Source organism: Equus przewalskii, chromosome 1 (assembly GCF_037783145.1).
Source record: "Equus przewalskii isolate Varuska chromosome 1, EquPr2, whole genome shotgun sequence".
NCBI classification, from domain to species: Eukaryota; Metazoa; Chordata; class Mammalia; order Perissodactyla; family Equidae; genus Equus; species Equus przewalskii.
In genome coordinates, this window is record NC_091831.1 from 179762500 (window position 1) to 179834588 (window position 72089).

The window sequence follows — 72089 nt, forward strand, 5'->3', positions numbered from 1 at the left end:
GGAAATAGTGTGCTGTCTTCCAAAACACACTTCCTGGAGCCCTTTTCTTGAGACTGCTGTGACTATCAAAGGACAACATTACAGAAACATAACCTTGTGTGTCACTCCATGTTTGAATGTGCTTCGGGAGGGCAATGATCCAAGATAAAAGGCAGTCACATTATATTTTAAGTCCTTCAGCAATGAAACAAAATTTCAGTGTGTCTGTAATGTGAGTTTCTATAAAGACTCATCCCATGATTTTATATGTAATCAATTTCTTAATTAACATAGTATTAATGTGATTACTGTTTTATTCAGACTGTGGACATCATTAACAAAGAAAGTGGGTTGAACTGAGTAAAAACGAATAAAGGAGGAAAACAAAGCATAGAATTAGAAGGAACTAAAGGAGACTCTATTTATCACCCTTGGTCGGAATGGTTATAAGGTCAAACATAAAATGTAGACTACTCAGCAGAAGCAATGGATAAATGTGATCATATCAAAGTTTAAAACTTGTTTAAATTAGATGCTATAATGTTAAGACAAGTGATGTACTGGAAAATGTTTACCAACTCTTTATTCATTCACTTTCTTATTCATTCTTCCAGCAAACAATTAATGAGCACACACCATGTGCCAGATACTCTTTTAGGCCCTAGGAACCTAGCAGGGAACAAAACAGATAAAACTTCTACCATCACAGAGTTTACAGTAGATTAGCATTCAGAATATATGAACTCCTCAAGCAAAACAAGACACAAAACAAAGGCCCAATAAGAAAATGAGCAAAGGAGATAAGCAGGTAATTCAAAGGGAAAGTACAAATGGCCAATGAATATTGCAATTCTTCAAAAACCTCAGTAATAAGTGGAGGATACAAATTAAAACAACATGATAGCAAACTTTCCTCAAAACATTGGGAACAAGTAAGAAAGATTGACAATTCCAGTGGCAGAGATGGTGTAGGGTAATGGGTAGTATGAAGCATTTTGGTGCTCAGGTAAATTGGTACAGTCCTTTCAGGAGACTATCTGGTAGAATCTTCCAGCTGCAACTCCCCTCCTAGGTATGTGCCTGCTGTGCATTGAATGTTTGTGTGTCTCCAAAATTCCTGTGTTGAAGCTCTAACTCTCAATGTGATGATATTTGGAGAGGTGGACTCACAGAAGGAATTAGAGGAAGTCACGAGGGTGGGACGTTTTAAGAAGAGACACCAGAGAGCTGACTTTCTCTGTCTCTGTCATATGAGGCCATGGAGAGAAGGTGGCTGACTGTCGCAAGCCAGGAAGAGAGCTCTCACCAGAACCTGACCATGTTGGCCCCCCGATCACACACTTCTAGCCTTCAGAATTATGACAAAATAAATTTCTTTTACTTAAGCCACCAATCTATGGTATTTCATTATAGCAGTCTGAGCTGACTATAACAATATCCTAGAAAAATTGCACAGTCGTGTTGAGTTTTTGTAACACTTTTTTCAATGGAAAGAAATGGGGGATGGGTGAGGGAAGGATGAACAGACGGAGCACAGAGGAGTTTTATGGCAGTGAAAATACTCTATGTAATACTATAATGGTGGACACATGTCATTACACACTTGTGGAAACCCATAGAATGTACAACACCGAGAGTAAACTCTAGCGTAAACTGTAGACTTTGGGTGATACTGATGTGTATTGCATGTAACACACGTCCCGCTCTGGTGCAGGATGTTGATAATGCAGGAGGCTGTGCATGTGTGGGGGCAGGGGGTAAATGGGAAATCTCTGTTCCTCCCACTCAATTTTACTGTGAACCTGAAACTGCTCTAAAAAAATTGTCTTTAAAAAAATAAGAGAGAACAAAACAAAAAATCACAAAACAAAATGGAGATAATCCACATGTCCATATTGGGTGGATTGTTAAATAAATTGTGACATATCCACACTTAGAATATTATAGTAGATCTCTATTACTGATGTGAAAAGATCTCTAAGAAAATGGATAAGGAGAAAAGTTAAAACAATATTGGGGTACGATCTCATTGAAGTAAAATAAGCATATAAATACACAAAACAAAGCCATATATTTTTATATGTAACCTACGTATTTCTATATTTTGTTTGTCTATATGTCAGTATGTACAAAGAGTGTGCTCACAGTGATTGCCCCTCTGGGAAGAGAAGGGGGAATGGATAGAAACTCAGGGGAACTTGACCATCACCTAAATTATTTGAAATTCTATGCAAGCATGAGTTAATTTAATAATTGTATAAAGTTGTTTTAAATAAGAACAACTGCAGAAAATAAAAGAAGAAATCAATGAGCAGAAAAGAAAATTGTCAGCTGAGAGTATGATGGGACCCGAGTTCTGCAAAGTCCGAGAGCACGCTGCCTGCTCAGGTTTACCTGAAGTGCAGCCATGTGTGGAGGGGAGAAGAAAATGGAAAACTGAACTGGAAGTGTTTGTATATGGTTCTTAAGGCTGGACTACATTTTGCGGATAAAGTTTTAAGCAGAAGTGTGAGATTATTGGACTGATATTTTACGATGTTTTATCTGTTGTACAGGATGGGTTAGAGAGACTAGAGACAAGAAGGTTAAGCTTAGCTCTTTGTGTGTATGTGACAGCTTCAGGAAGAACCTGTATTACTATATGACATCTCATAACACCAACTTACACATATACTGCTTGTGGTCGGAGAGTAGAAATATCTTTGAGTAAACTTACACATTAATGTGTCTACAAAATTTTCCCATCTTAGCTCCTCCTGTCTTTTGTATACACTTCAGGAAATTTTAAGATGTCAAAATTACTAGGAGTTGGCAGAAAATTTTAAGCTGGTTTTCAAGAACACTCGTTCTGCTTTTTTTCAATTCCCTTGACTTCAGATTCTTAAAAAACCACGAACCTTATATCAGGCCAAAAGACAGATGATACTTCCTTCAGCATCTATCTCAAGGTATCTTTCTGACTTCTTTAAATAAAATAGATGGCTATTGAGAGAGTCATCAGTCACCACTGTCTTTTCCTCTACCGGTGGTAGAGATGGAGTCAATCAACCTGAGCATCTGCCTGGGTCAGCAGACTAGAAGAGACTTTAGATGTGAGAACGAATTTCACGAAATAGCTCTCCCTCCAGAATGCTTACTAATTTTAACCTTGGACTCCACTTATTGTTTTTAAGAAGGAAAGTTGATGTTCTTATCTCAGGCAAACTGTCTACCTTCTCCTATGCTGTTTTTCATCACCAAAGCTTTTTAAGGCCATCGATCTCATAATTTTAACAGGAAACCACATTTCCCAATTGCATTCTCACCTCCTAGAGCATGATTTTAAAAAGTTAAAAGGGGAAAAAGAAATCTGCCTGCTGCAGGACACTGCACACACTTGCAGCTACTTGTCAAGTTTTCAAAAGGCAAATTAAAAGGGGGATGATGAATGAAGGCAGTGTTCCCATGTTCCCTTCTCTTTTCAAGTCCACTTAATTCTCCTCTTCCACTCTGTTATCAATCTCTTACCTCCAACAACACCAGTGCCCGTTGTTCTTGCTCTGTTTAGTTGGACAGACATTTGTCCAGTGCTTAGTAAACGCAAGTCCCAGAGCAAGAGAGCAGTCTTGTCTTAACTGTGGATAGGAATCCACGTTAAAAAGAATTAAGAATGAAATGGAATATAGTGGCTGTGAGTTTCTTGAGCAGAGGACTCTTTCATTCAACAAATGTCGAACACTAGGTACTAGGGACTCAAATGTGCTTTAGATGGCAGCTCTGCCTTCAAGGGACTTGAGTTTATAGCGAAGGCCTAGAGGTAAACATGCTGTTATATGCAACATCACAAGTGCTATAATGGTGATATTTAGAGAATCTTTATGGGGCCTGCCCAGTGGCATAGTGGTTAAGTTCACAAGCTCTGCTTCACAGCCTGGGATTCACAGGTTTGGATCCCAGGCATGGAACTAGCACTGCTCATTGGGGCATGCTATGGTGGCATCCCACATAAAGTAGAAGAAGATTGGCACAGATGTTAGTTCAGTGACAGTCATCCTCCTCCAAAAAATAAAAAATAGTTTGCATGAATTCAGAACAAAAGTAAAGACTGTGAACTCATGTGGAGGCAAGAGTTCAAGGAAGGCATCACAAAAGAATGACACCCAGATGACTAGGAGGAGGGCAGTGGAGGGCGTGCAGGTTATTCCCGGCAGTGTGTGTCATGTGTCAAGGTAGAGAGGAAGAACGCATTTATTATTTGGGGAAAGGAAAATTGTTCAGTGTGGTGAAAAAACACGGTTAACAGAGGGGAGTTTAGGAAGAACTGAGATGAGAAAGGGCTGGATGAGGTGCTGTGCCGGTGGGAATGACTGGTTCCTGTTCTCAGTGTTTTATATGCTCTCTAACATTTACTCCTCACAAAAGTCCTATGTCTGGTATTATTACCCTCATTTTGCACAAATGAAATCTAAGACCAGAAAAGGTAAAAACATAACCAAAAATATCTCCAATTTACATGGGTGGAAAGTGGCAGAGGCAGGATTTGGATTCACGTCTAATTTAGAGCCTGTGTTCTGATCCATAGAAGAGTGAAGGGTGAAGGGAAGTCTCCATGTGACGAGTCTTGGAAGCAACGGGGGTTTGAATTTTGTGTGTATGCAGTAGGAATTCAAAGAAACAGTTTAAGCGACTGGAAAGGAATAGTTCATCCTATGGAAAGAGGAAAACAATGGTGTTTTCGGAATTCCTTTTGCTAAAATTAGTAATGTACAGTCATTACTATTATTTAAAGTTTTACCTCAAGTCCATAATTGGGCAGGACCAAAATATAATTAAATTGTTCTCCGGTACCTAGATGTAGTCATCTATATAGAATTAAACTAAAATATAATTTAATTTAGGAGAGCTCTCTGAAAAGGACAAAAAGCTAACACTAGCTGCCTGTGTGATTTTCAGTACGTTCTCAGCTCATAGACATTTAAATGAATTAAGAACAGAGACCAGCTGAAATGCATCTGTAAAAGCACCACTTTCATGATTATTTAGAGTTGATGTCAACACAGGATCCAAACAAACTCAGTATGACACAATGACTGCCTTAGCTGGGCTTTTCAGGCTTGGTGATAAATTTAAAATCTGTTTAAATTTGAAGCAAATCTGTATCAATTTGCTAGCATCATGTGGAGGTCAGCACATCACTGCTTTATATGTCCCAATTTTATCTGAAACAAAAGGCATAGTGTAATCTGTTGTTCTGTGGGAAAAAAAGTATAAATCAAGAAGGTCCCTACATTAGGCCCTATGATGTTCTTGAACTACATGCGCAGACACTTAATTGATGCTAAAAACACAATGGCCTGTTATGTGGCAACTGCTTGCATTTATTTCCTTTCCCTTTTTTCTTTTTAAGTGAGTAGAACGATTAATAAGCCAGACAGACTGATGCATTAATCTGCTCATATTATCCTTTATTGCAAAGTATGTGTGTGTCATAAAGGAAATTTCAATATATAAATTAACTTGCAAAGAGGTTTTTTCAAAATACAAAAGTATTTTTGTATTAAAATAGTACTTTTCCTCTGAATTCCGTATTTAAACATGATGCTTATAGGTTGAGTGGACTCATTCAAGCTGATGGTTCTACTTTGAATCCTGAGTCTTCTCTTTACTAGCTGGATGATCTGAACAAGTTGCTTCATACCTCAGAGCCTCAGTTTCCTCAGCTGGAAAATGAGAATGAAACTGCCCTCCCTCTAGAGCTGGTGTGAAGATTAAATGTGATAATATCAGGGTACAGGTGGGTGCTTGGTTCTTGGAGGCTCCCCACTGCCTGCTTACAGAAGGTCACATATACATTGGTTATTGACAAAATAGTCCTGCTGAGAAATATATTGGTTTGTCCAAAAATAAATTAAAGGCAATTACAGGTGTGAATCTTAGACCTTATCTGAATATTCAAATACTACTTTATATTCACATTAGTCATTCATTAGAAAGTTGGAGTTTTGATGCTTCTGCCTTCCTTAAAGCAGTCGCAGTTCATCAAAAGAGATTTTCAAAAAGATAACAGCAGGACAAGGTGGCCTGCTCGTGGAAAGACCGTTATCTGGTGCATGACTTATGAAGATGCTTTCTTTCCTCCCCAAGTCTAGTTTTAGACTCCTGCTTATGAGAAGACAGCTTGGTTCTAATTGCCAATCTGCGGGATAAAGCACGCTCTCACTGTCTCGCCTATGACAGAGCTGGTTTTGAAACCAAACCAAAAGGCTTCAGAGATGCCCGGGATAACTCTGACAAGAACTAGGGCGAGGGTCTTTTTATTTGACTTAGTTTTTCTTCCCCTTGTAGCTGACTTTGGGATCTGTAATTTACAGGTTGCCGTGGAAATGGGTCACATATGCAAGTTCCCATGGCAAAAGTGCCAGCCTGTGAATGGTGAATATCCAGGGTGGCATTAGGCTCACCTATGCTGAGAATAGTTCAGTTCCAAAACATCCAAAAATCTTCGTAGTGACAGCCACAGCAAAGAGGGCACTGCTTCGGTGAGTTAAAAAAAATGGCCTAATATGTTTCTCTACTGACTGGAATATGCCTGCTTAGACATAAGGAATAGGTTCTCCAGTGTGGGTGTGTCACCGTGCATAGTTACATTTTGACCAGGACACATTGATTTCTTTTCACAAATAATGCAATATTAATCAGAATGCTGGCTTGATATTTTAGTGTTAATCAGTTTTACTCAGTCAAAAGGCACTTTTGGTGCTTTTAAAGCAGTCTTGAAATATCACTCTTCCTGATATGCTGCTCTGGAAACTAATACTTGGTTAGTTTAGTGGTTTAGTTTAGTTGAGCTGTCAGCAGAAAACCCCACACTAAAGGAATACATTAACAACTATTCTCATTGTCCTGTGGGTTGTTTAAAAAGAGGAACTATTTAAGTTTTATCTTTCAATATATTTTTTTGATCCTTGTCCTGCTCACCCATGTTATTAAAATAAATAGCAGACAGTAGAATAGATGAGATAGGTATAGAAGTTGCCAAATGGTATGCATTCTGAAGATATACAATTTCAGAGGTCAAGACGCCAGAGAAGTCACGTTTATGTATTCCTCAGTATTTTCATCTTATTTTGGTCTACTTTGCACTTGGATTCCCCTGACATGACTAGTAAAACTGATTTATTTTAATGACTAAGAGGGTCTAGTTACAGAAACACAGAAGAAATTTTCTGTTGTTTTAACTAGGTCAAAAATAAAATTTTAACTTACTATTGATATGTATGGTTGGAATTCCCATTCTAATTCTATTTTATCATAATTCTGGTCTCAATTCAACACCTCTTCCAGGACTGACAGAACTCGATAGTTATTTTCTCCTCTGACCACTTGGGATAATTATACTTGCATGTCTTCTCTTTTATATACCATTTTCATAAGGACAACTTTTTAAATTCGCTTCTCACCACTAGGTACGTGCTATGTGTGTGTCTATTAATATATTATTATCTTCCAAGCCTTATGTATGAACAAAGCTATTTCTTCCTTGTTTCTAGCTGCCTTTATCACAGCAGACCTAGAGATTTCCTTTGGAGTTTACAGAATTTGCCTTGAGCAGTTTTCAGAGACAAGTGCTAAAATGGAAAAGGTAGGATCACTAACCCTCAAAGCTGGCGCTCCAGGTCTTCCGTACCAGCTGCAGAAACCTCCATTCTCAGCTCCCCCACCACTTAGCACGTGTGGGGAAGTGGCTGTGATGAACAATTCGCAGGTTTTTGTCAGGTTTAGTTTGATGATTTCACGTACATGAGACAAAAAGTGACTGGCTGGATTCCCAGCCGAGCAGGATAGGAAAACACACCACAAAACAGAAACAGAGCCTGGAGAGAGGGCGCAGGGGAGAGCTCAAGAGAAAAGGCTAAAGTGAAACCGGAGGGAATGTTGAAAAGGGAGAGGAAGACTGCAGGGGGAGAAAAGAAGTAAAGGAAAGATGAACAGGTTGCAGGCGGAATCATCCTGGAGCTGAACTGCCTGGTGTGTCGGGCAATACATCTCTACAAATGCATGTGGGAATGCATTTCTTTTTAATAGTAAGCTCCTCTCAAGTGTTAGGAAAGACGTGAGATTCAGTGTCAGTTCTGCTGCTGGCCTTCAGTGTTTCTGTATGGACACAAAAGGATACCATGAGGCTGAAAAAAAGGTAGAAAGTTTTTATAGAGGGGGGAAAAGGAAACAGTGTCTTGACACTATTGGAAAAAGTGTTTTAAGAATGCTTCTGGTTGCTTATGGATCTGTGCTGTGAATTGCAGGCAGCTTTGACGGCATTGTTGCCAAACAGTGATTTGAAATCAAATGGCTTGCACACTTTATGTTTCAATATTCTATAATATATTTGAAAAAGTTGTCTGATCAAATGGCCTGGGCAATTGGGAAGTGAGTTTTTCTCCATGGGAGTTGTAAAATTCACTTATACTGGCGACAATAAAGTTTCACGGTTTTTAAACTACTACAACATCCCTCTAAGCACAAGGTACCAAACTCTTTGAGAACCTCAATAATTGCAAAATGTTGAACAGTGCAAGTGAGCTTTTGAACTTCTTAGCTATTTCAGTTACAGAAATTTCTTTTAGTTCTTGCACTGAATGCTTCTCTCAACTGCACATTTGCATTCCATTAGAATGAAGACAAGAAGAATCTTGGCTCTTTCCAGGAAGGTGTTTTGTAGAAAAAGACTGATATTACGTACCTGGTGAGGATTTATTCCCTCTCAAACACATGATCACAGCACAATTGAACTCTATTTGATATTTGTTGGGAGGGCAGAGATTTCAGCAGACTTTTGAGTGCCTCACCAAGAGAACAAATTACCGTTTGGAGATGTGATAAGGATGAATAAGTTGTAAACAAAAAAAGATCATCAGGAGACTCCATTGCTGAGTTTGTGTCTATGATTCTTACCTTTCTTTGGATCTGGCACTACTGCACTGACAAAGACAGCTACACATCCTACGTAATAAGCATGCGGCATATGCTACAAAATGTTTTTGGCTAGACTGTGCTCAAGGGGACTACGATGAGGGCCAAGGGTCATCAAACTTACCCAGTTTTTATGTTCTTTTCTCTTCTGGATAGGGAAATACATTAATATGAAACTCGCTATCCCCAAAGCATTTCTTTCCAAGTCTGTTCCAAATCTCTAAAATGGCAATATAAATCATAAAAAAAAGTTGAGAATTTTAATTATTGTTACCTGTGACAATAGTGACAATTGCTGGGAAATGAATGACTAATTTTCCAACCAATAGTCTTAATTTTACTACATTTCTTCCTTTAAAAAATGTGATTCTTCTAAACGTGATGAAATTTACTTAAAGTAGCAATTATCTCTCAAATATTATTTTCTAGGAAAATTAATGATGAGCTCATCAGTTTATGAACCAAAATAAAACACATCAAATTTTAGCACATTTAACTAATTTCATACAAAAACTTAATAAAACTTGTAATAATAGGTTTAGAGTATACTTATCTTTAGAAAAATCAGGTATAAGTGAACCTTAAAATATTTGCATTGTATTATATATTACGTTATTATTACAAATGTGTATATATATATATATATATTAGACACACACACATATACATATTTTCAGGCAATCAAGATTTAGTACTAAAATTGTTTCTCCAAACTTCAATTTGGAGATTCTGTTTGATGGTTGTACTTCCTTTCTTTCTCCAAATATCTCAAATATTGTCTCAAAGGAAATGTATATTTTAAAGTGTGTGTCCTGAGTTATCATTGTCCCCTTGCAAAAAATACTCAAAGAGCTTAACACATTTTTATTAAAAAAAAAGTTTAAAAAATTTCTTGTCTTTTGGATCAATGAATTTTAGTGTTTATTGTTTAGAGAGTTAAACTGAAATAAAAATAGACTTCTATGTAAGGGAGATTCTTTCAATGTTAACTTTGGTTTTTTATCATAATGCTAATTTAAAGAATAAATATATGGGTTTGACTATTTCTTAGGTAACACTACTCAGATTACCCTGCCTTCCATGCTATACCATAGCCTATTGGATTCTCTGTTGAAAGGTCATAGCTTAAGCTTTGTGTAAAGTGATTGACTGAATAACGTAGAATGTACTTGAAAGAAATGCTTTAAAGTTTATTTTAAAAATACTGTAAACTATAAATCAATATCTCTCATAAACATAGACAGAAAATCCTCAAGAAAATATGAGTAAATCAAATCCAACAATGTATAAAAAGCATTATATATCATGACCAAGTGAGATTTATTCTAGATGTGCCAGGCTGGTTCAACATTTGAAAATCAATCATATGAACTCATATAAACTGACATAGCAAAAGCATTTGACAAAATCCACCACCTATTCATGATAAAAACTCTCAGCAAACTAAAAATTGAGGGGAAATTTCTCAACTTCATAAAAAACATCTACAAAAGATCTATATAAAACATCATTCTTGTTGCTGAGACACTGGATGCTTTCTCTTTAAGATCAGGAACAAGGCAAGGATGTCTTTCTTCTCTTACCACCCCTATTCAATATCTTACTGGAAGTCCTACCTAGAGCAATAAGATAAGAAAAAGAAATAAAAGGTATACAGGTTGGAAAAGAAGACGTATGATCATCTTTAATCACAGATGGTATGATTGTCTATGTAGAAAACCTCAATCTACCAAAAAACTCCTGGAACTAATAAGTATAGGAAGATAGCAGTATACAAGGTTACTATTATTAGTTTGAAAAAATATTTATCTATTAGAACAATTAAGAGAAAGAAAAAGAAAAGATTTTATTTTACCTTCATTTATTCTTTCTCTGATACTTTTCCCTTTTTTATAAATGTAGATCTGAGTTTCTGACTTATGCATTTTCCTTCTCTGAAGAACTTTAAACATTTCTTTTGGGGCAGATCTACTGGTTACGAATGCACTGAGTTTTTGTTTGAGGAAGTCTTTATTTCTTCCTCATTTTTGAATTGGGTTCAAATTGTTCTTTTTCCTACCTTTTACCATGCTTTGCAATTTTTGTGGAAATCTGGACATGATATATTGGGTAATAGGAACTGAGATGAATTGACCATTAGTGTGAGGTTTTATCTTAATCTGGCTAGTATTTGGACTGTGTTCAATGCCTGCTGTAGCTATAGGCGTCAGAGGCTTCAAATTCTTGTAGTGTCCTTATTTTTGTGTCCTCTATTGTCTTTGGGTTTCCCTGAGCTCTTTCAGCTCTAATACACTATTATTATACTATTGCTGTGGTGGTGAGGAGTGGTAGAGGGGAAGCGTTCTATAATCTTATGATCAAATTTCAGTCTTTTAGTGATCCTGTGTCCCTGGGGTGACCTCTACAAGTGTTCTTTTTATGTTACATTTTCTCCCCCATTTAGGTGAGATCTGAAGGCTATAGGTGGCTGGATTTGGGTATTGCCCCTCTGCCTATGTGAGATAAGACTCTAGAAAAAACACTGAAAACCCTGAGTTTTCACTGAATAGTGGGCCTTTGTTATGGTGTATTCAAAATGGATACTTTCCCATTCCCCCCACCAAAGAGGTGATTTTTCTTGGCTCCTCACTGTGAGAAACTGGTGGCATTCCTGCAGGCAAACTGCATAGAAGTATGAGAACAGGATACAAGGTTAATATACAAAGGTCAGTTTCTTTCCTATATACCAGCAATGAACAAATGGGATTTGAAATATAGAAAATACCTTAAAAAATGTACTTAGAGTCAATATTGTTAAGAGACAATTCTTGCCAACTTGATCTATAGATTCAAAGTTAGCATACATACATGCATTTTCTCACTCCTGCAGCTGAAAGAACCTAGAAACAGTGAAACAGAGTAACAATGAGCACACCTAGCGCCCAGATCTTGGTTTCTAATACCATTGTACAATGAAAGAAACCAAGGCTTCTTAAAGAAATGGCTGCTTTTAGTACTGGGGAAGGAAATATACAAGATCAGCCTGGAGGATCTTAAAATGCCAAAAAGTAAGGAAATGTTAAAAAAAATACCCCCCAAGACAAAAAACAACCCTGCAGTGATGGGGTGTGTCCAAAGCACAAAGGAATCGACTGAATGAGCTCCCATTGTGCCAAAGCTGGAACAATTGCAGCAACAAAATAAAGTAGTATTGGATTGTAATCCCAAGTGTAAACTAAATATCCATGAGTTTACATTGATATAAATAGAATAACTAAATAAATGGAGAAGAATAGTCAAATCCCCCATGCAAAAGGATTCCAAATAATTTATGTAGATACTTTACCCTCAGAGAAATGAAGTATAAATCCTTACTCCTTAAGTAAGGGCTGTGGATAGTGACTTTCTTCCAAAGAACACAGTATGGAAAGTGAGAGAAAGATTAACTTCTGAGTGGGGAAATCTGACAACTCTTACCTCGGCAAAGTGATTGAGGTTAACATCAACAGTGAGAAGTCATGTTAATTTTATGTACCTTTGATATGATTTGATGACAATGGCATGTATCTCTGTTTTTGTCTTCACAGAACACACAACCCCAGTTTAATCGTGAGAAAAATATCAGACATATCCCAATTGAGGGTATGTCTGTAAAATAGCTGGCCAGCACTCTTCAAAACTGTCAAGGTTATCAAAAACAAGGAAAGTCTGAAAAACTGTCACAGTCAAGTGTAGGCTAAGGAGATGTAACTAAATGTAATATGGGGATCCTGAATGGGACCCTAGAACAGAAAGAAAACATTATGTAAAGACTAAGGAAATCAGAATAAGATATGGAATTTAGTTAATAATAATGTATCAAGAGAGGAGACGTCAGCAAAATGGCAGAATAGGAAGCCCTAGGCTCTCCCTCCCCCCATGGACGCACTGATTCATCAACAATGTGTGGACTAATTCCCTTTGTGAGATATCCAGAAACTAGTTGAGACCCTCCCCTACCCACCCAGGAGAACATGAAACCAACCACACTGAAGCCAGAAGCTGATAGGAAAACTCAAGACACCCTCTCACCATAATCTCTACCCCTATCACAGCACCAAATGGTCAGAAGGAAACCCTCAGCTCCCAGCTTCTCCCTGAGAATGGAGACTGGATTATGCTTCCAATGTTTCAGCTTTTCCAGGGATGGTCCAAGGTAGTGGCTTCTGTCTTACCTGTCTCAGAGCACTGCAGGACCTGGTGTATTCTAGATGCTTGGAACCACTGAGGATATTTGAACTAACACATGAGCAGTCCCCATAGGCTCTTCCCCTGACTCAGTGAAGAGCAAGTGGGTGAGAAAATCCCAGATCCCAGTTTCTCTCTGAGGAGGGAAAGAACCACCCCTCATGTCCAAAGTTCCAACTTTTCCGGGGGCTGCCTGAAGGACTGACTTTTGCCTCGCCTGTCTTGGAGTGTTGATGGGACCAGGCATACTTTAGACACCTGGTCAGCACTAAGAACAAAGACAGTGGTTTGGACTAGTACGAAGGTTTGAGAGTCCCTTAAGGATACTTAAGAATAAACTTAGCTAAGGAGGTGAAAGACTTGTACACTGAAAACTACAAAACATTAATGAAAGAAATTAAAGAGGACATAAATAAATAGGAAGAATCTGTGTTCATGGATTGAAGAATTAATATTGTTAAATGTCCATACTGCCCATAGGGATTTACTGATTTGATGAAATCCATATCAAAATCCCAAAGGCATTTTTTACAAAAATATAAAAAGCAATCCTAAAATGCATATGGAACCACAAAGGACCCCAAATAGCAAAAACAATCTTGAGAAAGAAGAACAAAGCTGGAGGCATCATATTTCCTGATTTCAAGATATATTACAAAGTTACAGTAATCAAAACACTATGGTACTGGCATGTACATTGACAGACATATAAACCAATAGAACAGAATAGAGAGTACAGAAATTAATCCATGCATGCTGTCAACTGATATTTGACAAGAGTGCCAGGAATACACAATGAGGAAAGGATTGTCTCTTCAACAGACGGTGCTGGCAAAATTGGATATACACATGCAAAAGATTGAAATTGATCCCTTATCTTACACTATACGCAAAAATCAACTCAAAATGGATTAAAGATTTAAATGTAAGATTTGAAACTATAAATCTTCTATAAGAAAACATAAGGTAAAGTCTACATGATGTTGGTCTTGGCAGTGACTTTTTGGATTTGAACTAAAAGCAAAAATAAACAAATGGGACTGCATCAGACTAAAAGGCTTCTGCACAGCAAAGGAAATCATCAACAAAATAAAAAGGCAATCTACTGAATTGGAGAAAATATTTGCAAATTACATATCTGATAAGAGGTGTTATCCAAAATATATAAAGGACTCGTACAACTCAATAGCAAAAAGCAAACAATCTGATCAAAACATAGGCAGACAAACTGAGGAGACTTTTTCCAAAGAAGACATCCAAATGGCCAACAGGTACAAGAAAAGCTGTGCAACAACTCTAATCCTCAGGGAGATGCAAATCAAAACCGCGAGATACCGCTTCATGCCAATTAGAACGGCTGTTATAAAAAAGACAAGAGATAACAAGTATTGGCGAGGATGTAGAGAAAAGGGGGCCCTTGCACACTGTGGGAATGTAAGTTTGTGCAACCACTATGGAAAACAGTATGAAGATTCCTCAAAAAATTGAAAGTAGAACTACCATGTTATCCAGCAATTCCACTGCTGGGTGTATATCTGAAGGAAATGAAATCACTATCTTGAAGAGATAGCTGCACCCCCATGTTCATTGCAGCATTATTTGCAATAGCCAAGACATGGAAACAATTTAAGTTTCTATCAATGGATGAATGGATAAAGAATATGTGGTATACATATAAATGGAATATTGTTAAGTGATAAAAAAAGGGAGGAAATCCTGCTATTTGCAGCAACCTGGATGTACCTCAGGGCTTTATGCTAAGTGAAATGTCAGAGAAAAACAAATACTATATGACTTCACTTATATGTGGAATCTAAAAAAAACAGTTTAACAATGTTGCATATTTGAAAGCTGCTAAGAGAGTAGATCGTGAAAGTCCTCATCACATGAAAAAAAATTGTAACTGTGTCAGGTAATAGGTGTTAACTCAACTTATTGTGATCATTTGGATATATATACCTAATCATTATGTTGTATACCTTAAACTAATACAATGATATATGTCAACCCTATCTCAGTAAAACTGATAAAAAAAGAATTATATACTTTTTTACCATAGTTAGCCTCAGTATGATTTTATGTAGGGGAGAGATTCCGATATTGACTTCTACATCATTAGAGAACTGATCAAGTTTTATCCAGGTAGGACCCAGGCCTGAATTTCTCTTCCTGTGGACTGCAATTTCTGGTAATCTTCTGAAGGTACATTGAGCTTCTTGGATAAGATTGTTCCCTTTTGAGATATTAATGATAAACCTTTATACAGCATTCACCACAGCATCAGCCTTGTTCCAAGAGTTTTACAGATGTTAACTCACTTCATGCTCACAGCAACACTGCTGGATGGTTTCTGTTAACATTTCTGTTTAACAGACGAGGGGGATCAGTCTCACACTCTATAGAGGCAGAGCAAGGACTCTGAACTTAACCACTAACTATTAGTTTTCTCTGTAAAGATGTGGCTTTAGGGCACTGGAGTCCATATTACCAAATTACTACATTTTTAGTTTGTATATGAAAGTGCTCAATTCACAGGTTTTAAATAACAATTATGTTCAAAAGAAAGCTCTGTTTCCTCCAAAATGCTCAAAAGAAAGCTGCCTGTCTGCTTCACATACTATTAGGAGGAATGACCGACTTCTGCTTGGCGCTGTCTCTTTGCCGTCTAACCTCAGCTGTCTGTGTTCCTCAGCATTCTGCCCTCTGAGCGGTCTGCCGCAGCTGCCATGGTGGAGAGGAATCCTAACCTGTTTCTGCAACTGGAGAAATATATTCTTGATTGAGATGCAAGAGGAAAACTGATTCTCAGGCCACACCCAAGCCAGGCCAACTGACATCGGTGGTCTTTTAGTTGTGTCCCTGATGCAGTTTTGAACTTAAAACTTTTGACTTACCTAATGCGAAGTATTTGAACACAGCTTTCTAAGATATCAAATGCTAGTATGAGCGGTCAAATACCTAATAATGGTCTTCTTTGCTTGATCAAAGATCTCCACAGGAAGGAGATTGGCAATTCAGTAGGTAGCACTTTCCCCACTGAGCCAGAGCTAAAGCAAAACCCCGGGAATTCAACCCGCCCCAGGACCAGGTATCTTTCCACTGAGAAATGGGACAAAGGAGGTGTTTATTTATAGTATTAAAAATATATTTTTTTGAAGTGCTCAGGTGTGCTGGTTAAAATCCAGTTTGGATAATTACATTCTTTTCACAGAAATTCCACCTACAATTATAACTGTCAACTCCAATTTCACCAACGGTTTGAATTCGGAATAGTCTCTTTTTGACACAAATTGGTCTTTATTTCCACTTTGCAATGGCTGGCCAACTGGTCCCCTCTTCCCTCTAGCTGACTGGGATGAAGTAGCACAGGAGAGTATTTTTGGGTATAATTAAGCGACTTGAAATGAATGGCGCTATATTAAAGGGATGAAGTACTTATTAATACATCACCTGATTATGTAAACTCTCATAGATTTTGGAATTCCTCTGGCTGATCAATATGTTTTGGCTTTTTCCTTTGTGATATCCTGCAAACCTAGAACTTAATGTACTATGTTCTTTCGCTTTTTAAAAAATAGCCATGTTTTATGATTCTTCTTTTAAATATGTAGGTGTGTCACCTGTCTGACGAAAACATATTGATGCTGTTGGTGTTCATTCCATGTAGTATGAGCTGATCCAGTGGAAAGACAAAGTACTTTGTATGGAAAACCCAGAGTACTTCACTAACACGTGTATCAAATCCCTTCCTGGAACTGAGAAATATATGAAAGAAAGTTGGTTTTTGTTCTCAAAGAGCTTATCATTTTAAAATTGAGGGAACCAAAAATCACAAGAATTTACCTTACACTTAATATTCAGAAGTGGTAAGTTATATCTTAAGGTGAAAGCAGTTTTGAGAACTAATCTCATTCCTATCCCTCGGTTTCCTCTATTCCTCCATCCTTTCACATCACCATTCTCATCCCCAAATCTCAGAGAAACAGATCCTTAGTTTCTATTCTTTCTTCCTACCAGTCCCTTTTGCATTAGTGTTTATGTCCTTCTTTTCCCTACCTTGTAGCTTCCTCTAAATATTGAGTGTGTATAATGAATTTCAACTTTTCATTAATACCTATAATGCATAATAATTATAGATAAACTAAATCTCTTTGAAACACGAACTTTGAACAGTACAAAGCATTAGTCGTTTGATGAACAATTATTGTGTACTCATTGTAAGACAGACATTTAAAAGTGTTAGATGAAATCATTGTTACTTTTATTTTACCAAACCAAAGTCTATGTCAAAGGTCAAGGCCGCACAGCACACCTGGGGTAAAGCTTGGCTTCTGCATCTGCTCTTCTCATTCCCTGTCCTGAGTCTCAGTCCTCTAATACCAACTGTTTCAGATGTGTCGTTTCAATCAGCCTCGCAACAGTACGCGAGCCTCCTCGGAAGTCTGGTATCTCTCTCTCAAAGCACATCAGTCCTTTGGCCAGTCTCCAGCTCCAACCTGTATTCTAATCGTAGCAAGAAGTAAAATTGAATTCCTGCCAGTACGCCTTTTCACATAGCTAGGGAGGCGAGCAACCATACATTACAAAAAACATGTTTCTCATCTGGATGATGTAATTCAGAGGCTATTCTTAGATTTTCCTACCTCAAAGTAAAGGCAACAGGCAAGAACATAGGAACTGTGAAATTTGAATAAACAAAATCCGTCTTTAAAAAACAGTCAAGAGGTTCTAACTAAAGTTGTCTTAGATTAGCAAACGGGAAAATCACATGCCTGTCTGAAAAGATGTGCCTTCAGGCATCTGAGAGGGCTATTTAATACTTGGAACTGACAAGGACTCCCTCCTTGACCAAACTTGTTAGGCTCCTTTGAGCCCTCTTCTTGATGAGGCCCTGTCTCTGGCTGCCTGAGCCCAGTTTTAGCAAAGAATCCTGTTGAATCTAGTTTCAGCAAGAATCCCGCTAAGCAGTTGAGCAAGAATCCTGGAATGGTTGATATCAATCGTGATCCTCTTCCCCACCCTTGATATGTAACCAGGTTGCTCTTAGTCATTTTCTATCCAATGACTCCCTCTCTGAACCTGTCGGCTATAAATCCCCAGCTGCCCCTATGCTGTTCAGAGTTGAGTTCAATGTTCTCTCTCCCCTGTTGCAGCAGTCTCTCTCCCCTGTTGCAGCAGTCTTGAAGAAAGTCTTCCTTGCCTGTTTAATTGTGCTTGGTGAAGTTTTTCTTTGACAGAAATCAGAGTGAGCTTGATCCAAATATCTTCCATCATAGCCTACCACAATATGAAGCACCCACCCTTATAGATAGTTTTCGAATGGGAGTCTTACAAAAATATAAATATATAATGTAGGAGAAGCATGTATTAACATCCATTTGCCTTTCGCAGGATTTTTAAGGGATGGCACCCTTGACAGGTAAATTTTAGTCAGGAAGGAGTATTCTGGCAAACAAGTATAAGAGGAGGAGTTCACCTGAGAGTAGGTGTCTATCTAAGACCACAGTGGGGGATCCCAGGCAATTTGGCTTTGGGTGGAGGATAGCTCACACATGAGGCACAAGCAACCAAAAGGGGAGAAAGAAGGAAAGCAATAAAATGGAGAATGTTTGTGTATCTGAAGAGATGGCAAGGATATAATTGAAGTGGATTCTGCTGTTCCTCAGGTTTGTATACTGTCTGCAAAATAAGTTCTAGCAAACACCCTGGAAGGCACTGGACAGAGTGACGTCGCAAAGAGAAGGTTCCCCTAATAGCTTATGGCGTTTTATAAATGAGGGAGAACTTCAGTTCTCTCAATTCTGACCCAGGAATCTTAGCTGAAATAAGGGGGCAGGGTGGAGCCAAACTATATTGTCCAATACTGAAAATTATAACAAAAAATAGGCAAATAAGCAAAAGTTGATTTTTTTATAATTTATAAAACATTTAAACTTACTCATTCTTTGCAAACTCTTATCATCAGTTGGATATGCCATTAGATTGATTTTCAAGAATCAGTGAGTTATTTGCACTGAGTCACATATATTCCTTTCTCTTGTCACCTGTGAAGCCAAGAGCATTGACAACAGTGAACTGGTTTTCTGGAGCAACCTTTGACATAGAAGAAAAACTAACTGCCCCATGAAGCCCTTGAACCCAAGACCTTGACCATGTTCTGATCTGTGACAAAACAAAAGCTTTGTGAAAGACAGCTATTTCAATCATTCTCAACTTAGAGCATGGCTTTGTACATTTTGTAGAACCCATACCACTCTCTAAGGACCACAGCATTATCTCTCCGGATTCACACTAGGAATGCTGAAGATGCCGGTCCCCAAAGCCTTAGAAGTAACTGCTTCTTTTCCTACTTATGGAATGATTATCCTTGTTCTAATAAGAGCCTGATAATTTTATTTATTTTACTACAGTGCATGTTCCCTGGAAAGGATTCTTTAATACACTTGCGTTGACTGGTGAAATTTTTTTCAACCTATTTACAAGGACACGTTACTATGCTACTTGATTTAAAAAAATGATTTCTATAGATCATTTTTTGTCTATTTAAATGTGGATAATACTAACTTACTCAGAATAGTAGGGGAAAAAGCTGACAAAAATAGTGTTAAATCCCTTCATAGAGACGCAAGTGGATAACAATAATAATGAGAAAAAGGTGAACATTGCCCCCAACTGCTACACTATATTTGCTTTGGCAGAAACAGAGCTGATCTTTATGTGCATTGAATTTTGTCTTCGATTCTGCAACTGTCTGCATATGGATCAAAAGCTGCTTTCATGGCTCCTCCCATTGAATTCAAGGGGTATTGTCCGAGTGCATCCAACTGGTCAGATGCTGCCAATTCCAGCAAAGAATCTGATGAGATTCAGACTATTTGACAGTGATTACAACAGAAGAGTAAGCACCAAAGCTCTCCTACTCCCACAGCAGAATGCTGCTTTTCCAAATGTAAAGTGAGCAAAAAGGACAATTGTGTTGCGTAGGGACGTATGAATAGTCAGGAAGTCACCACTTATGTGCCTGTCCACCAGGCACTTCAGAGGTCACCCACTCAGAAATCACTCAGGAAATCTTTGCAGCTCTGCAGGCATGTGGTTAATTGTAGAGACTAAGATGGACACTGAAAAAGGCTGAAAAGCTCTCTCTTTTCATAACAAATGCCTTTGAGTGAACACAGTTATCACGTCAGCTTTTCCACTTTACAACGAGAATGTTTTAGCCCATATGTTACATAGTTAGCAACTGTCATACACACACTAATGCGGCCCGAGTCTCTCGTGGACATGTTCTCCTTCGCTGCCCCCACAAATTCGACAGCTCAACCCAAACAGGAGTTTTCTTGGAGGATTGCCATCTTGCTCAAGTTACCAGATGGATGAAACTGCTTTCACAGATTTTCAAGAAGCCTATTGATCTGCTCAGATTCGTCTACTGGAACATGCACAGCTTCTGCCTTCTCTGTCATCTTTCCCCTAATGTCTTTGCTTCATTTTCCTGTTCCCAAAATGTTTGCTGTAAAAATGACCTTCAATAAATCCATTTCAGCATTTTTTCATCAGTCCGCAAAGATCCGTTCTTCATGGCTCCAAAAATTGGGGTTGAATCTTCATTAAAGAGCCAAGTGCTTCAAAGCATGACCACCTTACTATGTTCTCTCATTTATATGTTGTCACTGTGGTTTGAAAACATTCCTACCTTTCGCTTTATTTCCTTAAGATTAAAATGTCTTTTGAGAAAATAATACCAAATAATTTTGACTGTAACCATCACCTTCCAGTTTCTTCATACTGTCATCTGTCTCCTGAATGGATATACTACTATTCCCTATTTGGCCAAGATCATGCCAAATTTAACGCAGTCATCCATTGCTAAGCGACGGGGATACGTTCTAAGAAATGTGATGTTAGGAGATCTCATATTTCATCGTTGTGTGAACATGATAGCGTGCACTTACACACACCTAGATGGTATGGCCTGCTACACACCTAGGCTAGATGGTACTAATCTTAGGGGACCGCCTTTGTATATGCAGTCTGTCAGTGATCGAAATGTCATTATTCCATGCATGACTGTATTTAGAAATGCCATCTAACACATCACAATAATAATGATGATGGTTTTTATTTTTTTAAGTATAATCCAGGAGAAGAAGTTGTCTTCCCAGTATTTTAATCCAGCATAAGACTTTTGTCTTCCCAATATTCACTTAAGCCAAATTCAAAATGAACCTTGTAAAGTTTTCCTAACTTTTGATATTATGGCATTGTTTTAAAACATGGCAACAAAATAAGGAATGCTTTTTGAATGATGTTTTATAATAGTTTGATAATATCGTGGATGTATATAGTCCATTGACTTGCAGCTACAGAAAAGACGTAGATGAGCCATCTCAAACACGTACATACACACACGAGCACACACACAAACATGCATATACACATCATGTGTATTTATTATGCATGCAGATATTATTATGTTTTCTTTATTGTTGTAAAAAACTAGAAGGCAGTAAATAAGCTCCACATGCGTATAGTAAGCATACAAGCATTCTAGTTGTACTGCTCAATTAAAAAGCATTTTCTTGCTCCTCAACTATTGCTATAGTCTTCAAAGGAAAAAATGAATTTAAAGTAAATGTCAAACTTCTTTAGAAAAGGGGACCCTTGTGTAGTAAAGGGAATGTAAATTGGTGCAGCCACTGTGGGAAACATTATGAAGTTTCTCAGAAAATTAAATATAGAACTACCGTATGATCCAGCAACTTCACTGCTGGGTGTATATCCAAAGGAACAGAAAAAAATCACTATCTTGAAGAGATATCTGCACCTCCATGTTCTTTGCAGCTGTAGGGGAGGAAGATAATTCCTCTGCCGTCTAGGTCCTTCTGGCTGGTCCAAGAATCAAATTCACATGAGACAGAATAACAGGAGAAAACCAAAGTTTAATAACATGTATACATGGGAGAAAACCAGGAAAACTGAGTAACTCAGCTAGAATGGCCAAATCCACCACATAAATACCATCTTCAGCTCAAGACAACTGAGGACAATGTGGGTAGTAGTTTGAAGCTTCAAAGGGGAGGAAGGCAATTTACATGGAGATGGAAATGGAAATGGAAATATTTGCTAAACAAGTGTTTGCTTGATAGACAATGGGTCCCATTTTACATCACACTACAGTTATCTTATGGTATTAGCTCCTTCCTGGAACAAGTCCTTCTATCTTACATTCTTTTATGTAGTTGGGGGAAGATCGAAGTTTCTTTCAGAGTCTTTTTTCTTAAAATTAATCAAGCCAAAGAGACACATTTGGGGTGGCCAATTCTGATCCCCCACACAGCAATATTTACAATAGCCAAGACACAGAAACAACTTGTATCCGTCGACAGATGAATGGATAAAGAAAATGGATAAATACTACGTTTATATATATATATATATATATATATACACACCACATTTACATATGTATACCACATTTATATATATTTTGTATATTTTGTATATATATACATATATACACATATATACATATATCTATACATATATGCATATATATATATATACACAAAATGGAATAATATTCAGCCATAAACAAGAAGAAAATACTGCCATTTGTGATGACATGGATGGACTTTGAGGGCATTATGCTAAGTGAAATAAGTTTGACAGAGAAAGAAATGCTGTATGATTTCACTTATATGTGGAATCTGAAAAACACCCCAAACTCATAGAAACAGAGAAGAGATTGGTGGTTGCCAGAGGCAGGGATTTGGGGGGGTGGGAAAATGGGTGAATTGATAAGAAGGTACAAACTTCCAATTATAAGATAAATAAGTTCTGGAGATATCATGTACAGCATGGTGACCATAGTTAATGATACGGTATTGTATGTTTGAAAGTTGCTAAGAGAGTACATCTTAAAAGTTCTCTTCACGAGAAAAAAATTTGTAAAAATTTGTGAAAAAAGATCACTTTGATGAGTTCATGTCCTGGGATCAGCAACTGTTGAGTTGTTGACTGTCCAGACTTTTTCTAGCCATCTTGCTTGGCTGGAGAATCTGAGACACTAACAAAATACATGCTGTCAATTGACAAAAACAAAACCAAACAAAACCAAACAAAGCAAAACTTCTTGACAATATGTCCAAAATGCCATTCTTTCCTTCCATCTTCCAAGAGCAGCTACCACCACCCACCCAGATAACTGAATGTGTTTTCTACTTTGAACTCTCAAAGCAGTGTGAATCTCAGCCATCCATCTGTCATCCATCCATCTATCCATCCATCTGTTTGCGTACTCATTCAATCCATAAGTATGCACTACCACATTTGCTGGAACTATACTAGGCACTCTAAAGCAGAGCTCGTAGTCTATCATTGGGGGTGGACAGTAATTTCACAAAAATCAAATGCATTTGTAATTACAGAATTTGACATTATTTCCTTTGTTCCTTTGCTGGAATATGAGGACATTAACATCGAGTGCTGTGCTTTCTTCATCTCTGTAACCTCTTATAGTGTCTAAAACTTTACTTGCACCAAATAGCTATTCAGTTAAAGATTAAAAATTTCCAAGTCTTCACATCTAATTTGAACCTAATTTTAATGATAATTTTTATTTTAATCATCTTTATTCTTCCAGGCCAATTGTTCTGCTTGAGAATTCTAGTTGTTAGGAAATTCTGTTGGGTAGAAACTGCCTTGGTCTAATTTCCCACTAATGTACGAAAGATTTCTGATGATGACTATGGAAGTCATGGAAAAACCCTTTGACTATAGTTAAAGTTTCCAGCAGTTATATTTTCTGCAGAGATTTTTAAAAAATAATTTTGTTTCATTGGAGAATACAAATGTATTCAGAAGATTACTCCAATCATAAGTATACAGCTTGATGATGAAATTTCCACAAAGCAAACATCTGGAATGAACACACAGAACAAGAAACTGAACTGTAAATCTCTATACAAATACAAAATCATAAGATGATTTGATCCCAGTGGGTAAAACTCACTTTATATAGCTACTATCACATCGCCCTGTACGGATACTTAATCTTTTATAAGAATGCTAAATATTTTAATACAATCTGCCTGGACTTCTTTTAGGTAAAGGGTCTGTGCTTACTTTCATGGTTATACTATTAAGCAAAGTAAAAATGTGCTTCTCATAGCAAATGCTTCTCCACAGATGGATGCCAGTTGAACACTCACATCCCCCCTGGAGTCCTTTGCTCTCTTGGCCTCCTGCTGCTTCTCCTCTGCCAACTCCCATGCCTGAGGGAGCCTCCTTCTCTGCTTCTGCTCTCAGAGCTTCTGACTAGTGCTGGAGCCATTATAATTTCATACTAGACGTTCACTGGTGCTGAGAAGTTCTTTGTTTCATCTCTTGTTGACTTCTGTTATGTTTCTGGAATTGGCAGTTCCAATTGGTCTGAATTCTGCTTTAGCTCTTAGCTCTAACTTTTAGTAATTGATTTGGTTTGTATTTACTGAGAAGTGTGAGTTTTTCTAATTTTCTACTTTTATTCTTGCTTCATTTTTCTTGTCAGTGTTGATGCCCCACCTGGCCTTTTTGTTCCCTAATTACTCAACAATATTCTTTATGCAACCCCAGTTTGTCTCAACTTTCTGCAGTGTTCTATGCTGTGAGGCCTCCAGAGTACCTGGGTGTATTGAGTACAAAGGAAATGCCCCACCTTCTTCTCTCCCTCTAGTCTTTCTTGCACATTTCTCTTTCCTTGGCTTCCAACACACTTCATATATCCTGGTTTTCCTGCTAAGAATTGTTCTTATATCTTCATAGCTGAGTCGTCTTCTCCCTTCCAAACTAGAATATTTGAAGAAATGGATTTTTAACTCCTCTGACACATCGTTGGTGCTCAGCAAGTATTTTTAGCTTAATAAATCCACTAAGATGCTCTCACTTTTCTCTTTCTCTCGATCTTCTCTCTTATCACTTCTTTTATTTTTCTCTCTTTCTCTTTCCTATCTTTGGAACGCTTCTCTTCCTCCTGACAGCTTTCCCGAGGCCCATAAATAGGTTTAAGTTCCCTTCGTTAAACACATAGACGCAGAATAAACGTGTCTAGTTAAGTTTTCCAGTTTCAAAAAAATGGAAACCAATTCTGGTTAATTTAAACATAAAAGCTATTTATTTATGAGTCTCTGGAAGCTCATCAAATCAAGGGGAATCATGAAAAGCTAAGATCTAGTGGAAAGAGACTTACCAAAAACAGGAGCATAAAACATCAAACAAGCAATATAAAATAACTTTTCTTTATGCACCTAAAGGCAAGTTTATTTCCTACTCGGTACACCACACTCCGTTCACATGCAACTTGAGAGTCTAGCTTATGATCAGCTTCCCTTTGATTTTGTTGTGATTCTGTCTTGATATTCTGCAACCTACAGACTACAGTGTAAAGTTATGTACCACAAATAACTTTATATAAAGTGGCAGGGGAAAGGAAAAAAAGGGAAATTATACATATAAAAATTTTTAATAATTTTTTATTTATTAGTTATTTAATACATTATTAATAATCATGTATTGATTGTTTTACATTGATTAATTTTTGTATACGAATGTGTATGTCGATACACACATACATAAATGTGTGACCCATTATTGAAGAGAACAAACACAATACATGTTTTAGCCTTCATCCCTATAACTAGTTACAAAGTTACAGATGCTTTTGTGATTTCTTCCTCCACTCCTCTCGATGTTCCCCATGATGGCCCCAGGAATGTTCTATGGCTTCTGGCTTACATCTTGGAAAGAGGAAGAAGTTCTAGGGGCTTCCACTTGGTTCTGTCCTAACAGTCTTTAAAAGAAGCATAGCGTATAACAAGAGCACAGATTCAAACAGAATCCCCAAGTGTGAATCTAAGCTCTGGCACTTACTAGCTTTGTGACCTTGGACAAGTTACTTAACTCATTTATGTCTTAGTTTCTTTATCTGGAAAATGGAGATAACGACAGTACAAGTGTGCTGTGAGGATTAAATAAGTGAATGCATGTAAAGAATTTCTCACAATGCTTGACACACTGCAAGTACTCAAGTATTAGTGGTTATTATTATTAGTAGTTTTTCTCCAAGGGTCAGGTAGCTAATGGGAGATAATAATATGATGGGTTCAGAGTGTCACTGGCTAATAATGAAGCGGACTGAAGTGAAACATCTTTTTACCCCTGTATTCCTGTAAGCTCCCATTCTGGCAAGTGGGCCACAGTGGCAATATGAGTGCCCATGATTTGTGTTGACTCAGAGTGAATGTTAAATACCTGAATGTATTGGATATGTCCCCTTCCCCAGTACACCGTAACCCTGGTAAATGGCTGCAAGTTTCCTGAGGAAAGGCCAGAGGAAAGATGACAGTACATATTTTGATGTTGTTTCAGGGGCCTTCCTCAAATTATAGTCTCCTCTACGTTCAAGGGGTCATTGGCGTGTGAATGGCCTTGGGTCTGAGAAGTGGATGAGGAGCCATGACTCTCAATACTGTTATGAATCAGGCTGTAGTTTAGTGAGCTGCCCTTCTGTTTTGTTCCTAAGGACTTCCTCCCACCCAAAATCCCTGTGGTCAGAATGGTCCTGGTTACCACACTGGCCACACTTCCTGTTACAGTAGCAAGCTCGCTTGGCTTTCTCTGGTTAAGTGTCACTACTGGGTTTCTATCACCACAAAATCCTTTCTACCACATTGAAATAGTTTTCTTTACTTTCATTCCAGGCTCTTATTGTTCTCACTAAATGTCTTTCATTTACTGTTTTATAGTGGTGATTATCTTCTTGTATTTTCTTACGAATATCAAATTATTTCCTAAAATTATCTTCTGATTTCCCAGAATATATTATGTTCAGAAGTCTGCTGTTCTTCTGAGTCTTCATCCTTCATGATAAACTTTTCCTTGTTTTGCACTTTTGTTGTTTCCTTTTTGGAAAAGGAATGGTTTTACAGACACGGTTTTTGTCAAATGTTCTTGACTTTCTGACCACTTGAGTGGTGGTCAAATCCCCCTCCAGATCTTCAGCCAGTCATCAGGCTGAGACACACGGTTTATAGCCCAACTTCTAGCACCCAGCAGATTTTAATCTCTGTGGTTCTGCTGGCCTATGATGCTGACAACTCCCTGCATTGGCCACTTTCAGTGTGAAAGCGATAATCCCCACTACCCACTTCTTCCAAGCCTCTTTTGATATTCGTCTCTTACATGCTAAGTTTTTCATAGGAAATATACTTCCTAAAATGCCAAATGCTACTTCTAGCCATTTCTCCATCCTTCTTAACCAGGTTTCTGGGAGCTCTGTCTCCTCCTGCATATGGAAAGGGAAATATTGACCTGGGTTGTGGGCACAATTCTCGATGACTCAAAAAGCTACAGCAATGGATGGTTGGTCATTTGCTGAATAGCACAGGTCCTGAGTTTCTGGCTTAGGAGCAGAAGGTGAGGCACAGCTTAACGGATTGGCATAGCATGATATTTTAAAGTCTGATTCCGTGAGGCTTGTAGTGGGTAACGGGAAATCCTTCCAGACTCTGACATTAAGCTGACTATCAATCCTAATTTGTATACATGATGTGCATTTCCATCTTTTTGGTCTTCATAGGTGTTTTAGTGAGAATTTAGTAAGGGCTGCATTTGGCACAAATGCTGCCTCATACCAGAGCCTCACTCCTTGAAGCGCTTGCATAGAATTTCCCAGAGTGTATTTTTAAAACATTAGTTAAAAAAATTGCGTTAGAAAAAGAGTTTCACAGGACAGCCCAGGACATTTAGGCAATACTAAAATAAAGAAAGTTAAACGTGTTTCTTTGAAGTAAGACCTTCCAAAACTTTGATATGTTAATGTTAAAGGGAAGCCCTAGGCTAGGGAGGGAGTATGTATAATGTGTTGCCCAAGTGTATTTGAACACGGTTCCCCCAACCACTTGTTCTCCAAAGATCGTTTCCTGAGATTAGTGTTCCATGGAACATATTTTTGGAAAAGGCAGTTTACAGGCTTTTTTTTTGTCTTCTAGAAGTTGCCGACTTCTTAGTGGAGCTATTCACTTTGTGGTTGATTATCCTTGAGAGGAGAGAGAGATGGGCCTAGAAGGCATGAATTTCAGCCAGAACTTTCTCTTTTCTTGAGCTTATTACTCCAAAGAGCTTGCCAGTAAGTGGGCTAAACATCTAAATAGTTCATGTCCAGCAAAAAGGAGTACATTTTTCCATTTCCAAATAAATTTACTCCTCAGGGGTTTGATTGCAAAGAAAGTCCACACACATATATGTCACTTCATATCTCCTTGTTTGCTTCTTCTGTGACCTTTATTCTATCTTCCCCGCTGATTTAACTCAGCAACTTGGTCAGAAAAAAATTTGGGCTTCTGAGGGAAAGGAAGTAAAATATAGAGAGATCAGTATCACCGTGCTTTGTTTCCTGATCCCTGACTGTTTTTTCAGAACCCTAGTGGTTTGTAGTTGACTATGACTAGACTGGGTAGGTCTGTTCCAGGAGATCTAAGCTGGATCTCAGTGTCACTGCCTTTGGAGGCTGTAAAGCCTGAGTGACAAGTACTGATATTTAAAATAGTATTTCTCTACTTAAACTATGCCGTGGGCATTTAGCCTCGTTAACCAAAGTTTGCAAACTTCAGGGCAAACGTAGTTAATAACACCTACTGTGAAACAGGCTGTTAGTTCTGTGACCAAGCATAATGTCTGTCTAGATACACTGCCTTTTGAAACATTGTGAGGTACAACAAACTGGCCCCACTAACCCCTCTCTACCACCCTCTGCCTGTCCCCATCATTAAGGCCTAAAAGTCACCAGGTGGCAACCCCTAATCTGGATACAAGACAGCAAGACGCCAAAAAATAGGGAGAAAGGAGGAACTGGGTAGCAATAGTGATAAAGTATGAGAGGGAAGGGGAAGCAGGTGGTTTAAGGCGGTCAAGTTTGCTTCACCAGCAGCTGGGCAGTGCCAGTGTAGACTGTCCCGGGAACTGTGGACCAGCCCCATTCTGGCTGGATCTTGCTGAATCTCAGTCTGTCGTCCTTGGGAACTTTGCCAAGACTGTAGTGGTCATGAGACTAACACGTATTTACCACAGGGTAGACCCCATTACTGTAGTGTTAAAAAAAGTTTTCCAAGTGCCAGTGAATTATGTTTGAATCCCGTATCTTAGATCAAGCAAGTATGCCTAATGTGTGAAAGATTGTCAAATGCTTTCCAAAGCTTTTAACAAGATTATCAATAGCAAATATTCCATTGGGTGTTTACTCAGTAGTTATAATTAATTTCTAAGCTTCTTATTGTAAAAATTCGTGTTAGTCAAGATTCTTTGTTGCAAGCAAATTCAAAGCAGATTTATTTCAATGAGGGGATTTATTTGAAAAATACTGGGGTAGATCACAGACAGGAGGAAAAATCTGTAAGAACCGAGAAAGTTCTAGTAGGCTACAATTGGAGATTTGCTCCTAGGATTCTCTTTTTTCATCTATCTTCTCTGCTTCTCTCAAGATTTTGACTTTATTCTCCCTTTCAACAGAGGAGCTTTTTCAATAGGTGACAATGTGGCTACAGGCCTGGAATATCCTAGCCTAGTAAATTCAGAGAGAAGACACATCATTTCCTGTTTAACAAAATTCTAGGAAAGGACTCTGATGTGGGCTTGGTCACATATTTACTTTCAACCAATCATGGTGTCCAGGGAGATGGGGTCCTATGATTGGCCAGGCTGGGTCGCATTTCATTTCTGTGGCTACGGGAACTGGGCATTATGATAAGCAGTTCCATCAAAACCGTATGACACCAGGGAGGAATAGATAGCAGAAAGAGTGGGCAGTGTCTACAGCAGTGTGTGTGTGTGTGTGTGTGTGTGTACACGTGCATTTCTGAAAGAGAGAGAGAGAGAGATTGCTAAAAGAAAATGAAGGATGCTGAGAAGAAAAAAATATAGACCTCATATTTTATCCAGACCTAACATGAGACTGTACACAAATGGCCCTTCCATGAGTATTAACTCAATTTCCTTTCATCTAGGGAAGATGCCATTCTTCAAAAGGCCTCATTGAAGATTGTGTCAAATTCTGGCATTGCCTCTAGAGGAATCCTGGAAAGATGCAGGTGGCCTTAGGATGACTGGGTATTTAGTCATGTGGGATTTTAGTCTCTGTCAATCTGAAAGCATGGCTTCTGTTTAGATGAGATTCATCACTGTCTAACACTGGCACTGAGTAGGATGGGTAGAAATTAGTAATTTATCTAATTCTTCTAGTAATAGGGGTTCCTTGTTTCAAAAAAGTACATTTTCTTTAATAGCTGTATTGTTACGTTATTTCCATATATTGAATCATATGACTACCTCTTAGATTTATAGAGACTCTATGTAATCAAATATTCTTATATGGAATAGTTCTTCAATATTTTATTATTGTCCTCAAGTACTTTGAAGTCATCTCTTAAGGTAATTCACCTTCTCTTCTGCCAATCACATCATTTGTGAAGGACACTTTAAAATTGCTCCACACCATTGAGCAATGCACATCAAAACCCTGCTAATGTTTTGTCTTATTAATCCTACTTCTAAGAGTTTATCCTAGAGAAATAATTATGTATGTAAATCTGTAAGACTTAAGATACTTTGTGTCGAAAAAGGAGAGTAATTGAAACAGCTGAAAGTTGTAATAGCTTAAATGTCCAATAATGAATTGGCTAGATGTTTCGAAATGCTCGTATGATGGGATATCATAAAGCCATTAAAATATTGCATAAATACGTCTATTGATATGGGAAAATGTTTATTCTATAAGGTTGTTTCAATTTTCCCTTGCTGCATAACTAGTCTCCCCAACACTTAGTGGCTGAAAACAAAAACAGTTTATTTCTCCTGATACTGTGGGTTGGAAATCTGAGTGGTTCTGCTTCTCTTGTCTGAGATCACTTATATGACTCTAGTTATCCGATGGTTTAACTGGGGCTGGAGAGCCCAAGGGGGCCTCATTCACCTAAACCGTAGTTTGTGCTGTCGACTGGGGTGACTTAGTTCTCCGAGACTCCAGAACTTACACAATATCACTTCTCCCAAATTCTTCGAGTCTAAGCCAGTCACGAGACGACCCCAGATGCAAGAGATGAGGGAATAGCTTGGTATATAAGCTCTCCCTTCCTGGAATGTCTTCCCTCAGATTTCATGTTTTTAAATGCTCTCCATCACATAGGCCAGCCTTAGGGCCAATTCCTCTTGAAAGCCTCCTCAAGTGTTATTAGGCCACACTGATCTCTTACTTTCCTGAATTTTGATTGCCCTTATTGCCTGCACTCTCCAACCTAGTATTTGATGTATTTTGCAATGCCGCATAAAGTAAGGACAGATGTCTCCTACTATATCTGTGCAGCAAGTTTATTATATAGCCCTAGGCACCCACCAAGAACAGCAAACATGGATTGACTTGACTGTTAAGAATTATTGCTTTTGCTTAGATGTTTACTTTTTTTGAAAATGTTTACCACCTTCTAAGCTCTGGAATATCCCTCCTTTTTGATCGCTTTGCACTGTCTTCTTAGCCCTCCTGTCTGTGTCTGCCTTGAATTTATGCTTAGAGTTCTTAGAATTTTGCCATCGTCTTTCTTTTGTAAAGGTATTTCTTTTTTTAATATCTATAATTGAAGTGGAGTAATCATGTCCAACATGATCCATTTTGAAACTTTGTTTGACACATCAGAAAATTAAGTTAGCTTCCTATTTATTAATCTCAGTATTCAGGAACCTAGTGGAAGGGAGACCAGTGAGTATTTTTAAGCGCTTAAAGTCAGTACTCTGAGGAGTGGCATTATTTAAATTGAAGAAATAAACTATGCATAAGCCACCACTTAATTCCTACATGTGTTTCTTGACCAATCGTGTTCACTAACCTCAAATATTTAACGTGTCTGTGTGTATGTTTTATATTAGTTGTGTGTGTGTGTATCTTTCTTCCTTTCTTTTTTTTCCCCACTCTCTCTCCTTCTGGGCATATGTTGTTCAATACATTGGCTGATAGCTGCAGTGGCTGTTGACCACTTGAAATCTGGGTAGTCCAAGTTGAGATGTGCTGTAAGTGTAAAACATACACTAGAATTCAAAAATTTTAGTGCAAAAATGTAAAATATCTCAGTAATTTTTATATTGATTGCATGTTAAGATGATAATTTTGATAGTCTAAATAAAATAAAATATATTAAAATTAATTTCACCTGTTTCTTTTTACTGTTTAATGTAACTATTAGAAAGCTTAAATTACACATGTGGCTCACATTTGTGGCTCAAATTAAATTTTTATCAGACAGTACAGTCTTAGACAGCTCCAAGATTAGACTCACGTCTTTCTCCCTGTCTTCCCTCCTTGCCTCCCTCCCTCCCTTCCTTTCTTCTTTCCTCCCTTCCTTCCTTCTTTTGTTCCCCACTGTGACCAGTAAAACCCTGCACACAGAGGTAATAGCACAATAGAAATCAACTGGTCAATGTGGTCAGAATTTTGAGAGAAACATTATCTGAAATAATCCTATGGGGATGAAAGTTCAGCTGGCCATGAACAGAAGAAACTGTTCCACTTCACTTTTCATCTCCTACGTTAAGGTAGGTCAAAAAACAAGAACTAATTGATCTCAATCAGGATCTGCAAAGTGTATCGTATTTCCCCTTCTATTTGGAAAGTTGTCTGCTTGGGAAACGTGTAAATCTGGGCACAAAATAACTTAAACTGTCAGCAAATATTATCCACTACAATTTCAAAATTGTAGCTAAAGTTTCAAGAACTAATTTAAGCACAACTGTTATGATAGATTATTTACTAGATCAAAATGTTTTATCAAATACTGTCTGCAGTCTGGGAGTTACACAATCCATTTAGTTTAATCAAAGATGCAGATGTTTGCTGCCTAGCACTCTGGCCATATTCCTTAACACCAGACAAAAACAAGAGCTTTCAACAAAAGAGAGACACAAAAGAATTAGAAAAGTTTACCTTTTAGTAAAATTTTATAAACTAACCAAGTTCATTCAAAAAGTGTCATGTCAGATAAAAAAAATGTATCCTGAAATTCAGAATTGTTTTCTTTGTTTTCTGTGAAGAAAAGTCGATGCATTAGTAACTGACTCTACAGCTTCCAGGATAAGTATTAAACAACGTTTAGAGAAAATAAGAAATACTGACTTTTAGCAGTCTCTGCTCAGCCTTCTCTGACAATTGATCCACAACATATAATTTTCTCCAACGTGTTATACAAAAGGCTAACCCTGAGAAAAATAGAATTAATATATCAAAGGAATAACAAGTGGAAACTTTTCTACTTCAATAATCATTAAAAAAGCATTACATTTTTTCCAACTTTACTTTAAACAAATTAGTTTAGCTATGAAAAAATACTTTTTCTAATAATTTTTAGAATTACTTTCTCTAATGACATTTCCCTATCTCTAGCAAAGGAAGTATTTAGATACCAAAAGACATAAATAGCATTTTGGGACTTTATTCTTGCCTATTAACTTTCTTTCTTTGCTAGAACACTTTTTTAATGACCTAATGAAAAAACAACTCCAAAGTGTCCCTTTGGGACTTTGTCTGCAGACAAGCTTCTGGACTAGCTTTGTCAAATCCTGTCAGGTGTATCTCACAGCTGATGGAATTAGGCTTTCTAAATAACAGATACTGAAAAAACAATTAGCTTTATTTGCTGGGTGAAGCCAATAAAGAAGGAATTGATGTTCCCATCTTTTCCCCACCACGGGTTCTGTGGGATGATGCTCACTTCTCAGTGTTTTCTCCTTCAGGTGGGATGGGGTATTTGATGACGGATGCAGTGTTAATGGCTCCCCTTGGTTCACTGCTCTGCTTTCTATGCCATTGGGACCAAGGTAATCAGATTGGTTCTCAGGATCTCTTCCTCACTACAGTCCTTGTCTGTGACCACTCATTCTTTTCACTCATCCCTCTACCCCACGAGAGGCTATACTAGTTAGGATATATTAGGGTAAGCTGAAGTAATGAATTAAGCCCCAAACATCAATGGTTTTATAAAACAAAGATTTTTTTTCTCAGTCGCATTTCAAGTCGGATGAAGGTCAGCGGTGATGGTGTGGGGTTCTGCTCCATATAGTTGCTCAGAGACCCACTCTGGCTGAGCCACCATCACCTTTCGATACTTCCATCTCCAAATGTGGTTGATTGCATGATTGTTCCAGCAGGGCTAGAGCAAGCTGGAAGGTTTTGCTTTGGCTTTTAAACGCTTTGACTTAGAAATGACACATGTGCTCCTGCTCACAGCCCATGAGTCCCATCGACCTGCCTAATAACCATAAGAGGGCTGTGACGTATGGAGGAACACATGGATAGTTGGTGAGCAATAAATCTCTCTGACATAATATTCCCTTTTGGTCATTAATATTCTCTTCTCTCTTCTTTCACACATAGACTACCTCCTCAAAGGAGACAAAGTTCCATCCCGTTATTGCATTAAGCTAAAGAATTAGGATGTCACACATTATTAGTCCTTCATCAGGTGTAATGTGCTCCTCTTAGTGTAGAGTTCTATGAACTAAAGTACATGCTATCTTTCCCACAAACCCAGCCTGAAGTGGTGCAACACAGACAGGATAAGCACAGTCCCCACTTCCACTTAGAATAGGAAAGATGGAAGACATGGCAGTTACTGGTCTGGAGCGATTCTGAAATCTGCTGGCTGACTCTAGGAGGGCCTCCATCCCTACCCTTGGGCAGAGGAGTGTTCCTTGACGGGGCTCAGCTTGCCTGGCAGAGCCTCTTTGTCCACTGTTCTCATTGCCCTGACTGTGTCCCTGTGAGCACCTTCTTTTTCCTTGTCTTCTTTGACCACTTCTGAAGCAGGTACTGAATATTGCCTTTTTGGATGGTGTATGGTTTTTGAAGCCGAATTCCTGTTCCTTGATGTTTGGGAGCCTGAGTCATTTTATATCTCAAAGAGTCACAAGCTTGCAGTTTCCTTGATAGTCAACTCTCTTGAAAACTTAATAAGCTTTCATTTAAATCCAGCCAGTTATATAATCTAGTAACTAAGCAGATATTTATGTTGGAGACTTAGTTCTCAGACCTGCTGTATTTCTTTGCTTTCCTTCCCTCACATAGTCATCTCAAACTCTCCTTGTCTTCCTGGACTTAATCATGGATACGTTGAATCCATCTAGAACAATAGATAGAAGGCCACACTCTTAAACTGATATGTCCCCTGAAGCATTCTAATCCATTGATAGGTATTATTGGGCATTATTAACTCAATTTTTGATCTCATCATTTATAGTTTAGGTTCTGAAAGCCACTGGTTTGTACAACCTATAGGGCCCTGAATTTTTGGACATTCTCTTTTCTCTTTCATTTCTTCTTACAATCAGTAAATTCTTTCCTGAGATTCTGAGTTTTTTCTGGTATTTACATGCTAGACTCAAGCAAAATTAACCAACACACACACTCAGTTTCTTTTTTTTTCCAACGTCTTCCCCTAGAGCTGCCTATTCTGTACTCAGTTGTCTTCTTTTCCAAGTTACATCGTGTATCTACTTACCAAATATTTTGCTGTTGCGTAACAAGGATGACCATCTTTTTAGCCTTTGATATCAGTTTCCTTGCCTCCTCCTATGTGACCACTAAGCCAGTGATATTCGTTAGGTTTTTGTTATGGCAGCACCCCACTCCTGGCATAAATCCTACATTCATTAGACAGGCTAGACTATGCTGTGCTAATAGTTTACTCTAAAATATCAGTGACTTAACACAACACTGGTTTATTTCTTCCTCATACTAGGTGTCCAACAAAACAGAAGTTTCCGTAAAACCTAGTTACTAACAAACCCAGGCTGATCTGGGCTTCTTTATCTTCTGATGTTACTGTTTCAGCATACGTCCCCATGGTTGCTTCAGAAGGGAAGAGGAAGCTACCTATTGGCTCTTAAGTGTAAGGGAGGTGAGAAACGAGAAGGAGCAGAGAAGTATTTGCTTAGTAGTAAATATCTCTGCAGAATAAATTCAGAGGGGCCCTCACTTAATATTAGCCCTACATAGGAAGACAATGATATTGAAAAATTAAGAATATTATGGACAAATACTATATTATCACTGATTTTATGGTGCCCGTAATAATATCTTAAATATCAAAACATATTTTATTTCTCCTTTTCTGAGAGTGTATTCTTACATCAGTATTACAGAAAAAGTTCTCCACATGCAGTGTGATACTTGCTCTTCTTTCTTCATAATCCCCCTGAGGTGAACTAATTACAAACAGAAATTTATAAAATATTTCATTTTTATCTTTAAAGGTAGAGGTAGTGGAGATAAGCAGAGAGAAGACTACATCCTTTTCTAAGCTACTTCCTCCCCTAGGTTGTGGGAATCGTAAACATTTACTTTTGGAAGCAATTTGAGAGATAATCATATTCACATTCCTTGTTTTGAAAGGTAAGGAGGGAGAGAACTTAGAGTAACTAAGTGACTTATCAAAAGTCACCCACCTAGTTGCTGTCAGGAACTATCAAGTCTAAAGTTTTACCCTACTCGCAAACTAGCAGGCTCGTGTCCCACCACTTAATGGACGTTGGCAGAGTGTCTTCATAGATGCTCCTGCATTGGGGACAAAGGACTTTATCACTCACAGCGAGAGCAATGGCCAGAGTTTCGTGTTCACTTGAGTTGTTTCCTTATGTCCCCCGAGTTCCATGCGGGTGGGCCCAGATGGGTGCCCGCACACGCAGGGGGTGGCGCTACAGGAGAGGAGAGCTGAGCTGGGACTTGGGGAGTTCACTGCTCTTACAGTGAACAGAAGCAAGCTTTCTCTGTCTGGAGAGAGGCACTCCCTCGTCTTTCAAGGCTGCTTGCTGCAAACACCACCCTGAAAATGGCCCTAACTGGGCCACTAGGGCCTCTCATTGTTGGCATATGTGGCAAGAATGTGGAGAGATGCTCAGAGCCCGTGGCGGATTGCTGAGTCCAGCAGTTGGTAGCAGAGCTAACTAGCTCTCGATTCCTGGTGTCCTAAACGGTCCGTAGCACTGGCACTGAAGACAAAACCATTTTTTTAAAAAAAATTATCCTCTTTCTGTTTGATGTTTTCTTTATAAATTATCTTCCTTTTTGGAAAGAGCCCATATTTTCCAGTCTTATCTACATATTTAACATTTTCTTCTGTCAATGATCTGATTGATAGATTAGTATCAGGATCACATGTAATGACCCTTAATTATTTCATATATGATAGGACCTAGTCAAGGACCAATGAATTTGTGCCAGTGAATCCTGAATTACAGGAGATTTGTCTGTTGAAAATTTCGCTATTTGACTTTTAATTTGTTTTATACTTTGTTCTCACTAGTCAACCTTTATGGATCTCCTACTTTGTGCCAATCTATACTTGGGGTGTAGATTCTACAACAAACTACTAGTCTTGCCCTTAGAGTTCTTATAAGACCCATGTATAAGAAAATGGGAAACAATGGTGAAAAAACATATGCTAAGAGTGGAACGAGCAGCACAGTGTATAAGTTTACTAGATCCCAGAAGAGTTAGTGATTTCTTGCTAGGTGTTGTCAGGAAGGATTTGTGGATGAAATGGAGAAAGGAAAATAGTTCTTAGAGAAGGTGAGGAGTGAGTTCTATCACTCTTTGCATTCCCTCTGATTTTAAAAGATAAAAAAGATACTCTTTAATGGCAACTGTATAGGCGTATTCCTCATCTCTTTTATTCACTGTTCAATCTTCAGTTCCTAGAAAAATGCCTGGCCCATGTTAGAAACTTGTAGAAACACTCAGTGAATGAAGGAATGATGGTTGAAGGTGTGCATTTGTCTTCAACATTAACCTTTTCCACAGCCCACTCGTTCATACAATATACAGTCCACATACAGACAGTTTCTCCTTCACTGCATTGGGTCCTCTATATGGTTCTGATGAAATGGAATTTCGAGATACCAACCATGATGTAGTCTGATCCTAGCCCTGAGAAAAAGGGCCTGATTTCAGTGTGGCAGTATAGAGGGATTTCTTAGCCAGCTCCAAACCTTCCTCAGGTGCCCCCTACTCTTTCTTACCACCTGAACTGAGGGGCCTCTTGGGGCACTAGTGGCTTGGATCTTGTGTACTCATGTAGTTATTTTTTACCCAGCCTAGCTTGCCTTTTCATGTACTGCTCTCTGCATCCCACTTCCTCCCGCTCACCTGAACTGCAGGCTCAGGGCCGTGGAAGCCTCCCAGGTGCTGGTGGAGCGTGGTGCAGCATGTCCACTGTGCTGTAGTAGTGGAGACAGCCTCCGGGTATCTTGCTCCCCATGCATACTGAGCCCTGCTGGCAGAGGTTTAAGGACCCAGGATAGCTTCGACACCCATATGCAGTGATTCTAGGAGGGAAGGGGACAAGCCTGGACAATTCCTTTCACTTGTCACCAATTCCTGACAACCTCACCTGCTTGCAAAGATTCTTGTTACCATGCTGCTTGGACCTGAGAAGGGCAGTACTCTTTAAGCTATTATTATAGTAATAGTATAATTATATAGTACATAATATTATTATATATTATATATATGCTGAAACAATATTTTTGATTCTTATGGAATGAAACCATGTTAAAGCCATGTATATTCAACTTTCCAACATTTGACTTTCAAATATATATTCAGAAAAGTAGAAGATTGCCTATATTTTGTTCTTGGACCATAGATTTTATGTCTACTACTAATGATAACCACAATTTTCTAGTGAAAACTTTAAATTGGGTGAAGATAGTCATATCGACAATTAGGAAGAATAGGAAAAAACAAAATAAATTTAAAAACAAAATAAATTAACTTAGTGACTCTGGGATGCCTTTGGAAGTATTTGCCGTAAACGTTATGGAGTGGTCCATTTAGAAATAAGATAATTCAAAGGAATTGCTAAGTAAAAGTGTTATAGATTGTAGAAACTTTTTTCAGGTAATGAGTGCTACATTTTCATGGAGATCTTTATAAAATTTTAATCTTGCTGATGCCTTATGAATCTAGTGAATCTAACAATAATTAATATGAGGTTTACTTTCCTTGGAAGAAAGCTATTAAATTAGATGTTATAACTTTGGGAGCCAGCCTGGTGGCACAGCAGTTAAGTTCAGATGTTCCGCTTTGGTGGCCCAGGGTTCAAGGGTTTGGATCCCAGGTGTGGACGTGGCACTGCTTGGCAAGCCATGCTGTGGTCAGCATTCCACATATAAAGTAGAAGAAGATGGGCATGGATGTTAGCTCAGGGCCAGTATTCCTCAGAGAAAAGAGGAGGATTGGCAGGAGTTAGCTCAGGGCTAATCTTCCTCAAAAAAAAAAAAAAAAAAAAAAGATGTTATATATTCACTTCCTTAGGCTGAAAGACTCATTCTGTAGAAATATCCTTCTGTTTAAAAAGCTTGCTATTGCAGTGATGTAGATTTCTGAAGGGAACATAAAATGGGCAGCCTGAGAAGAACGCCAGATGGTCCAGCACTGCATAGAGAGAGATGTGAAGCCAGGTGTAATGCCAGGTGGTGCTTCCTTGGATCACACTTGGGGTGGGCGTGAATGAAGGGTTACCCTAAGTCTGAATCTTTCCTGGCAAGGCTAATTCTAGTGACTCATAAGCTTTGTAGGCCTGTCCACAAGTTGGGAAGACCGGAACTTGACAACAATTTGGTTTCCCTGTTGGATATACTTTGGCCCCAGTTTACTTGGAGGCCAGAGAACTTGTAGGTGGAGATATTGACTTAGTGGAATGTTATGATTAGTCCAAGAGTGATCAATAAATATCAAATTTTCCACTTCCCTGTGTCAGCTAAAACCCTGTAACCCCAGCAAAATTCAGCTCTTGAGGGAATCCCAGATGCTATGGTATGAATGTTTGTTTCCCCCCCAAATTCATATATTGAGATACTAACCCCCAAAGATGATGGTGTTAGGAGATGGGGCCTTTGGGACCTGCTTAGGTCATGAGGGCAGAGCCCTCATGAATGGGATTAGTGCCTACTAAAAGAGGCTCCAGAGAGATCCCCAGCCCTTCCACCATGTGAGGATGCAGCGAGAAGTCACCAGCTAAACCAGGAAGAGGGCCTTCACCAAAATGGTATCATGCTGGTGCTTTGATCTTGGACTTCCCAGCTCTAGAACTGTGAGAAATAAATGTTTGCTGTTTATAAGACACCAAGACTATTTTGTTTTAGCAAGCTGAATGGATTAAGACACAAGACAAATTAAAAATCTGAACCTGGATATTTGTTAATAGTGCTGAGGGATTAGGAATCATATAATATCTAGGGAATATAGTAAAGTAGCACTAATCATTCATTTGTTTATCCAGTAATTATTCACTGGTCCTTAGAAGTATCAGATATTCTGCTGGCCCTGGAAGAGACAAGCAGATTAAAGACATAGTCCCAGTTCTCAAGGACCTTGTGGTTTAGGTGTGAACAATGATTATTTCCTTGAGATTTTTATCTTCACAAAAGAGGGCTACTTACATGGTACCGTGGAGTGTCCAGTTCTTGACTTTTCTCTGTGTGACATTCATATCTGTTCCAGAGTACTTTCTTAGCCAATGTGCTAATGTACAATGTACTAATGTACAAATGCAACCATAGTAAAGTTTGACCAACAACAATGCTTCTAAAATTTCTAGTGTGCTTTCACTGGAGGAAAGTAGGTTTCGACAAGAGTTCTTTGAGTCCACAAACCCTCCCAATTCTTAACTATTCATGTACATCATTTGCTTTAATGTAAGAGCAGGTTTCACAGTTTAGTAGGAGCAGTGGTGGGAATAGTTGATTGTAAGCTATACATCCTTCCCACTCCATCCTTTCAGGAGGTTGAAACCACTGGGTCGAGGAGTATGACAGATATGCATACCATAACAGGTTAAAGGTTTATGTGACAAAGGTAGAAATAAAAGGTTAAAAGGTTCAGGAAAAGAGAGAACATCTCATTGAGTATGTGTTTGGGGCTTAAGGGCACTGTTGAGATTAGTAAATGGGATTTCTGCTGCGTCTAGGTAATGCAGGCTCGGCAAGCTGAGGAGTTGAAAGAAAGATTTCTTGGACTCTCAAGGTCTGGTAGTAGTGCTCCTTTATTCAGAGAATAGCATGGGGACAGGACTCAAGGGCAGTGAAGAGCTGCAATGGGTTGAGGGTAGGGCTAAATTCATAAGACATAGGTATGTGAGTTCTCTCTTTACAAGCCAAAGGAAAGATCATGTCAAAAAAAGGTCATCAAAATGGTATCAGTGCAGGTGGGGTCTGGTTATCAGGTGGTCATATAACTTTGGATACAAATCAAGTCGAATCAGGTCAGGATGTCCTATACTTCCTGGAGGATGATATAGATTGGTATGTAGGGCAGGACGCCTCGAACTTCTCTCCCTGGGGCAGGCTTGATCCTCATCATAGGGATGGATGACATTTAAACTGGCAGAAATGGGTGAGGTGCAGAGGTGGGAAAGCACAGTTGAGGAGATGGCCAATAATCCTGTGTCATGGAGTGCAGGGAATACTTTGGGGAGAAATGGCTGATAAAGCTAGACAGATACTATGGAAAAAGGTTACAGATATTTCTTCTTTTATGTCTTTCTTTTCTCTTGTTTTTACCCATCTTTTTTTAAAATCTGAATCTTTCTTCCTATCTTATGTTCTTTTTTCTTGTACTTACAGAGAAAAATCTGCCCTCCAAACAATCATTTTGTTTAGTTGTAAGATCCTTAAATGTGTTTTAAGTGTCCAAGTGTCTATTATATGTGATTTTCAAAAGTCACTGCAATGAAATAGTACTCACAAGACTCTACTATAACAAGTCTTAGAGGATCAAAAAGGAGAAAAAAGAACAAAAGTGAAGCTTTAAATATGTGGATGTGAAACCAGGTGGTTTTCCATAGCAGCATTTCCCCACAGGCATGCAGTTTTGATGCACTGCCTTTTAACTTCTAGTGGATTAAAGATAAAACCTCAGAGTTGAAACAGATCAGTAATTAGATTTTTCCCAGTGTCTTTACTTTAAGGAAGAAAGTAGGCTACTCTCTATCTCACATTACTTTATTTTTGGCTCACCTTATAGTTGTTCAGCTTTGAGACATTTCATGTTTAGATTAAGCATGGCTTTGGGCAAATTTGATTTTTATCAGAGCAATTCCAAAACATGCTGCATTCACAAAGATATAGGTATAAAAGCTTGTTTCTGATCACCTTTAATAGGATAATGCTGGTGCTTTTTGTTAATTTTTAAAAGTAAGCTCTTGGATAATGTAATTATTATTGTTCTGTCATAGATTAGTTATATTCAAGTGCTTGCTAGTTAGAATTATAAAAAAGCCATAAGTGGGAGTGACAACAGCAACATGGCAGAGTGAGCTGTTCCCTTTGTTTCTCCCCCTCTGAATTACAATGAAACAGACATTCATTGGCCAATGGAGGATACCCACACAGCACAACAGGACACCTGAGACCCACACAGCTATACCTCTGAAGGTGGATGCACTGGATCCCTGGGAAGCAGTGGGGATAGGTGAATGCTCCCTTACCTCTCCCCAGCAGCAGCAAGCCAGGTTGTGGGTTTTCACACAGTGGGCACTGCTACTCAAAGAGGATGCAGGAACAGTCTAGATTGCTTGCAAATGCTATCCTGGCCTCCAGGATTGCATACTGTGCTGTGGTGGCCCCACCAGTGGGAACGTGCCTTGATGTGATTGTAAGAAGAGGTGGCAGCAGCCCTGTGTGTATGGACAAATGCTTTCCAGAACTGTAGGAGTGCCTACCATGCTGCTGAGGTCCACTCAGTGGGAATGTGCTCAGGCACAACTATAAGAGGAGGTGGCGACAGTCCTGCATGTGGGTGCGAATGCTATCCTAGCATGCAGCCATACCCACTGTGCCTCTCTGGCCCCAACAAGTGGCCCTGGCTTGGATCCCATGAAGAAGCCCTGCCCACCTGGCAAAGTGACTGGCGTGACTGTAAGTGGAGGCAGCAGTGGAAGCCTAGTGCCTGCATGGATGCTATCCCAGCCTGTGGGAGTGCCCACGATACCTGCACAACTTCCAGCACTCAGGGTGGGCTAAGGAACACAGCTCTTGCTTCCCCACAGCAGTAGCAGATGGAATCCAGGACCTGATACTACCACAAACGCATCAGCAAAAGATTAGTTCATCAAACACCATGAAAAACTACAGTAACACTTCAGAGCAGAAGGAAAATGACAAATCTCCAGAAAGTAACCCTGAAGTCACAGAAATTTACAATCAAAATGACAGAGAATTCAAAATAGTAATCATAAAGAAACTCAACAAGTTATAAAGAAACTCAGAAAGACAATTGACTGAGCTCAGGAATAAAATCAATGAGCAGAAGGAATACTTCATCAAAGAAGTTGAAACTATAAAAAGACCCACAAAAATTCTAGATATGAAGAACACAATTAATGAGATAAAAAAATCTAGAGTCTTAAAAAAATAGAGCTGACATTATGGAGGACAGAATTAATGATTTAGAGGATAGAAATATAGAAATGCTTCAGGTGGAGGAGGAGAGAGAACTAAGATTTAAAAAAAATTGAAGGAATTTTTTGAGAAATATCCTGCTTAATTGGGAAAAGGAGCATAAGGACTATAGATATTCCCGAGGGATAAGAGATGGAGAAAGGAGGAGTGAGCTTGTTCAAAGCAATAATAGCTGAGAACTTCTCAAACCTGATGAAAGAACTGGACTTACAAATACACTAAGCCAATAAAACTCCTAATTATATCAATGTAAAAAGACCTTCTTCAAGGAATGTAATAGTAAAACTGGCAAAAGTCAACCACAAAGAAAAAATATTAAGGTTAGCAAGGCAGAAGAAAATAATATACAAAGAAATGCCTATCAGGTTTTCAGTGGATTTCTTGGCAGAAACCTTACAGCCTAGGAGAGAATGAAACAATGTATTAAAAATACTGAAAGACAAAAGCTTTCAGCCAAGAATACTCTATCCAGTGAAACTATCATTCAGATAGGATGGAGAAATAAAAGCTTTCCCAGATAAACAAGAGCTGAGGGAGTCCACCACCACTAAACCTCCCCTACAAGAAATAATTAAAGATGCCCTCACGCCAGCAACAAAAAGGCAAAGGTCTACAAAGCTCTGAGCAAGGAGATAAATAGACAGACAAAATCAGAAAACTGCAGCTCTTTCTAAGAACAGGTTAGCAAACATTTAATTATATAAATGATAAAGGGAAGGAAAGCCTCACAAATATCTCTAAACACTTTGACTTATCACAAATTCACAACACAAAACAGAATTATTTGTGACAACAACTCAGAAGGGGAAGAGGAGAGGGATGGAACCTGCTTAGCCTAATGGAGATAAGAGGTTATCAGAAAACGGACTATCTCATCTGTTAGATCCTTTATACAACCTCATGGTAACCACTAAACAGAGCAGAGCCACAATTCATAAATAGAGAGAAAATGGAGAAAACCACCACAGAAAACCACCAAACTGAAATGGCAGCCAGAAATACAAGGAAAAGAAACAACGGACATATAGAACAACTGGAAAACAAGACATAAAATGGCAGTATTAAGCCCTCATATATCAATAATCACTCTAAATGTAAATGGATTGAATTCCATTCAGAGCAGAAGGATGGATTAAAAAATAAAACCCAACAATATGCTGCCTCCAGGAACCACGTCTCAGCTCTAAAGACAAACATGGGTTCAGAGTGAAGGGATGGAAGATGATACTCCAAGCAAATGGCAAGCAAAAGAAAGCAGATGTTGCCATATATCAGACAAAGCAGACTTCAAGATAAAAAAGACAATGAGAGACAAAGAAGGGCAGTATATAATGGTAAAAGGGAACTTCCACCACGAGGATGTAATACTTATGAATATATGTGCACCTAACACAGGAGCACCAAAGTATACAAAGCAGCTATTAACAGACCTAAAGGGAGAAATTAACAACACACAATAATAGTAGGGGACCTCAACATCCCACTTACATCAATAGCTAGATCATCCAGACAGAAAATCAACAAGGAAATAGTGGACTTAAATGAAAAACTAGACCAGTTGGACTTAATAGATTTATATAGAACATTCTATCAAAGAACAGCAGACTATGTGTTCTTCTCAATTGCACATGGAACAGTCTCAAAGATACACCATATGTTGGGAAACAAGGCAAGCCTCAATAAATTTAGGATGATTTAAATGATATCAAGCATCTTTTCTGACCACAATGATATGAAAATAGAAATCAACTATGAGGAGAAGGTTGAGGAAGTCATAAATATGTGAAGACTAAACAACATGTTACTGAACAACTATTGGATCAATGAAGAAATCAAAGGAGAAATCAAAAAATACCTGGAAACAAGTAAAAATGAAAATACATCATACCAACTTGTATGTATTGCAGCAAAAGCAATTCTAAGAGGGAAATTCATAGCAAGACAGGCCCATCTCAACAAACAAGAAAAATCTCAATAAGTAATCTTAAACTACATCTAACAGAACTAGAAAAAGAAGAACAAACAAAACCCAAAGTTGGAAGAAGGAGGGAAATAATAAAAATTAGAGCAGAAATAAATGAAATAGAGACTAAAAAAATACTAGAAAGGATCAATGAAACTAAGAGCTGATTCCTTGAGAATATAAACAAAATTGACAAACCCTTAGCCAGATTCTCTAAGAAAAGAAGAGACAAGGCTCAAATAAATAAAATTAGAAATGAAAGAGGAGAAATTACAATGGATACCACAGAAATAAAAAGGATTATAAGAGAATACTATGAAAAACTATATGCCAATAAACTGGATAACCTAGAAGAAATGGATAAATTCTTAGACTCAGACAACCTCAAACTGAACCAAGAATAAATAGAGAATCTGAATAGACCAATCACAAGTAAAGAGATTGAAACAGTAGTCAAAAACCTCCCCCCCAAAAAAAGTGCAGGACCAGATGGCTTCTCTGGAGAATTCTACCAAACATTCAAAGAAGACTTAATACCTATCCTTTTCAAACTATTCCAAAAAATTGAAGAAGATGGAATGCTTCCTAGCTCTTTCTATTAGGCCAACGTCACTCTGATACCAAAACCAGAGAAGGACAACACAAAGAAGGAAAATTACAGGTCTATATCACTGATAAACATAGATGCAAAAATCCTCAAGAAAATATTGGCAAACCGAATATAGCAATACATTAAAAGGATCATATACTGTGATCAAGTGGGATTTATACCAGGGATGCAGGGATGGTTCAACATCTGCAAATCAATCAATGTGATACACCACATTAACAAAATGAGGAACAAAAACCACATGATTATCTCAATAGATGCAGAGAAAGCATTTGACAAGATCCAACATCCATTTAAGATAAAAACTCTCAATAAAATGGGGATAGAAGGAAAGTACCTCAACATAATAAAGGCCATGTATGATAAACCAACAGCCGATATCATACTCAATGGGGAAAAACTGAAAGCCATCCCTCTGAGAACAGGAACAAGATGAGGGTGCCCACTCTCACCACTCTTATTCAACACAGTACTGGAGGTTTTGGCCAGAGCAATTCGGCAGGAAAAAGAAATAAAAGGTATCCAGATTGGAAAGGAAGAAGTGAAACTCTTGCTGTTTGTGGACAACATGATTCTATATATAGAAAACCCTAAAGAATCTACTAGAAAACTATAGAAATAATCAACAACTACAGCAAAGTTGCAGGGTACAAAATCAACTCACAAAAATCGGTTGCATTTCCATATACTAATAATGAACTAGCAGAAAGAAAGAGGTCAAGAATACAATCCCATTTACAATCGCAACAAAAAGACTAAAATATCTAGGAATAAATTTAACCAAAGAGATGAAAGACATATGCACTGAAAACTATTGACAGCTATTGACAGAAATTGAAGAAGATATAAAGAAATGGAAAGATATTCCATACTCATGGATTAGAAGAATTAACATAATTAAAATCTCCGTATTACCTAAAGCAATCTACAGATTCAATGTAAGCCCAATCAGAATCCAGTAATGTTCTTCACTGAAATAGAACAGAGAATCCTAAAAGTTATATTGAACAGCAAAAGACCCTGAGTAGCCACAGCAATCCTAAGAAAAATGAACAAAGCTGGAGGCAACACAATTCTTGACTTCAAAATATACTACAAAGCTATGACAATCCAAACAGCATGGTACAGGCACAAAGAAAGACACTCAGATCAATGGAACAGAATTGAAAGCCCAGAAATAACACCACACATATATGGACAGATAATTTTTGACAAAGGAGCCAAGAACATGCAATGGAGAAAGGAAAGTCTCTGCCATAAATGGTGTTGGGAAAACTAGACAGCCATTATGCAAAAGAGTGAAAGTATACCATTATCTTACACCATACACAAGAATTAACTCAAAATGGATTAAAGACTTGAATGTAAGACCTGAAACCACAAAACTCCTAGAAGAAAACATAGGCAATACACTCTTTGACACCAGTCTTAGCAGCGTCCTTTTGAATACCATGTCTTCTTGGGCAAGGGAAACAAAAGAAAAAACAAACAAATGGGACTACATCATGCTAAAAATCTTCTTCAAGGCAAAGGAAATCATGAACAAAACTAAAAGACAACCCACCAACTGGGAGAAAATATTTGCAAATCGTATATCTGACAAGGGGTTAATTTCCAAAACATATCAAGAACTCACACAACTCAACAACAAAAAAAATAGCGCTCAGAGAATAAATTCGAATTTCCTGAAGGATGCAGGTAGGGTGTGTGTGTGTGTGTTAGAGAGTGTGTATGTGAGAGAGAGGCAGGGAGAGTTTTAGCGGAGAATTGTATATTTTAAGTTCAACATAATGTTAACAGTCATCAGATTTCAGAAGGAAATTTTTCTTAAAAAATCTTCTCCCTAATGATACTAATCTTTTAAATCTAACATGATGTGAAAAACCACTCCAAATTAGAACCAGATTTGTCATTATCTAAATAAACTCTGTCAATCAAAAAAGAAAAAGCCACAAGTGATTGGAATTGTCAAAGCTGGGTTAACTTCTGTGGTTAATGGTAAACTTCTTTTCAAGTCCAGATTATATTTACTGTTTATGTGAGTTTAGTTTCTTAATTTTAAAACGATTGTGAAAATACTAGATTAAATGAATTTTATTTACAACGAAATCTGTTTTTTTAAGCAAATTTTTTTGAATGAAAATAAAATGTCAGTGTGTTTCTAATTCTCAGTTTCTGAAATCAATCTGCCTTAATTATTTTCTGTTCATTTATATTAATTGTGAAATAACGTGCAGAAAATTGTTTTATTTGTTCTATTCATAGTGGGGAAAGGATGCTGTTTGTGTGTCAATAGGCTCTTAAATTTAAACTTCCTCCAAACTCAAAAAGGCAATTGTAACTTTGTAGGATTTTAATAGACTTTTTTGTGGCTTTTATTGCTAAAATGAGAGTTTTCTTTTATAATATTAATACATTTATTAAATTTTTATTTAGTCTTTTTTTTAGCCTTCACTTGGTTACTCAAGTAGTGTTTCTCTTTTGTTACTCTATTTACTAGTTAGGTTAGATTTCGCAATATTTGGTTTAAACTTGAAATAAGAACCTTTACTTCTTATCTACATTTTCCTTTCTTTGGTTTAGTGAAGAAATTCTTCAATCATTCAAATGTCACTTCAGCATCATGTTGAAACACAAAATTTTTCATGAATTGTTCATTGTAAATATTAAGCCTGATAAAGTCTTTACAAAAGGTTGGCTCTACCCAAATAACTATTACTGAGGTAAGTAACGCAAAGTGCACCCAGACCTTCTCGACGGGAGGACTGAGCAGGAGTACATAAGCCCTGAATTTACAGGAAAAATAATTTTACGCCTAATGTACTTGTCTACACTACGAAATAGACTCACCAGTCTATAGTATCCATCTTGGGGGAGGTCAGTTGGATGCCTCTTTAATAAAAGTGTAAAAAAATAACTGTTTTGTCCCCTCAGATGAAATGATCTTTGACAAAAATAAAATGGAAGTTCTTCTTCAAGACAAGGGGAGTCAATGTAATCTTCCACAATTCATACTCTTGCCTAAAGAATGGAAGCAACTCATCATGATTGGGTTCCTAGGTTATGTTTCTTTTTTTGTTTTTAAAGATTGGCACCTGGGCTAACAACTGTTGCCAATCTTTTTTTTTTTTTTTTCCTGCTTTATCTCCCCAAACCCCCCCCTGTACACAGTTGTATATCTTAGTTGCAGGTCCTTCTAGTTGTGGGATATGGGACACCGCCTCAACGTGGCCTGATGAGTGGTGCCGTGTCCACGCCCAGGATCCGAACCCTGGGACGCTGCAGCGGAGCGCGCGAACTTAACCACTGGCCATGGAGTCAGCCCCTATGTTTCTTTTTCTTGCCAAACTTCAGGTTTGTTTCTAAGGATGGACAAGAGCTCAGGTTTAGCGAATGTAGTTGGTAAGCTACGTACCCAAAGCTATCCGTAGCCCCTTTTTCTTCCTATGCTGAAACTAGAGTGCTTAAAATTTATTAGAAATGACTTAAATTTAAAAATTAAGCATGCACAGGCATGGTTAAGATCTAGGCACGTACCCAGTCCATAGATAAAGAATAATATTTTTTTGTTCGCTGAATTTTCTTATTCCATTAATACTCTTGAGTGATTCAGTTACCTGGAGGCTATCTTAATGATATACCTGTGGAAACACTGGCATTCTTAGAATTTCAACCATACAGTATACGTGGTATTGATGGAAAATTACACAGGAGAAACAGTCCTGTTCTATATGGCTAAGCTCTGGTAGACAAATATTTTATGAGTTTCAAGCAATATCAGTCATTAGTATATACTGTTACTGGCAAAGGAAATACCTAAATATAGCTGAATATGCCTGAGTATTTTTGACAGAACTCGACGGGAAAAGTAAATTTTGAGGGTGCATTATTTTCTCCTGATTGATTTAAATTCAAAGGTGTAGCTTTCTTGTCTGTATCAGCATTCCACTGAATACAAAGATTGTTCAGCGGAAGTGCACAAGACCAAAATGTGTAACATTCCCTGCTAGGTTGAGGAAATCATGATGCAGAGAGTTGGACAGACCTTTGCCCCTAATTTGTATCCTTTGGATCTTGCCAAATTCTTATTCCCAATAATTTCCAGGCTCTATGGGATAAAGTCACACTTAATATTCCTATTTGATACAGATATTTTAGCTGTGACAATAATTTCTGATTAAAAGAATCCACTGCACATGTACTATGGTTCAAATATATTGTTGAATCTTAAGACAAAGATTCTAGAAGCATTTTGTTTGGACTTAAAATGGACCCAGTGACTTAAGAACTGGTTTAGACATCTCATGATGTGAGTCTTTTATTGCACTTCTAAATAACAGTGGTTTGAAGAATTTATCCAATTTAGCAAGTACAGTAACTACTTTTCTCCACTTTCATTCAGAGAATATTTTCTTATTTATAAGTGGAAAATATAATAAAGAAGTGATGAGATTTTAGAACTCATCATATTATGAATTCTTTGATTTGCTACGTCATTGTTCACCAAAAAGAATTTAAGCTGAATCCTTTATCATTTGCCGTCTGGTTGAGTACACTCTGGCCTTTCACTCTGGCTTTTAAAAATTGTGTTTTATTTTTAACATCTCGTAGTGTCTAGCAAAGGGCCCTGTGTATAGAATAAACGTTGAATTGAATTAGTGTGAACGAATCATGTTCAGCTAAAACTTTCGTTACTCTTTTTGATAACAGATACATTTAGAGGAGAACAATGGGCTCACTTTGGATCATCATACTTGGCTATTCCAGCAAAATTTCAAAGCTGCCATTTAGCCTCTTATCGTCCTATAGTACTTCTTGGTACAATATGGGAGATCACCTAGCATTTTATGCAAGAAGGAAGCAACGCTTGTTTTGGACGTATGATGTTCTGGGCTGCGCTGGTGTTTCAGTTATAGTTGTATAAGGACAAGTCCAGGGAATAGTTTGATAATGTATCAAATCACCAGAGCCTAGTTTTACTGTGTTCATTGACTTGGAAATTGCAGCAGAAATGACTTACATGCAGTTGGATAATTATTCTGCTTGTATCCTGTTTGCTAGCCTGTGTATAACATGGATCTCTTGGATATTATAGCAACTTTCAAAGTGGGATGGGAGAAGACTAAATAGCACTACTTTAAACAAAGATAGGACTTGGTGTCTGAGCACTTACAATACTCAGTGTGGCAAATAATGTCTTTGCTTTATCTTATTTGATAAGGCTTTCAAATTTGGTGTATCTTCCATGTCACTGTAAGAAGGTTTTTCATAGTACTTTCTCTCTCTCTCCCTCATTCTCTCTCTGTTTTTTCTTTCTCAGTAGTTTAGGAAACTTGGCTTAAAAATAATAAATAGCAAAATGATTTGGTTTATTAAAATATGGGGAAAGGTAACTTTTCCATTTTAATCTCAATGATCTCTAAATCAATGATACAAAAACACTGAAATTAGAGGAGAAAGTTGTTCAAATTGTGAGGCTACTTCTTTCTGAAGAGGATGAGCCCTCTAAATATGGTAACTGGTTGTGAAAGGGTTTTTCAACTTCAAAAAAGTAACTTTTGGTCCTTTATTTCCATGCTATACTTTTGTTGTGGGGACTGAATATTGTCATGAACTCAAAAGTAGATTTGTAAAGAAAAATCTGTTCCAGATAACAGTCAGCCAATTGAATTCTGTCCTATTAGTACAGTGGGAAGAAAGGATTATATTTGTTTGGTCTTCCATATAAAAAGACTTTGTTTCTTCAAGCACCGTAGAGCCAATGAGATTCAGTTTTTGCATAGAGATGGATTAACCACAATGCCCGCTGAAGAGAGCTTGCTCAGGCTGCTGTCAAGCTTTGCAGCCCATATAAATGCCTTGCAGCCAGAGATAAATGCAGCCCATGCATTAAAAAAGTATTAAAACACTTAATGGCCAAGCTTATAGATGGTGCTCAAGTTTTATTCGGGCTCTGGTATCTGAAAGTCTCTTACAACTTTTCTATTTCCTTTTGCTTCAGGACATTGAAATGAGCCTGACTCAGAGACAAGATATGCATATTTATATATGCTTTATAAGAACAACTAACCTTGAAAAAATGCACAATAACTTGGAGAGGACTGAATTATGCTTACTTTTCAAATTCCCAACAGCTCTTTATTTTCTGAATAGTGATCTAAAGTCCTTGTCTGTGAAGAGCTTTCGAAAGGGGCATTTATTAATGTGCTCAATATATTTATTTGTGACCAAATATATTTTAAAAACAGCATGTGTCCTAGATATGGAAAATGTTATTAGGCTTTTTGTTAGTGTCATTTTACTTGCTTTGGAAGACTTATATACTCAGTAAGTATTTTAATTTTGACTCGAGAAAAAGGAGGAAAGATGAAAATAGGAGCCCCACTAAAGCGTTTCTGGTGTACAGCTGTTTATTCAGAATTCTCTCTACCAGAGACTCAAATAGCATTTTTGCAAATCACACATGCAGTGATAATTGATTTTTATAATGATGAGTTTTGGTTATTGCTACATATTGAAAAACCTCTGAACCATTAAAGAAACATTATGATTAGATTAGTTTTAGTGTTAAGTGTTTAACATTCTGTCTCCTTTCAGGGTACAATGTATCATTCACAGAGACGCCTTTCAAATTTGCTTATGCCTGGGAAAGCTGGGCAGGGCTGGTTAAACACCCCTTCTGTTAGCACAGGCTGCATTGAAAGGGAATATCTTTCCTCTCCTTCTAATGGCTTCATCTGTGTCATAATATTTTAGCACATAGGTCTTGATAGTAGCTGAGTCCATCTTGATCATGTCCAGTTTTAAGAAATCAGGTCGTTGGCCCAATTCGCACTGTCCTCTACATCGGTCTCCCCACGCAGCTGCCTCCTTGCCTCCTTCTGTCCCCAGTGCATCCTGCACAACCTTAGAGACATAATATTTCTAGATGTACTTGCATTTGTGCCACACTTCTGCTCATGGACTGGCCATGTGCTCCTCCTCTGCCCTCCCTCCACCATTTCAGTCTCTTTTCTGGTTGGCGTATTCTGACGGAGATAGAAAAGAGTGTGTCAAGGAAAAAAAAAAAAAAAAACCTGAGATGGGCAAAGAGAAGATGAAACAATTAAAACAGATAAATTTGGATTCTTAGACACTCAGGACAAATGATTTAAAGTTTGTGTCCTGTTGCAACTTGGAAATATTGTTTTAAGGTTCTCAAGATGGTTTCGTCTAGTTTAGTGTATGAACTAGGCTGATTTCCTTTGTTAGAAATAATGGATTATTTTGCTGCCTTGGAAACCAATGAGTGACGATCCAGTTAACATGTATCTCCAATATTATTGGCATTTTAACTTTCACTTATGCATGATTACATCCGATATCTAGAAAATATAAGAGTCTGAGAGACCATCTTCTAGAATCAGGCTGGGAAGGATCATTTCACTCTTGGGCTCCCACGTGCTGTGCCCCATGGGTGGCACAACAGGTTCTGAAAAGAGGTGTGAGTTGGGCAAAGCAAACTGTGAGATTGGAGAAGTTTCTCATTCTCACCACATTTAATTCCCCTTTGTAGCATTTTGCTTCACTTTCTACTCTCCCGAAAGTATCTTGTTATCTCAGATAGTTTCTTGCCTTTCACTTTTACCCTAATGGAGCTTCCTCTCCTAAAAAAGGGAGGTTAAGCTTTATTGAATCCTGCTTATGTCAACTCTTTTTACATTTTAAGCCACGATATTATAAAATAAACCACATTATTGTAAAATAAAACACAGATACAAAAAATCACTGAAATCAAATTATTAGAAGGTAAGCATCACCAAGGTCAAGAAATAGAACTGCCCCTCCTATTTGCCCCATCCCAATAATAACCCCCTCCCTTCTGCCATTACCCTGACTTTTACAATGATTTCCTTGCAGTTTTCTTTTCATAGTTGTATCACTCAAAAATGTATTGCTAGACACTCTAGTTTACATTTTTAAAAATTTGACGTGCTTTTAAGTCTTTAAAAAATTTCTATGTTCCTCTTCCATCCCTTTAATTTCCTTACAATGTATCTATTCAAAAACCTGGGAAATTGGATTTGCAGAATTTCCCACCATCTGGATTTTGATGATGCTGTCCTTTTCGTACAGTCCAAAATATTTCTTTGTCGTCGATGTTTCTTGTACGTTGGCTACTAAATCCGGAGGGTGGATCTGCCTCAGCCTTGATTCCTTTGACAAGACCATACATGGCATTTTGTGTAATTATAGGAAGGACATGCCTAGTTTTCTCTCTTTTTGTGATTTTGGCAACCATTGATGTTTAATGCCTGTATCAATCATTCACTGGCAGTTATAAAATGGTGTTTCCTAATTCTAACATTTCTTTTTTCACACACTAATTGGAATAGTTTTATAAAGAGACATTTCTCCTCGTCTTAATTTGATTATCCTAGTGGTCCAGTTCATATAGAAAAAGCCAGATAAATGCTTGCTCTGTGCCTTTACACACTGGTTTTCAAGATAATCAGTTAGTTCCCTATCATCATCTGGTGACCAATGTCTACAGTATTATTACAAACTCTTGAATTTGAGCATACTTGATAGATTTCAATTCATGGAAATTTGTATCATTGTTGAAGATCACATACTATGTGATTAACTTTTATTTAATCCTTGTGTTACTGGATAGTTATTGTTTACTAGCTAGAGATGGCTTCTTCGATAACAATCATTTTTTTTTTGAGGAAGATTAGCCCTGAGCTAACATCTGCCAATTCTCCTCTTTTTTGCCTAGGAAGACTGGGCCTGAGCTAACATCCGTGCCCATCTTCGTCTACTTTATATGTGGGACACCTGCCACAGCATGGCTTGCCAAGCGGTGCCATGCCCACACCCGAGATCCAAACTCACAAACCCCAGGCTGCTGAAGAGGAACGTGCCCACTTAACCACTGCGCCACCGGGGTGGCCCCCAAAACAATCGTTTTTTGATAGATTTCATTCTTCTTTCCTCTTTTATTTCCTCCTACAGAAGGCATATGGCTTGATTCTATTGTTGTAATAAATTGTAAATAAAATAATAAATAAAATATTGTTTATTGTAAAAAAATCAGAAAATACAAAAAGCATTAAAAAAGAAAATAAACCAATTTATAATCACAGCACCCCAAACTAGCCAATGTAAAATTTTGTTAAATATACTTCCAGAGTTTTCTATGCATAATATATAGAAATAAAATCTTACTCTTTGTTCTATTTTATGATATCCTTTAAAAATCCATATCTGATGAATACATTTCCATGTGAATAAATATACATTGTATCATCACTCTTAATGTATGGATATAAATTAATGGATATTTAGATAGTTTCTCTTTTTCCACCAAAAATGATGCTACTGAATAATTAGTAAAAATAAAGCTATAATAAATAATTACTTTTGTATTAGAGATGCAGGCCATTTCCCAACCATATCTCCTTAGAAATTTCTGAATGGGCAGTGGAATACAAGACATTGCATCCACCCCCTCCACCCACAATGGGGGGGTTAATCTAGGGTTCTGCAACTGTGGCTTAACTCAAAGTGATGAGATGAGTAGTAACAATCAGATTCCTTGCTTAATGATTTGTAATTGTGAACCCATAAACTGTGCTGGTCACTGATAGTGTAAGTTGAGGGCTGTAGCAGCTATACAAATATGGTCAAAACCATGTGCAAGCTGAGGATTAAGAAGAGACAGCCGGTCTGTGGAAAGAGAGAGTGGAGCAGACATACGGAGCAGCTACCATGTGCCGCTCACTCTTCTAGCTGCTTGGGACACTTCAGTGAGTAAAACAAAGATCTCTGCTTTCATGGAGTGCATGTCCTAGAGGAGAGGGAGGGTAAACAATCAACGTCTTAGATGAGCAGCACAACATATGAGAGTGCTGTGGGAAGAAGGAAAAGGAGAGCAGAAGAAGTGGTGGGAGCACAGGGTGTGGGGGGGATAATGATGGTCTTGTGAGACAGAAGTAGAAGCCCCTGCCTCAGATCTGGCAGCTTTCCAGTTAGTAGCCGCAGTTCCCATGAATCCTGCCCAGCTGTGCTTGTTTATAGTGCTTGTGACATGTAGGTATCTTTCAGTGAGTCTCCCTTTTTATTTGAACTAATTTCAGTCTGTTTCTGTTCTGCTCAACTTTGATGAAAACATTCTTATGTATTAACTTTTGGATACTTATCCAATTATTTTTGTAAGATAATTTCCTGTAAATGGATTATTGGATTAGTGAGTATGCATATTCAAATTTCTCAGACACCTTTTAGCTGAATGTGAGTTTTAGTTTCCTAACTCTCAGTAATGTTGAAGGAGATGGTAAATATCTGTGTGGCATATTTCCAAACACATAGGATATCAGAGAGGGTCTAGTCAGGAGGCAGAAACCACACCATCATTGGAGCAGGGAAAATTTGATACAAAGGATTTTTTATGAGATAAAAGGTGGTTAACTACTAAAAAGGATAAAAGAGAACACCAAACTCTAGAGGTAGCATCTGTAGAGAGTGGCTACTCCCCTGAGGGCTGAGGGGAAAGTCAACAGGGAAGGACCTGAGAGGGAGGTTCCGCCAAGCTGAGTGTCAGACCCCTGAGGAGAGCGTGTGGTTGCCGCTGGACCATCTCGTGGTGACTCTTGCTAACGGGCACCCATTGGTGAACTTCCAGGAGTGCCTCTGGCTGCTGGGACCCCTGCAAGTACCTTCTTCTTCCTCTAGCCTGGCAGTGTCCCTCCAGGGCTCTTGAACGGCTGTGCCTAACAGTGAGCCAACTGGCAAAGGAGAAGTCCAGTCTGTGCAGGGAAAACAAGGTGGGTTTGGAATTGGGAGGCAACATGTTAGTACCTGCAAATGTTGTCAGTGTATTCTTTAAATCCATAAACAGAAGAGTTTTGATATAATCAAAAATAAGGCAAAAAAAGGATCTTTTTGCTTTTCTCTATGTAAAATAGTGTGTTTGAGTACAGTCTTATTTGATCTAAAGCTATTTTGAGCATGAGAAAAGTTTCTGATATGTTAAAAATTCCATCTTTAGGCTATAATTCTGTTCGAGTATCTGGCAAAGTGATGGAATGGTTTGTTTCATCATTCAGTTTTACCAGCTAAGAGAAGACTAGACAGTGCTTGAGCCCAGAGAGAATCTTATTGGTTTAAGTTTAATGCTGTGTATTGGTCTGCTGTGAACAGCTGTTCCTACTCATCAGATTCCCTATATACTGCTTACAATTATTTTCCATGTATAACCCGCAAACTTTTTCCAATGCATTTGTCTCATGGGAATCCAAAAGCTCTAGAAACGATTTTTAGTGCATATTTCAGTGGTTGCAATTTAAAGGTGCAGTAGTACCTGGTGAGACCATCACAATTCATCTACTGTCTCTTAGGGAAGCAGTAAATTGTCTAATAAACTAGATATTTTTCTGTATTTGTTTCTGTTTTTTCTGTATTGCATCTGCTCAACAAATTATACTAATATAAAGAAAGAAAATTATTCTAAAATGATATTTTAACTACAACTGCTATTTATATAGACTAGTCATCACTACTGAATTTTTTGTGAACAAAAGCCATCCTCTTCTTCACACCCCATATTATGCAGTCTGACCTCAAACTCCCATTATGTCTCACTTAGACTATTAGGCCAGCCTACTAAGTTGTCTCTTGGACTCCCTCTACCTGCTCCAAATCTGTCCTCCATACTCTTATCTGTGAGGTCTTCCCAAAAGACTCGATCTTGTTCCATGTGAGCTTTTGAAAACCCCCAATTGCTCCCCAGTGACTAATTGCCTTTGCAAGGCAGTCACATTTCCAACAGCTCACCCTCTTTTACTCTGGATCTCTGTTTCCTGAGCCACTGGCCATTTTGCACAAGTGCATGCTGTTTTGTGCCTAGTGGGTTTCTATTCATTCTTCTAGACACAGGTTAAGGGTTGCCATGAAGATGTTTCTGCTACTTGGGAAGATTTGTTTAATCTTTGCCACCAGTGTTTTATTGCATCACTCACTCAGACGTCAAATATTTGAGCACCTCCTATGTACAGGGGAAGAGAATAGAGAGTAATGGGGTAAAAGAGGAGCGATTTTAGGTAGGACGATTGACTTCTCTGAAGTAATGTTGAGCAGAGAGCTGAATGGACTGATGCATTGAGCGATGTGGCTCTCTGGGAGAAGAGCATTTCAGGCATAGGGCTACAGTAAGTGCAAAGGCCCTGAGGCAGGGATATGCTTTGGTATGGAAGGAATAACATGGAGGACAATGGGCAGGAGAAGAGGGAACGGGAGGAGAGTCATTGGAGACAAGGTTGAGTATTGGGAGGGAGTGAGGGCAGATCACAGAAGGCCTTATAGGTCATGGTAATGTTTTGGGGTTTTCTTCTGAGTGAAATGGGAAGTGAAATATTGTATAAGAACACATGGGGTTAAGTCCCCCTTTCCAATTTGCTTTCACAGTAGAAAATAAATTAATTCTTTAGAACATGACATTTTCTAATTAAAATTATTTTCACTTTTACAGCAAAACCTGATGTGCAACAATGGGTTAACCTGCTGCTTTGCCTTTTGTGGGGAGGAGATATATTTAGGTGAAAGGAAATGATGATTCTTAGAAAAATCAATTTCTTCTTATCAAATCTCTGAAAATGAAAAAGGTTCACAATTTTTGTGATTCCTTGGAAAATAGCCTGGTAGTGAATAGTGGTTTTTGATCATGTATTAACCCACGTTGCAAATCAAACTATTGCAATGGCCCATTTTTCTTTTTGGGTCACTTTTTGTCTGAATACATGGCCTGTATTTGTAATTTTAATTACTCTTTAAAAATTAGTAGTAAAATCTAGACAGAGGCAACAAAAATAGAAAAACATAAGTATACAATTGTTTTTAGTAGGGAAAGGACTTTTTCTTAAAAGGGATATGATCTTTATTACTTTATAGAATGAATTGATGTGTAATTTGCACAACTTTTGCAATCTAAAGGGAATTCTGAAGTAATATAAATACATATGATATAATATATCTGGAATTTGAACTGACTTTTAAAAATATAATAGATATTTTAAAGTCGTGGACATACTTAGGATTATCAGAGTCTGTGTCAGAAATTATATGTGAGAGTCAGGGAGGTGGAAATCTCAGTAGCGCTGTAGTTTATCTAATCGACGTCGGTATAGTTGTGTCATTCACTTTATAGCATGTGGCCCAATCCAGTTTTGATATGAATTTCAGAAGTTCAATACTGAAACTGTGAAACTGGAGGGAGTCTCTCTGAAGAGCTATACTAACTTCTTTTTGATAACCGAGGGTGTTGCATGACTAACATGTTAACCTACCTCACAAATTGATGAATAAAAAATTCAGTTTCAACTATATTAAAACAACAACAAAAAGTTTCAACTACATAAAACTGTACCAAAGAGATTCGAAGTGCATTAGAATCCAATGGGAGCACAGGTGTTAGTCCACACTCGTATTTCTACTTCCCCAAATCTCACACTCAGTGCCAGGAGGTGGTGATGAGGTGGGCCTCCCCGTATGCTTGAAAGCAATCACACCAGAAAAGGAGAGAGAGGATGACCCAGAAGGAAACTTTCTCAGAAAATATCTTAAAGAGATGCCCTTCCCTCCCCTTATCATGTATTAGATGTAGATTATTCAGTTTTGGAAACTTGGTGTTTTGTCAAAAAATGGAATACTTCTTTCTATTGAAGTCTCATGTGTACTCTCTAATGCTTCCAATTTCCCCAGAATTTTATTTAAGTTCCAGAAGATGGTAAATATAAAGCTAGATTTTTTTTTAAAAAGTTGCTGAATTAGTGTCCCATTCATCTACAAGTTAGACAAAGCCCAGGGAATCCAACAAACACACACGAGTTCACTGACAGTTCTTTTCTGGTATTCTTCGGTATGTGTGTGTGTGTGTGTGTGTGTGTGTGTGTGTTCTCAAACAACCAAAGAACTTCATATTAATGAAATAATATAAAGATTTGTGTAAAATGTGACTTAGCTCATCCACTTAGAGTAATAACCTCTGAATAAAGACTAGGGCAGTGAATTTGGCCAGAGGAGGACTAACAGGGAACAGAGCGTGTGCTCAGTACACTCTGATGTGACCCAGCTACCCGGTCAAGCTTTGCGCAGGAGTCCCGGGAGGTCCAGATCTTCAGTGCACCAACTGTCGCCACATCCCCAGGCACACCAGCCTGCCCAGACGCCTTTGTTGCGATGTGTTCTACTGCTGGTGTGCCCCATGTGGTTCTGGCTTCAAAGTGCCTGGGAGAGCTTCAGGAAGAACTTGGAACAGAAATCGCCCTCCCGGGGTGGGGTGAGGGTGGGGGAGGTGGGAGAGAGAGGGCCTGTCTGGTAATCTTTTATCCCAGGGGGCATAGTTTTTCCATGTCTATTTAGTCCCTAATTACCATTATTGCAGGCAAGGAAGACAGAAGAGAAGATTCAGAAAAATAAAAAACAATGCACAAACAGGTTGTCTAGCAAAGAGGTAGTAAAAGTCAGGATCTGTGGACCAAGAATGGGAAGTTAAAGGAAATTCCTATAGTCTTGTAAAAGAACTAGTAAGAAGATGCAGGAATAGGATTAATTAAAGAAAGAGAGATAGAAATACTGAAAAAGAAATGGAGAAGGTAGGTGAACGAATATCCCATTTATCTTCACATTGAGTAAAGCTTCCGTGGCAGTTTTCCACCATTCATTAATATGATGAGTCATTTTCTGGCAGAAGAATTTGCCTGTGGTGTTAGAGCTGCTATCACGGAAAACGTTCAGACTTTCCGATTGCGTGTTTTCTGAGCACTGACAGCTCCTCTCACCTGGCTTGGACATTTGGAGATGTTCTTGGAACCGTGTTTCTCCTGCTGATCAACCTGGCAGGCCGAGGAGGTTATTAACAGCAGCCTATTTTCAAAGCCCTGAGCTGCAGCCCTGGGGTAACCAGTTGTGCAGACAAAGAGAGACGGGGGAGAGGGCAGCATTCCCGTGTCTTCACTGGGAAGAACTCATTCCCGTTAATTAAATGAAGAGTTTGAAATGTGCTTGGAGAATCGCTTGTAGCTGTCCTGCAGAAAGAGTTTTCTTTGTCATGTTTTTGGAAGTCAAGGATCCAGTTCAAGCTTTTCCTTTGTGAATTAGATTTGAACTCTTTTCGTTAAGAAAATTAAATCTTTGCAATCAAATCTCTAATTATAAATAAAAATCATAGATGTCAAATTAGATCGAGCTGTCTCCCCCTCTACTCTTAACTATAGCTCTGGGAAATGGAGACTCAAAGTGGTGAAATCCACCATAGTCAGGAGCCCAACTTTCACCTGCGTTTTCAACTGCCCTTTGTGTGCCCTCTCCTTTATTATCGCTGCAAACACTGCAGCTTGAAAGGGGCATCAGCCGCAGGGAGGGGCCGACTCGGGCCACACTCCTTAGTCTGTATGCTGCTACAGCACTGCTGGCTTGTTCACCGTGCACTGTCATTTTGCATGTTAAGGAGCATGGAAGGGCAGCTGTGGGATACAAAGTCAGTCTTACGCCATGGGCAAAGTGGGAAATAGTGGGAAAGAGCTTGAAGCTTGGAGCCAAAGCTGGGTTCAGATTTCTGCCTGGCCTCTTTCTAGTTGTGTGACCCTAGGAAGGTTACTTGTTTCTTCAACCCGCACTGTAAAGATGGGAATTTCGTACACTGGCTGTGTTATCTGAGACATTACCAGGCACCTGGTAGGCAAGTGATAAATAATAGCTATTTTGTTATTCAGGCAGTGATTAGTAAAATATTGCCACTTTGAATCTTTCTTAGAATTGGAGTCATCTAAAGTTCATAGACATTTCCATTCTTGGCTCAGGTACTTGAGGGTTCCCGCATTTGGGAGAGGTGGTTTTACTCTTTTCAGATTATTTGCATGCGAGTTTCAGAGAGAAGGCATGAAGTTGCATTTGAGCGCTCATTATCTCCGAGGTCATCTCCTCATCGCCCCCCAACCCCGCTCCGACCCTCGTATCCGCTTTTTACCGGGAGGAACTGCGTGTTGTTTTCTCTGCACTGTTGCAGCGATTGCACGAAAGGTTGCTGACTTCTTTTTCTTCATCCTCTGCCCCAGAACCCAGTACGAACACGTACGTGCTCCTCCCCTCCCCACTCACACGGTACACTACAGCTTCTCTCCCTCGTAGTCTCTTTTCAACGAAGCCCTCCTTTGCTTCTAGAGTCCTTAAGTTAAACTCATTCTCCCCTGGCCATTGTCACCTGCATTGTTATAAATAGTAATAGCACAAGGTCGCTTGAGATTAGCTTTTTAACAACCTGTATTTCTTCTATTTTACAGTTTGGATCCTGTCTTTTAAAGGTGCCAGGTTTCTTTTCATCTCAATATGTAAAACACATTAAACAAAAACTTCAGACAGAAATATACCGCGGGTCCTTCACATGAAAGTTGTTTGTTTCTGATGTTGCAATCATGTAACGTGTTTCTACTAAGAACTAAACATGTAAATAAAGATGCCTGTTTCTGCAGTGGTCTAAGACACAGAATAAAGTTAATAAGAAAACCAATTCCAGTATTGACCAGACTTGGGAAAAGGTATGGATAAAGTAGGGCTGGCAAACTAGAGCCCGTGGGCCAAATGAGGCCACTGTCAGTTTCCACAGAGCTTGAGACCTAGGAATGGTTTTTGCATTTCTAAATGGTTGAAAAAACATCAAAAGAAGAATAATATTTCATGACACATGAAAATGATATAAAACTCAAATTTCAGTGTCATAAAGTTTTCTTGGGATACACTGCTCTCGGTGCTTACGCATTGCCTGTGGTTGCTCCTACGCTACACCAGCAGAGCTCAGGATCGTCAATAGAGGTGGGATGGTCTGCAAAGCCAAAATATTTACTATCCAGCCCTTTACAGAAGAAGCTTGCTGACCTCTGGTCTAAACCATTCTCTGTAGGGAATGTCATTTATCTATTTTATGATTTGCGTTATACTTTCCTAAGGATTTAAGCTTCTTCTATGTTAGTAAATGATTTGCCTAAGATCACAATATTAGTAGCAGAGCTTGGGTTTCACATATCTTCTCAACAGGACCAATGCTTCAACCTTTATTTAATGAAAAAAAAATTAAAGAATGTTCACGTTGGAAGAAAAACCTGTATTTTTTAAATATACAATAATTTTTTTCTTTTATTTATTCAATAGGATTTATTTAGACGCAGGGGATTTTCCCAGTAATTTATAAGGACCTTGTCTTTGGATTACTTACAATATAATAGATTAGGGAATAAGCACATTCATGAAATAGTTGGTGAGATATAGAGTAAGTCCATGACATTGAGCTCCAGATTTTGTACACATATGCACAGTGAATACAGCAACAGGGAAAGCACCACAAAAGTGCAGTTAACCTGGGGAAGAGTTAAAGAGTAGTATTTTTCTTCTAAATTTTGTGATATGTGATTTTAAATTTTGTCACAAGTTTTAAAATGACATGTGAAACAAAATGTTTCTATTCTAGATAAACTATTCAGAATAAATCAGTTTTATATCTTGGCCTTTGTACTCATTTCTGAATAAATGATATCCAATAAATGGTAGTGGTCATTACTATATGATATTTTTCAGGGAAAAACAGAAGGATTAAAAATTCTGTAGGTATAAAAAGAATATTTGAAGACTAAACGACTGACTAATTTTCTAGTTAGATATATATAGATAGATACATGGATATCAAATTTCAATCATCTTATAATCAAGTTTTGATTATCTTCTTTTGGCTTAAACTTAATCTGATGTGGTAAAAAAAATCTGCACTGTGAGTTAGCAAGAAACACTAAAAATCCTTTTCATTAAGGATAGTTTCAAACATATGCAAAGGTAAAAGAGTAAGATGAGCCCTTTATGCAACCGTCACCCAGCATCAACAATAATCTGACGGCCAACCTTGTTTCATTTTTAAAAAGGACCACTAAATACTGGATTATTTTAAACCAAATGCCTGTAAATAGTGCCTGTATGTATTTCTAAAAGGTAACTACTCAAAGAAAGAGGAACATTATTGGGCCAGCCCCAGTGGCCTGGTAGTTAAGCTCAGCATGTTCCACTTTGGTGGCCTGAATTTGGTTCCTGGGCACAGTCCTACACCTCTCGTCTGTCAATGGCCATGCTGTGGTGGCAACTCACATACAAAAAAAAAAGGAGGAAGACTGGCAATAGATGGTAGCTCGGGTAAATCAGCGAAAAAAAAAAAAAGGAACATCATCACACCTAAAACGTAACATGAAGTCAGGATCCAAATACTGCCAACAACATGCACTTGCAATTATTTCCATGTCTCTTAAATCTAAAATTCCCCTGTCCCTCTTTCCCCCCCATGCAATATTTGTTGAAGAAACCAAGGTATTTGCCCCGTGGAGTTTCCCACATTATTAATTTTTGCTGATTGCACCACACTGGTGTCATTCAAAGTACTCTTCTGTCTCCTGTATTTACTATAAAATATTTGGAAATAGAGAGTTGATCAAATTCATGTTTGATTTTAGGACAAGAATACCTCCAAGGAGGATGCATCAGGAGGCAGGTGAATACGCTGCATGTCTCTCCCTTTGTGATTTGGGGGCCTTGATGGTCATTGCCTAGACCCAGGGTTTCACTGGGGGGACATTGTAATTCCATCATTCCTCCTTCATTTATTAGCTGAAAAACTCCTATAAAGAGAAGCGTCCCATCATCAACTATTTGGTTACCTCAAGTATAGTTTGTACAGGAAAATATTATAAACATGATTCTTTCACCCAGTATTCCCTAAAAGTGTCCTGGTAATTATATATGTATATTTATTGAACTCATTGAGTTAAACATAATACAAGGTTTCAATCAGTTGCAATTACTATTCTTATTGTTGCTCACAATGTTCCATCTCTGGCTAGCGGGAGTGTAGGTATAACATTTTAAACACGTTTTTAAAAAGTTCCCTTCAGATATGTCATGAGAGTTTCCATGTGTGATTTTATTTGAAGTTTAATTTAAATAATTTTAGTGCTTTATCTTTATACGTTCAATGACTTCTTCGGCACTTATTTTTATTCAGCTAAGAGTTACACCTTTGAGTTTGCGTTTTGGGCGAGAGCCGGCTATCATGCTTCTCGGGGCCGCCCTGTGGTCCGCTCCCTCCGGGGAGGCTCCCTGCTCGTCTCTGCCCCCTCGCCACTTTCTTCTTATTTAATGCAGCCTGAAGGAGTTTTCTCCAACTGAAAAGGGCTCAAACAGATATGTTCCTGCGAATAAATACTAGATGGAAACTAAAGCCGTTTGGTTCTTGTGCTGACTCTGGCACTAAGTGACAGTTTGTCGAATTGGTCTAGATCCGTGTTTTCCCCAATACTACCCCTCAAAACAGTAATTCTATGAGATTCTCTATAGAGGGGTATCTCACTCAAATAAATTTGGGACATATTGCCTATAATTTTCCTGTCTTCGAGTGTCTCTAGGCCTGTTAGCATAAAAGGCTCTGAGAATTTTACGTGAAAGAAATCTATTTAATTTGGTATAACTGTGCTGTTTCCTAAACCTGCCTGGCCACAAAATCATTAACACCACTATCCCGTGCCTCTAGAGTCCCAAGGAGAACTCTCTGGGAAATGTCGGGATAGCTAATGTCCAGGTCTCTCCTAATTCTGAAAGTTTGATTGTCACGACAAAGTGCGTCAGAAATCAGCTGTCTTTTCTTCCCTGTGGAATCTGCTTTCCCTCTTGTGTCTTCCTCTGCTTGGTCACTGAAGCTGCTTTATCTCATCCCAATGGGGAAAAGTTTTCCTGGATCCCAAACTTAGATTGAATGTGAATTTTGGTGGCAATCCTTTTCTCAAGAGGCCTTGAATAAAGTCGGGCTGGCTTTGTCAAGTAGACCAAAGGAGAATCTCAGGAAGATACATGGTGCATTGGAGTATGAGATAATTCACTCAGAAAATGAGAGTCTGAAGTCATCCAAAATAGAGATTAAAACCTAAACCAGGGCAGTCCTAGTGGAAACAGAAAATGGAAGAATGAAGTGACTCCTGTCAGCTGGGAGGATTTCAACCACATCACACACATTTAGCATCACCAGGGCTTTTGGTTTATGGACCTGAGAACTATCTGGCACCAGCTCTGCCGCTAACTGGATCACCCTCGGTAAATCATATGGGCCATAGTGTCCTTATGTGGAAAACAAGAGTGTTGCACTGGATGACCCGCCAGGTCTCCTGTCGTAAGTCAACGATCTCTGCGAAATGTGTTTGAAAGCTCCTGTTTTGTGTACTGTTGGTATATGGAGAAACAAAGTGAAAAAGGCTTTCTTTCTTTTTACTGTATTTGTACGCCTATGAATGAATTTAGCTTAAAATATGGGGCTGGAGTTTCTCTGAAGATATTGGTAATGTTCCTGGTGGAAAAAGCATGGTGTTGGGAGGGGAGCTAGTGACAAGGAGTTTTGAATTACAGGGAAGATATAATAGAGCTCTAAACATCATTTATGCTCTCCAATCTGCAAGTGAAAAAATAATTTCAGGTAATTCTTAGCATCAGAGCAATACAGCAAATATTCCGAATGTAAATAATTTTGATTATTTGCACAGATTGTTAAAAAGAGAGGACATGACAATAGGCAGTGGCAAGGAAGGAGCATGGACTCTGGGAGAAACAGAGCACTTGAGACAGCCTCCCGCTCTGGGAAAAGGACCTGTGGGCTGGCTGGGATATCATGAAGATTTTTCTTTTCAATTCCCAGCATGTTCTTCTCCTAACCTTTTTCTTTTTAATTGCCTTCTCACTTTATCCAAGCCAACAGCTTCAGAATTACTACTGTGCTTTTCATTTCATGCAGTCGTTTCGCAAATAGAGCGTGTCCAGGTCCCTCTGTGGCAAAGGGAATTTAAAAAAAAGTTAACTTTGATGCTGTGACAAAACGTAAACACAGTAAAACTTAGTCACAGTCCCACACAAAGTGGCTTTATTAAGCTATCTGATTATGACTCTGACCAAAGTAAAGCTTTAAAGCACCTTGAAAATATTTCCTAGCCCAAAGCAATCAAGGGTAAACGCCCTGAATGTATACTTCTAGTGAGGAACTAGCTTCTTTAGTGAACTTGAGGACACAGAAGTAGTCCAGCTGCTCCAGGGTACTAAACAGAGTGCCAATGTTTTATTTCTCGCCTCAGGCCTGCAAAACTGTTGCGTAGAACCGTCACGAGCAGTGTCCACTTTTAATACGGTGTTTGCAGTTCAAATGGTTTTCTTCTTCAATTTTCGTCTGTGACTGCAGACTCCACATCCCCTCTTGCTGGTCGTATCCTCGGGCCTTTGTTCTGCCAAATTGTCAGCTCACCACTTTCCATGGTAATTTTAGAACCTGGATCACTTTGTGTCACCACAGGTTATAAACGAAAATGGAAACAATTTGCTGTTAAGAAATCGTTCTGAAACAAAATGCAACTAACATATTGAAACAAACTAAGACTATTTTAAAAGAGCAGTGCAATATTAATTAGAGGGGTTGTATTATAATAAATTTCTTTTTTCTTGATAGTCTCTCTCTGTGTCAGATCATCCCTCCGTATTTAAATTAAAAATACTTTCTCTTAGGAAATTTTTATCTATTTGTTTTCCCCACTCAGTTAGCTTTAAGCCTCTGGATGTGGTGGGAGTGGTGGGGTGTATCTTGGAGTTATTCCTGAGGGCCTGCAAATCCACTGGTATACCAAATGTTGTTGCTAGACTGAGTAACTGGTTTTTCACGTTCGCGGACCATTATTTTTTTATGTAGCAGAAACTGTGATTAAATTTATCTAAAATTGAAATGACATCATGGCAGATTTTTTGTATTATGCACTTTTTTAACAAGTCCTCAAAGTATCAATTGTATCAAATGACTATTTTCCGTGTAAACCTAAATAGGAATTTCTCATACTCCTAGTTGTGAAGCACTTCCCTATCGAATGTACTGGTTTCATTGTTAGGATTAAATCAGTCATTGAAAGAATCACTAGGAGCTTCAAGTATGATTCCTTCAGAGGAGGGTTTATTAATGACAAGTTCATGGACCCCTGGAAATTACTTGCAAAGTTTTATGTGTATAAGCAAGTGTTCATTTTTCTGAAGAGAAAATCCATAGCGGTGTTAACCCAATTAACAAAAGTATGATCATAAAAGATTGGGAACTAGTATATGAGGGAAAGAGATGAATCTGAAACAAGTGAGTATAGTCTGAATTTCTCTAGAATGAACATTTTAAAAAGATGAAAAATTCTAAGTCAGCAAGTAAGGAAAGCTTTTGTAAGAGAGAGTGGCATATCCCAACAATAAATTGAGACTACTCTTCTAATTGCCTAGAGATAAGGAGAATCCAGATACACTATTCATCTATTCATTCTTTCAGAGAACTAACCTGTGCTTTTATAGTTAACTCACTTTTGTTTTGCCCTCTGTGTTTATAAGGAGCTACCATTTACTGGAAGAAATACTTCAGAAGTTGAGAGGTTGGTTTAAAATTTTTTTCTTCCATTGCTTGATCATTTAATGTTAGAGAGCAGATTGTGATGCTTATTCTAAAAATGGTCTATTAATTAAAAATAAGTTTTATTAGTTGTCTGGTTTTGAACAATTGAGACAACGCGGTGACTGCCTGTTAGAAATGTTCCCCTTTAAACTAGTCACACTGGTATCAAGTAACTATGAATTTAATTTCCCTTTGCATTAATGTTTCTACCTGTGAAACAAATTCAAGCATATATTGCCATTTACTTAATGGAAAAGCTAAAAAAATGGATATTATTTGTAGACACATAAAAGTCAGAAAATTGAAATTTGTTTTGTAATTCCCAGAAAATTCAGACTGACTTACCAGAAAATACAAAGCGTATGGACCACATGTTCGGTGATTTCTGTGCTCACTTCTCCATGCTTCATGCTAGCCCAACAACTTGGATTCCAGACCTATACCTCTAATCCCAAATAATTTGCTAATGTAATGTGGGCAATGGTGGAGTGTCCTTTTGCAGCACCCATGTACTGATGTCCATAACAAAACATGTAAGAACACGACGTTTCATTTTTCAAGCATCGGTCAAGGTTGTGCTATGTCCTGCCATCAAATAATATGCCCTAGGCTTTCAAATATTGCAGAATTCCTCAACAGTATTCTATTTTTGAGAACACATACATCCCTAGCTGTCATCATATCATGTCATTTCAGCAATGACTTTTGACTAATGAGCTAGGATATTTTATATTTTAAAATACTTTAAGACAAAATTTGCCTATAGTAAAATGCATAGATCTTAAATGTATAATTTGATGGTTTTTCACAAATGTATACACACATGTAAACAACATCTGAATCCAAATACAGAACATTTCAATCTCTGCAGAAAGTTCCCTGCACGCACCACCCCTCAGGAGACCACTGTTCTGATTTCTATCACTATCGACTAGTTTGGATTGTACTCAGACTTTATGTAGATAAAGCAATAATGATAATATGTACTGTTTGGGTTTGGCTTCTTTCGTAGGCATATGTTTGAAAAATTTGTCCTATTGATTTTATCAGTAGTTTGTCCCCCCTTTTTGGTCCCTATTTTAGTACCAAAATATTTATCTGCTCTCCTATTGAGGGATATTGAGCTGTTCCTAGTTTTTGGCTACTATGAAGAAAGCTGTTATAAACGTTTTGCACAGGTCTTTGTGTGGATATATGTTTTCATTTTTCCTGAGTAAATACCCAGGAGTGATAGGGTATGTATATGTTCAATTTTATTTAGAAACTGCCCAGCAGGCTGGGCCCTGATTTATTTTTTAATGTCAACCTTACTTGGTTATGATATATTCCCTGCTTTGTATATTTCTGGATTTGATTTACTTATAAAATATAAGTTAATAAGTTTTGTATCTGCATTCATGAGGGGTATTGGTCTATGAGATTTTTTTCCTTACGCTGTTTTCAAATGTGTGTGACATTTTGGTAGCAGAGTTAGGCTGGTCTCTTAAAATAAATTGTGTTCTCTTCTCCTCTATCTGCTGTAAGCGTTTTAATGAGATTCTTCTTTTTCTTCCTTAAAATGTTTGATAGACTTTATCAATGAAATAATTTGGGCCTTTACTTTTCTTTGTGGGAAGATAATTATGAATTTAATTTCTTTAAGATATATGTGACTATTCAAATTTCCTATTCATTATTTATCAGTTTAAGTTGTATCTTTGAAGCAATTTGTTCTTTTCATCTATTTTATCCAATTTATTGGCATAAAGCTGTTCCATAATATTTATATTCTCTTTTCTTATTGCAGTAACATAGGTTTATAACATTATATAAATTTTGGGTGTACATCATTATATTTCAATTCACGTACAGATTACATCGTGTTCACCACTCAAAGACTAATTACAATCCATCACCACACACGTGTGCCTAATCATCCCTTTTGCCCTCCTCACCCCCGACTTCCCCTCTGGTAACCACCAACCCAGTCTCTGTCTCTATATGTTTGTTTGTTGTTGTTTTTATCTTCTATTTATGAGCGAGATCATATGGTATTTGACTTTCTCCATCTGACTTATTTCACTTAGTGTAATACCCTGAACGTCCATCCATGTTGTCACAAATGGCCAGATTTCATCCTTTTTTATGACTGAGTAGTATTCCATTGTGTATATATACACCACTTCTTCTTTAACCACTCATCGCTTCATGGGTACCTCAGTTGCTTCCACATCTTGGCTGTTGTGAATAATGCTGCAATGAACATAGGGGTGCATGTATCTTTACCCATTCATGTTTTCATGTTCTTTGGATAAATACCCAGCAGTGGAATAGCTGGATTGCACGGTAGTTCTATTTTTAATTTTTTGAGGATTTCCATACTGTTTTCCATAGTGGCTGCACCTGTTTGCATTCCCACCAGCAGTGTACAAGGGTTCCCTTCTCTCCACACCCTCTCCAACACTTGTTTCCTGTCTTGTTAATTACAGCCATTCTGACCAGAGAGAGGTGATATCTCATTGTAGTTTTCATTTGCATTTCCCTGATAGCTAATGATGTTGAGCATCTTTTCATATGCCTGTTGACCATCTGTGTATCCTTTTTAGAGAAATGTCTGTTCAGATCTTTTGCCCATTTTTTACTTGGGTTGTTAGATATTTTGCTGTTGAGATGTATGAGTTCTTTATATATATATTTTGGATATTAATCCCTTATCAGATATATGGTTTGCAAATACCTTCTTTCAATTTTTTGGTTGTCTTCCTTTTGTTGATAGTTTCCTTTGCTGCGCAGAAGATTTTTAGTTTGATGTAGTCTTGTTTGTTTATTTTTTTCTATTTTTTCCCTTACCTGCTTATTTTTCTTTTATTGTCTGTAGGATCTCTAATTATGGTGCTTCTTTCATTCCTAATATTGACAATTAATGTTTTCTCCTTTTTTTCTCATTTATTCTAGGAACTTATTAATTTTATTTTTTATTTTTTTTAATTTTTATTTTTTTCAGATGTACATCATGGAATGTATTAATTTTATAAATCTGTTCAGAGAATTGACTTTTGACTGTTAATTTTCTTTATTGTCTGTTTCTTATTTCTTCAACTTTTGCCTATATCTTAATATTTTTTTATTTTCTATTTACTTAAAGTTTAATATGCTTGTATTTTTCTAGCTTCTTAAAGTGGAAACTTAGATCATTGATTTTAAGCTTTCCTTCTTTCAAGTATAAGCATTCAAAGCTATAAATTTACCTTTAAAACATCAGTTTAGCTGCAACTCATAAATTTTTGTACATTGTACTTTTATCATTCAGTTAAAAATGTTTCTAATTTTCCTAGTGATTTCTTTTTTGACCTGTT